We start from the raw sequence: 72,089 nt of genomic DNA, 5'->3' as shown, positions 1-72,089 counted from the left end.
ATTGGAAATTTTGGAGATGGTATATCCGACCGGCTACTTCGATGGGGCTTCACAGGATCATAAATGTGGTTGTGGATTCATCATCCATATACACCCTGAGTTATCATACCATGTACACTGGGGAGCCGGCTTTGGAACCAACACAAAGGAAGAAGTGATGGCACTGTGGGGACTTCTATGGTTCACTAAATTTCTGGACATACAAAACATACATGTTTTGGGTGACTCCAAGACTGTCATTGATTATGTTGGATCATATGCTAATATACATAAATCCTCCCTATAAGGTTGGGTAAAGCAGATCAAGAAAATTTGGATTTCCCTCAATCATACCTCAACACAGCGCATAAGCAGGAACCTAAATTCTGAGGCAGATAGATTATCAAAACTTGGTTTGAATGCAGAGCTTGATGGATTTCATGTGATCATTAAAATGGAGGAGATATGACATGAAGGTGGGGTTTTCCAAATTCTTAGATAACACTTGGGTTAATCCTTTGCTGAACCTAAAATTTCCTTTTTTTGAAGATTGGAAGATGAACAAGTCTCTTTTTCAAATTATATCTTTTTGGTGAATTCTGAGGGAACACCTGAACAGCTCAGTAGGTTGTATCAGCAATATTTTTGTATGATGATAGAAAACTCTATATGCAACCTCTGTATCTGAAGATATGTAAAGAACTACTCTATAAATGAATATATAACTGCAGTGAATATCCAATCTAGCTTTGGTTGAGCGGGAAGAAAAAAAGTCGCGATGTCCTGTGTCTTCAGATTGTGCGGACTAGGAAATGTTTGTTACTATGTTTCTTAGTATTCTCGCTATTTTTGAATCGATAGTATTTTTAGTATTTTGCCATGGTAACTTAAATTCGAATTGTGTCTGGACACCAACTCATGTCATCTATAAAATTTAATTATATTTTATTTATTAAAATTTTATTGTATTTTATTTATTAAAATTTTATTGTATTTTATTTATTAAAATTTGATGAAATTAAAGTTTAGATTTATATTATTATATAGTAAATAAAATATTGCTCAGTGATTTTTAAATAATAGCTTTTTTTTGTTAATCTAGTTTTACATTATTAAGAAATTCTAAATATTTAGATTTTGAATTTCGAGTATAGTTGTATTTCAACAATTAGATTTTGTATTTTCTCTATAGTTGTATGGAGACTTTAATATTATTTTTCTTATAATTTAAGATTATTAAAATCATCAAATTAACCATCTGTAATATAAAATATTTTATATTTTTTATATTTGGTTTATTAAAAAAATTAAAATTTTGGACATATTTCATTATTATTTGTCTAATTTTTGTTCTCAAATTAATAGAAATTTCACTTGAAGCTATAATTTTATGTAGCTATGGGAATTTAGATTTTAGGAGTTTCAACACATTTCAAAAAACTAAATATATCATTGAAATTTGAAAGAATGAACCTTTGTCTAATAGGAAAAGAATAAAGTGATTTTATTATTATACTAATTTTCTTTATCAAAATGAAAATCTTTAATTACAATATCTCCAATGACAACTCACCTAAGTATAGTTTTTTAATTCACATAGAATATTTTTGAATTGCCTAATCCTTTTTCCTTATCGACTTTATAATAGAAATGGATCAATAGAAGTACCATGATATGCAATATAAAATATATATTTGTAATGACTGTAACCTGTACACTGTTTTTTTTGTCAATCAATTTTTTTCTATTAATTCATCATGGTTTTACAAAATATTTTATGGAAAATCTTTTTTCTTCTTGCATCAAATTGACCATATTTGTTGGTCAAGAGAAAAAAAGTTATACAACTAAGGATGGACCAAAATCCATGGATTCTCAAAAGATAACAAAAATTGATATTCCAAAAAACATACCAAATGCATGCAAAGCATGACCACCATTTGGTTTACTGGGAGGACACAGATAACGATGGCCATGGAAGTCAAGATGTTCAATTTGAGGTTCCAACTTGTCCATTCGAGAGTGAAGTCAACGCTAATTACACCTAAGAGATCCAATACGATCCACTTGGTCCCATTAAGCTTGTTGGATAGCCTCCAACAAACCCATAGTTGGTCCCATTAAGGTTGTTGGATAACCTCCAACAAACCCATTGATTCATGCTGTTGATCCTCGATTTGCCTACTCATATCCAGGATGAAGTGATGAGATTCAACTGACAGATGATGAATTCTAGGGTGGCAGCCATCTTCTTCAGAAGAAAACATTTGATTCTTTTGGAGATAATCTCGGAGATAAGTTTGTAGACTAAGTTACACAAAGAAATAGGTTTGAAGTCCAAGAAGGTCTTAGGCTTAGAACATTTAGGGATTAAAGTAATATAGGTAGCATTGATATATGCAGATACTTTCCGAGTCTTTCTTGATTCATCCACCATTAAACATAAATCAACACCCATAAAATCTAAGAAGAAAAGGAATAACTCCAGTCCTCCACTGTCTAACCATCAGGACCCGGGCTTTTGTCCTTTGAAAAAGCTTTCACAATTCTTTTTATTTCCTCTAGAGATACCAGGCCTCCAATTTGTATGGCTTCCTCTGGACTAAAAAAGCAAAGATATAATCTAATAAGCTGAAGTTGAGAAAGAATAGAAAGAGGAAAATGGGGAAGTGATCAAGTCCGGCTTCCCAATAAAGTTGATGTTCCTTTTATGGCTTGCAAAATTATGGAAAATTTTAGTGTTTCCATCTCCCTTTTTTATCGGAGTAACCCTTTTTTTAATCTCCAAGTCTCTTTCTCTTTTTTAAGATATGTCTTTTTTTAATCTTCTAGATAGCTTATTTTCTGAACTTATCTTCCAGATAGCTCAATTTCTGAGCTACATCAACGGAGAAAAACGGAGAGCAATATCACATGTTAATATCAAGATCTGAAAAAAAATACACGTTAAACAATATTTTGATTTTTTTTTATTTTTCATAGTATTCTCATCATAGAGCACTCTCTCTTAATGTATTATTTCACATTGTTTAATGTTAATCCAAAGCTTCTCTATCATAACAAATCATGAAAGATAACTATAAACGAGTGATGTGTCCCATTAACCTAATATTACAGAATCACACCATCCTAAGAAAGGTGTAAATAGGCTTCTCACACAATAGGATTTGAATCTCTAACCTTTCAAAAATGAGCTTAATTCATTATAAACATTCAGTGCATGAGTGCACATTAAAATTTCATAAATAGAGCCCTGGCCTATCTAAAGAACTGGTATATATAGAGCGTTGAAATAAGTGACACATCCATTAATTGACAATGCGAGTGCGCCTGATCACCTCTGTAACTTTTTCCCATTTGGAATTCTCCCACTTATCGCCCTGCACATTCAAAAACGAAAAGTCCGATCACTGCAAGTCCAATCATATTCTTCAGCTACTACTTCATAAAACTGGAACAGTTTTTCCAACTTTTGCAACTAATATAACTATTTTTTAAATAATTTTTGAATTTAAGCCTTTATGATTTTGATAATGAATTATATTAGATGGTTCTAAATCAGTAGACAAAAAAATTCACGTAATTTTCACTGGAAATTAGCTCAACAGCTCAACCATCTATAGCTACTACTTCATAAAACTAGAATAGTTTTTCTAACTTTTACAATTAATACAACTATTTTTTAAATAATTTTTAAATTAAAATTTGTATGGTCTGACAATAAATCACATTACATGGTTCTAAATGAGTCGATAAAAAAAATTCAGGTGATTTTCACTGACAATTATCTCAACCATCTCTAAACAAATTTGTTTTTAAATTTTATTTTGGCTATGTGGGACAGAGGACACCTTTTGTGTAACAAGAATACAGGCCTCCAAGTTGAATTGTTGCACTTTAGTCTCGACTGCTACGACCTCCAATTGCAATTCTCTTAACTGCTCCAGCAGCACGATCATGAGACTCGTCGGGCTCGAAAGTGGGTCGATCTGAACATTTATTCGCACCTCTACTTCATTCGAGATTGTCATGGATTTCTCCAAAACAACAACTTCATCACTGCTATAAACTATTGTTCTCTCATGCTCTCCATGTCTCTGCTCAAAACTGGTAGACCCCTCTTTCTTTGAAATGTTTAGTCTCAGAGATGCTTCCAGGGCGCGATTCCTTTGCTCGAGCTCCTCCACTCGGTGCATCAATTCAGTCATATACTTGGAAGTATTTAAGAGTACAGAATATTTATCCTTCTGTCACAGATTTGGGATTTTAACTTCCAGAATCTCAACCATCATAGATATAAAAGCCAAAAAAAAACAAGAAACACTTGGTGTTTAATAATTTAATACTTTCGGAGTTAAGGTTTCTGTGATCCATAAATAGAATATGAAAAAATTAGTCAATGTATTTTAAGTCATCCAGTATGGTTTATTTTCAAAACCATAATATATAGTTGGAAACACATTTACAATTTTCTTATAATGTGATTTTCACCCCCAAAAAAATTGTTATATTAATATAATACTTAAATTTTTGTGATTTATAAATCAAATATGAAAAAACTTTGGTAAAAATTATATTATAAAAAAATTGTCTATGTATTTCAAACCATCGAGTATGGTTCATCTTCAAAACCATACTACATAGTTAAAAACACATCAACAATTTTCTTATAATGTAATTTTCACCCTTAAAAAAATAAAAAAAATAAAAATATTTCTCACATTCAATCTAATACTTATTTCTCCAAAAATTTGATAAATTATCAGAAATAAGATGGATCTACAGTAATGGTGATTGGAAAAAAAAAAAAAAAAGTGTACAATTGAAAAAAGACAGTACCTTGGAACCACGAGGCAGGAGAGAATGCAGTAACGAGAAATGATGTTTGATTTTGACTCTCCTGTTACGCTCGGCAATCATATGGTTAAATGCGGCCTTGTTTTGAACAGGGGCATTAAGTTCATGCTGTTCTGAGATATTGACACCATGGCTAGTTAACCTCTGAAACTCCCTCCTCTGCTCGTGGATTTTTCTGAGAAAATTGAAGCATCTTTTCATTACATTCTGTGTGTCAGTTTGAACATAGAGAGAGGGCGATTCCTATTTCCAATCCCATAGGAAATTTATTGCGCCTGACATGCGCCCGAGATAGCCATATATAACACGCCAGTATTTTTTTTCTCTGTAGCCATCACCACCGGCGTGTTATATATGGCTATCTCGGGCGCGTGTCAGGGCGCAATAAATTTCCTATGGGATTGGAAATAGGAATCGCCATAGAGAGAGTGGTCAGGTCTAGTTATGTATGAGTTGAATGCAGTCTGCCTGTACAACGTGGTACTCTGGGGTACAACAGTGAATGACTGTAGATGGTTATGGCCATGAGAGATTTTGCCCTGGTCTAACTGATAAAATCCATCCATGTCTTCAGAGGAACTGGAATACCATGAAGTTTCTGTGGTACTGTAAAAGGGGAACTCAAAATGAGGCTCCCCCATTATACACATTGAATCTGCATCGATATCTCTGTTGGCTGTGATTTGTCCATCAGGTTGAATCATCATGCCAGAGTCGGTACTGGTGGTCATGTAAGCCCCTGGAAGTACAAGACTGTCATTAAAGTGCCCCTCTAAATTCCAAGCATCCTTAACTTCCATCGTGGGATATAACTTGAAATAACAGTTCAATGAAACAGTTTGGCCAGGGTATATTAAAATGATTGCTAATGAGAATTATAATCGCTGAAGAAGAGAATTATACTCCCTGAAAAATTAAGGATTAATTAAACATGTAATGTGCAGAAAATAATGATTTTTAAAGTGTAAATCAGTTGGTCATCAGATTTTGGATTCGATTTCTGTTAGACAGTATCAAACCATTCAAGTTGACTCTGACTTTATGGTGCATTAGTACGAGAGTTGATTTGCAGCAATAAAGACGGCCGCCTGCTGATGATGATTGATTTAGATTTTTCTATAAATAAAAATCATATAATTTTTCAAATTTTTTTTATAGAAATTATTTATTTGGCAGAGAGGGTTATTTTACAGTCTAATATGATGTGTAAGTCTGTCAATCCATCATCAAAATTGAAATTTTGTAAATGTTAGCCAAAATTTAAAAATAAAAATAATTAATTTAAATGTTTTATATAGTTATTCAAATAACCATCAAACCTATAAGATAATTGTATTGTATTGTAATACAATTTTCTTATGAATTTAATAGTTATTTTATCATATACATTGAATTTGAATGAATCATAAATTTATTTCAACAAAAAAAAGTCACATTAAAATTTCAAATCAAGTAGAATTTTAAATATCTTTATTCTTAGTCAATCCCATTTCTTAAAATAAAGTAAAAAAGCTATTTCAACACAAAGAATGCAAAACATTTTAATATTTGTTTAATTAAATATTTGTAAAATGAATCAGGAAAAACCATATCCTATGGATATATTAAAATCTCTTTAACACATAAATATTTCCAAGTCAAACTTGTAATATTTGAAAATTTGGTTAGAAAATATCATTAAATCTAATATTAATATTAATATATTATAGTATTAACATTACAAATTTAATAACTTAGGTTTAATACAATATTAAATTTAATATAATATTAAATTTATTATATTATAATATATATTAATATCTCATGATATATATTACTTTTAGATATATATACTAGGGAAGAACAAAGATACAATGATAGAGGTAGAGAGATAAGAGGGAGTGAGAGGAAGGGAGAGAGAGGAAGGATGAGAGGGGACTTGAGAGATAGGAGAAGAAAGGGAGGGATAAAGAAATGGAGTTGGAAGGAAAGAGAGGGAGAGAAGAAGAATCACATAGAGAGAGAAAAGTACAGAGAGAGAGAGAGAGAGAGAGAGAGAGAGAGAGTGACAAGGGAGAGATGGAAAGAGGGTGTATATGTTTGGGGTGAGATAGAGAGATAAAGAAGAAGAAATAGAGAGAAGAGGGAGAGAGAAGGAGAGATAGTCACAAAGTTGGATGGTGGAGAGAGAGAGAGAGAGAAAGACGAAAAGATAAGGGGGGGAGAGAGAGGAAGGAAGAGAGCTTGGATGTGAGAGAGAGAAGGAGAGAGAAGGGAGATAAAGAGGGAGGTAAGAAGAAAAACAGAGAGAGAGAAAGGTGGAGAAAGAGAGAGGGAGTAATAAGGGAGATGGAGAGAGAGGAAGAGAGGAGAGCAAGAGGGAAGAGAGATAGAAGGGGGGAGAGAGGGAGATAAGGGGAAGAAAGAGAGAGAGGGAGAGGAAGAGGTAGGGAGAGGAAGAGGGAGGGAGAGATAGATAAATATGGAGAAAGAGTGTGTATGTTTTGGGGGTGATATAGAGAGACAAAATAGAGATAGAGAAAGATAGATATATAGATCGAAGGTGAAGAGAGGGAAGAAGAGAGAGATAGAGAGAGGGAGAGATAGATAGATAGATATGGAGGAAGAAAGCATATGTGTTTGGAGAGGGGGCGGTGAGTTAGAGAGACAAAGAAGGAGAGATGGAGGAAGATATAGATATAGATGGAGGGGCGAGAGAGGGAAGAAGATTTCTTGCAATAAATGCATTGAATTCATGGTAGATGGTGATCTCTAATCCTATTTGATTTCTTGCACTAGATGTATTAATTTCAATGTAGATGTTGATTTCTATTCCTATTTGATTATTTGCACTAGATGCATTTTTTTTGTGTAAATAAGCTTTTGTATTAACAAGTAAAACATATAGTACAAAACTTCTGCCGAGGCAGATTGCTGGCTGCATGGCAAGCCTTACTCAGTAGCAACAGATTGAAAAAGGAAGAGAGAGCTATAGAAGACATAGAGAGAACTAGAGCTGCCTAGAATAACACCACGCAGGGTGACTTGGTCCCAAAAAACTGATTATCACATATCTGAAAAACACAGTAACAGAAAATATAGCAGAGTCCCGCCAAGGGACAGGGAAGACTAATCATGGTTGTTGGGAGGGGTTGCATGCGCCTCTCTGTGCCTGGGGGCCTGGGCCTGGTGGATGCACGACGGACCTCCCTTCGGCGAATCAGCGGGCTTGCTATCCTTCTCAATGGATTTCTGGAGGAGCTTGATCAGAACAGAGAGCTTTTTACTGACAGAATCCATCTCCTGATGCAGAGCGCAGAGTTTAAATTCGCTGCTTTCGACCACAGCTCTGTGTTCCTTTGTCATCGTGGCTGCAAACTGCTGGAGGGTGCGAAGTTGCTCCGCCTGTTCCCCCTGAACGTCCATGGCCTTTGCCAAGATGGTCTTTATCCGCCATGATTCGGCTTGAGTGCGGACAAATTGTGTTGCTCTGGTGCTGGGCGTACCAGGGTCCTGCAACCAGTCGACTTCCTGGCTGAGCTGGTGATCCGAGAGCTTGGCTTCCTCTTCTTGAGCAGAGGCCTCCAAGTCTATAATTTTTCTCTTATTCCTCTGAGATGTTCTCCGCTCAAACAATTCTCGGGCCGTCTGCAGATCTTTGTTTGCCGACTGATTTCGGCTGCTATTGCCCGCCATGAGAAACCTTTCGTGACTGATTCCCTCCTGGATGCAAATGCGACAATTGAGACTCTGCCTTCTGAGCGCATGAAACATGATGCTCCAATGGAGAGGAGGAGCAAATATATAGAAATTGGCGGGGAGGTTTCGGGCTGGGGAGTGGATCGCGGTGTGATCCTTGCCTGTCCGATCACCATAAATGTTATTGTGCGAAAAATTGGAGGGGTTTTTCATTGATTGGGAATGTTTGCCTTCGCCGCCTCCTGCTCGATCTTGAGTGTGCCACGTGTCCCTCCGTCCAGCGCTTCTGCGTCGGGCTATGTCATCCTGGATCATGTTTCTGTACAAATCCCTGTAACCTGCTATATTCATGAATGCCCTCAACCGGCTTGTCCTGCGGTAGTTGTTAGGAGTTGATGGCCCCAGTCCCGTCGGCCTATCCATGTACTTGTGTAAGATTATTAAACGGAATGCTGACCTGCCCTTTCCGCAACCACTAAATCTAAACGAGCGAGTTGAGAGCATCGGTCTTTTAAATGATGATTTTCCACCATTTGCCAACAGTTGTCCACCATTTCAGCTGGGTATTCGATCCCGTGGTTAGCCAAGTGGTCGGCGACCGAATTTGCCTTTCTCCTTACCGCTTGGAAGATGAGGCCTTTCATTCTTCCAAGCAAATTCCAAATATTGTCTGTGACCATGGACAGGTGCCAGTGCTTCGTTACTTTGCTTATTGGAGTGCCCCTGTATATTTTCTTGGCCACTGATATGGCTATCTCAGAGTCGCCCTCAATTACTGCGTTTTCTGTGTGATTTCTATGAAGGATTTTTAACCCCTTTTCCATTGTTGCGAATTCCATTTCGTTATTGGTGCCCTCACCCAGAGCTGTGCTGTAAATATGGAGTATTTCGCCTGAATGGTTTCGGATTATGCCTCCTATACCAGCTGGGCCCGGGTTTCCTTTCGAGGCCCCGTCGAAATTTAACTTCAGAAAACCTTCAGGGGGCCGAGTCCATCCTTTTAGCGTGCTGTTAATGTTCTTCGGTGTGGCCTGGGTGACGAGACTTTGGCCGGTGCAAATGTTGAAAGCATTTAAGATTCTCTGTTCCTCAGGAGAGATTCGTCTGGCAGGGTCGGCTTTACTTTTTACCAGAATTAATTGGCGGATGTTCTGGAATAAGGTAATTCTCAAATGTTCAATATTCCTGTGTTCGCTTTGAAAAATCCTTCTGTTTCTTTCTTTCCACAAAGTCCAAGTAATAAAACCTGGTAGAGCTTTCCAGATATTGTTGATTTGAGGATTTTCTGAATAATTGCTTGGCCAATTGTTAATAGTGTTGTGTATGGAGTCTAAATCTCTGCTGTTTTGTTGCATGATAGCTTCTATCTCTTGCCAAATGAGGTTCGCCCACTCACATGTATTGAATAAGTGGTTCATGGTTTCAGCGGCTTGGTTGCACATAGGGCAAAAAGAAGGGCCTTCAAAACCCTTTTTCTGCAGGTTTTCCCAAGTGAGGGTCTTTCGCCGCATGAGAAGCCAAAGAAAAGTTTGAATTTTTGGCCAGAAGAGGGGGTCCCAAACCTTGATGTACCAAGATACGTCCTCCCCCTGCTCTGTGAATTCCATCTGCCTTCTGGCTTCTTTGAGATTGAAATTGCCATTGCCCTTCAGCCCCCATCTCAACTTGTCCTCATCTGCGGTTATTCTGATTTTTCTTTTGTTTAGGATTAGAAGCAGGTTTTGAAGGTTAATGTTTTCTTCATTAGGGTTTGCTGCGGCTGGGAGGGCCCATTCTCTCCATTCCTGATCCTGGCTATCAGGGTTCCAGTAGTGATGGATGGAGTGCTTTCCACTGTTCTGACAGTTAATTTTGTACGCTGCAAGATCTGGGTTTTCAAGCTTTGGGTGCTGCTGCCAGGAGTCTTCCCAAAAGAGGGCAGATTTCCCATTCCGGATCTCCCAAAAACTGTGTTCTTGGATTAGATTTTTATTCTTTTTTGCCAAATTCCAAATTGGGGAACCTTCTGGCAAAGCCTGAAGTCTTATGAGGTCCTGGTCTCTGCAGTTGGGAGTGTATTTCTCTTTCCAATGTCTGGCCCAGGGGAGGTTAGTCTCCTTCAGCCAGCGCCACCACAGCTTCGCTCCACCAGTATTGTTGCTAGTGTCGGGGTCGATTAGGTTTAAACCTCCAGCTAGTTTTGATTTACAGACCTTGTCCCAGGCCACGAGAGCCCATTTCCTTTTCTCTGCGTTGCCACTCCATAGAAAGGATCGTTGAATGGATCTGATTTTCTGCAGGATTGCTTTAGGCGCCGGGAGGATAGAAAGCATATACTGAGGTATGGCCTGAAGAATAGCTTTAGTTAAAACTAGGCGTCCCGCAAAATTTAGTGCCCTGTGAGTCCAATGCTTGCATCTTTTTTCCATGTTTGCTATGAGCCTTTCCCAGTGAAGCTTTTGCCAAGGCTTGGTGGTGAGCGGAGCTCCCAGATACTTCGAGGGAAGAGAACCTTTTCGAAAGCCTAGGATGCTGGTAAGATGGTTCTGAATTGAAACATGAGTATTAAAGAAAAATATAGTCGATTTGGAGTGGTTTATGTCCATACTTGATGCCCTGTTGAATATAGATAAGATGGATTTGAAAGCCTTGGCATCTTTGATCGTTGGAGAGCCATGCAGCATGGTATCATCGGCAAACTGCTGATGAGTGGTTGCAGGGGTGGAGGGGAAAGGGCGCAATCCATTGATTTTTCCTTCTGCTTTGGCTTTGTGAATATATCTGTTGAGCCCTTCCATGACTATCACAAAAAGGAAGGGGGACAGTGGGTCTCCTTGCCTTATGCCGCGGGTAGGAGAGAAGGGAGCCGAGGGGGAACCAAAGTTTGAATATATATATTTCTTCATTAATTTCACATTTAATAAATAAAATAATTTCCAAAAAAATAAAATATTATTAAAAGGTTAATAGTTTAGTTAAATTATTGTAAATAAATATAATGGTAGGGTACAAAGGAAAAATATTTATGAATCAATTTATTAATAATAACCTAAGAATATATATATTTAGATTAATAGCCTAAATTATATATATATATATATATATAAAGAAAGTAAGTATTGAGTCAAGGCTAATGATTTTAATATTTTAATATAAGAAGGATTTTTAATTAATATTATTTATAGGATTAATAGCTAAAGTTATTTAATAAATTTTAATTTAATATTTGATAAACAAGACAAAGTTTATATATATATATATATATATATATATATATATATATAAGTAAGAATTGAGTCAAGCACCATAATGATTTAAATATAAGAAGAAATTTTAATTAATATTATTTATAGGATTAATAGCTAAAATTATTTAGGAATATATTTTAAATGGAGATGGAAATAAGGTTAAAAAAAATTCTTATAAATGAAATAACATTTTAAGGGGTTTAGAGAAAGGGGGGGAAAGGAAAGGAGGGAGGGTCAGGGGCCATGCGGGAAGGAGGGAGAGAGGGTTAAGAAGAGAAAAGTTGATGGATTATAGGCTTCCAAGAGTGGTTAAGCATATAACCATCTTCCCTATTGAAATTATTGGGATGCTTTTCAATTTCTTAAGCTTCCCTGATGATACACGAGTTATGATAAGGGATACAAGCTAGGGGATGAGCCTGATCAAGCAAATGAGGTGCTTGGTATTATGAGAGTGCTCAACTATGGCAAATTTAGACACTCTTTAGTGGGTGTTGTCTGCAATGTGCTCCTTGAGGCGGGCAAAGATTGAACAACCAATTTGGCCAATGTAAGACTTCCCAAATGAACAAGGAATTTGGTAGACATCTAATCCTTGCATGGGGTTGGATTTGTCTTTGACTGATCGGAGTCACTACCTGAGGGTTCTATGGTGTTTGAAGATAATCTTGATGTTCTTTTTAGATAGAATCTTGGAAATGACATGAGTGGTTCCTTTTATGTAAGGGGGAGAGACTTGGTTTACATGCAAGTTGGGGCCAGAGGGGTAAGATTTAGGATGAGAAGTTGCAAGGAATGCCTTATGAATTTGAGAGGCAGAGTAGCCATTAGCTTTGAAAGCTTGGATTAGGCAGGCTTTTATGAGGGAAGGAACTGAGGAACCACTCTTGGAAGCATATAATCCATCAATTTTCCTCTAACCATCATCAAATTTTCATTTAACAGTCTAAATTTTCACATTAATGTAAACTAAGCTGAGGATAAGTTAATTTGTCCCCACCAAGGCATATTTTCACCATATCACAAAATTTTAATAAAATTGATCCAACTTAAACACTCCATGTTGTAGTTTTCAACCCTTATAAATAGCTCTCACTCTTAACCTCTCTTGTAGGTAACCCCAACCTTCAACCAACCCAATAAAACTTGAACCAATAACTTAGTGAAAACTGAACCCCACATAAACTAATAAACTAATTAAGCATTATCGGATTCATTAATAAAAAAAAGTTACATCGAACATATATTAACTCTTGTAATCTGGAGAGGGAAATTTCCCAAATTCTCACTCTCACAATAGTACCTTAGTAATTGGGTGATTTTACTTGTTTCTCATTCTTTAGCATGGCCTTTGATTATTCTCTCATGGATAGTACCCACACTTCTGCACTGCATTGACTTCGTGGTAGCTCCAACTGTGCGAAATGTGCAGGAATTTCCTTATGTAGAATGGAATTTTCTTCTTGGTAAAGACCAACAATTGATTTTAAGAGAGCTTCAGGTTTCTCAATGAGTCCTTCCATGGCTCTAAGGAGTTTGAGTTGTGGCAGATAGACACTAGCCTGATTCTTTATGGCACCCTAATCACTAGTAGAGTGGAGGGCCGACTGCTTGAAGGTTGTAACTTTCATCAATGAGAACTAGAGCATCCTAAGGGCAAGCTCCTGTAGTAGAGAGTTCTCTCTGCATTGCATGGGAGTTGCTTGAAGGTTGATCCCTGAAAACATTGCAACCTAGAATGTTCATGAACTATCAACATTTCAAGTTCGTTCAAGCTTACTATTGTAGCCATTCACGGGGCTTGATTGGAACCTGAACTTATTTGGTATGTTTTGTTAAAGAGGATTAAAGGCCTGGCCACTGGGCATTCAGTGTCCTCTATGGGGGCGAATTGCATAAACACAGGCCACCTCGTCAAATCATGTTTGACAATCAAAACATTCCACATCCTGCACGTCCTCCGGATGTGACCTCATTCAGACTGTCGATATTTCATGGGCACCTAGCATTATACTTCACACTACTTTTTTCAGGTGCGGTTCACATTTTCTGCAAATTTCTCACTCTTCATTTCATGTTTGTTTCTTTCTATTTTTCCCATCCTTTACTGTTTGCCATAGAATGTTAAAATTTCTACTCCCCCTTCTCGATTCCCCACTCTTGGATATTTCCCACATCTTCGTACTTGCTTGTATCGATGTTTACATACTTCTCTGTATCATCAAACTACATATTTCCCCCCACCTCACCGATCACATGCTCATCTAGAGTGATCTCTCATATTCATGCTGCTCTAGATCCTTTATTCTCGATTTTGAATGTATCAATATGACAAACTATAGCACCCTTTTTCACTGTTGGATAAACTCTTTCATAATCTCTCGGCCATGCCACTCTATGGGATTCAAAATCTGTGCATGGTGGTGGACCTACCCTAGATGTTGTTGTTGTTGCTTCTACGATGACATCAACTTAACCCAATCATACTAACTCAACACACTACACCTCCAGGCTGAATTCTGCAAATTCCGCCATTATTCCTACAACCATCCTCGACCCCCCCTCATTGGAATTCTTTCTAGTATTCCCGTCCCACCAGGAATCCGGAAAATTTCAAAAATACTATCCCAGTACCTGTCACTCTGTATTGACACGTATTGGATCTCTCTAAAAATCTCTACTTGTCAGAAGTGATCTCTATCATCGCAGACCTCGGATCTCCCCTTCTGACCTTTTCTATTTCTTTATTCTTCTGCTCCATTCCCCATAATCCTTCCTAAAATAAACTTCTTATATGACGGCGACCATTTAAAGATTATTCCCATTCCCATGTTTTTTGAGGCATTGGGACGTGCATACTCTATCAGGGGGAATTCCTAGACATTCCTTGTACAAAAAGGATCCTTCATCATCTTCCACCTAACACTTAGCATAACTGCGTCTGCTCTCTCAAGGTTGCATTCATATTTTCTATGACCCCCATCATTTATGGATCTGACTGACTCTAACAACACTATTCATGATGATCTCATCCACGCAACGTTGGTGGCTGAATGGACATATGATAAGTCTTCCTCTCTTGCCACATTGGTGGACAACTGGGCACATGATGGGGCCTTTGCTCATGCCACCTTGGCGCATGATTGGACGAATGGTGGGACCAAAAACCTCACCAAGGAGTCACGCACTCTCCCTTCATCTACTCTACCACATGGCCAACATGCGCCTACTCCGCCGCATGCTCTTCCACACTTGGGAAATAAACGAAGTCCTTGCCACCCTGCCCATGCTATAAAAATAACAGAATCAGCTCCTAATCTGGCTTTCGGATTTTATGATCTCTCTGATAGAATTATCAGCCTACAAAATCGCACATTAGTAGGGAAATGGCATTTTTCTGAGACAGATGATTCAGCCATGAGAGTTTGGTTGCATTATAAATGGCATGTTCTCCTGGATTACATGCCTACCGTGGTCAGACTGCTAAACAGATGGTATAGCTTCCACTTCTTACGCCAAGAAGACATGGAGAAGATTCAGGCCATCCCTCGGGTAAATGGTCGCAACTTCCTTGCTTTGCACTCCTGGTACATCGGGTTTAACCCTCTAAGAGAAACACCACAGAATAATCTAATCTAGGTTAAATTACCAGGGCTCCCCATAGAATTCTGGTCGCCGAAGTCTCTACAAGACATCAAGGACACCATTGGTAAATTTGTTTATGTGGATCCATGTTGTTTAGGGTCTCCCTACAAGCGAGTTGCTTGGATCTTCATTGAAAAAAATTACAGGGGTGGATTTCCAGAGCATGTCTCTATATGTTGGAATGGTTCTATGCTTACCCAACGTCTAGACTATTGGGGTGTACCCTTCCATTGCCTGAATTTTCACCGGATAGGTCACCTACTGGCACACTGCCCCCATCGATGGATCACCTGCCCATCAACTGCAAATTGGCCACGACAAAGCACATGGAAACGGAATATTATTCAGAGTTCTGACTGCTCGTCACATGGTGGCTTGGAGAATCCCTCCCATGGGAAAAGTTCTCTACATCACTCAGGTAATCTGACCCACTCCCCTCTTGGAATCTCCAATCATCACTCTTTGAAAAATCAGATTAAATCTCCACATATTCTCACATCATCCTCCCCTCCATCGGATGACGTGGACCTACACACTGCCACTGCCCCTATAGAACAGTCTATCCCTTATCTCGATTTTCCATCCTTGCCACCAAATTCTCCACCTTAGCCTACCATAAATGACCCCCTATTAGCTACACATATTTTCTATGTCCGAGCTATATCCCCGCCCCATACTACCCCTACAAACCCAACCTCTTACAAGCCTAATCTTTCCTCCCCTACCACCCTAATTACATCACCCACAAATTCGGTGGATAACGACTTAGAATTCCTACTGTAGAAAAAAAACCCTGGACCTTCGATGCCTTACAATCCACAAACCTCTGAATTCCACATCACCACATATCATCCCAACATCCGCTGGAAATATCACAGTCTAGAAAAAAAAGCCTAGGGACAGCTGGCATTTTCGTGGCCATCTCCGTAATCCTCATATCCCCTGCCAACCGGATGCACCCTCCCTCATCGACATCCCCATTGCTGAATCTTCTTCTCGAGCCCTTGGAGCACGGTAGCCCGCCAAATGGCACAAATGACTTTTATTCTTTCCCTGAATATGCAGGGGCTTGGGGCGGCCCCCAAATTTCTAGCCTTGAAGGAATTATTCACTACATACCGCCCATTCATTATTCTTCTTCAAGAAATAATGCACCCTGTTGTCCACTCGATTAGATACTTTCGTCAAATATTTTTGACTTGGCACATGGCCGCCATAGATGCTTCTGGACTCTCTCGGGGACAGATTGCCATCTGGGACCCTAACTTTGTCTGGATACTAGTATTCACATGTTTTGCCAGCATTTTTCTTGCGGGAAACATTCGCAGCTTTTTGGGACGTATCCATATTCTCAATATCTATGATCCTTTTCGAGATAGAGAACATTTCTGGCTTCGGTTGGTGGATTCGGATCTCCTGCATCTGCCATCTCTCATTCTAGCTGGGGACTTAAATTGTACTATTGGGGACCATGAATACTGGGGACACAAATGCCGCGGAGATCCCATGGCAGACTCTCTAAAATCCATCATCTTGGATCACAATCTGATTGATATCATCCCGTCGAACATTGCCCCCACATGGGATAATGGCATATTAGGGAACTCATATATTGCAAAAAGATTGGACAGTTTTCTCATACATGACATGCTTATTGAAAGACTCGAATTGGTATCATCCGAAATTATCAGCAACTATATTTCAGACCATCGCCCCATCATTCTCCATTGGCGACAACAAGACTTCAGGAGCGAACTTCCCTTCAAATTCAATAGAATCTGGTTAGAGGATTCTTCCTATGTCGACCTGGTAAAAAATACTTGGCTCTCTATGGCAAACAACTCCACATCACATATGGGATCGTTCGTGGACAAACTTAAAGCTCTTTGACTTGCTACCAAAAATTGGGAATGGGAAAAATAATCTTAGAAAAGAACACAAGGATATTGAACAGGAGGTGGACTCTATAAATCTTTCTATGTCTGCCCATATACTCCAACCGAACACCAAATCTAGAATTCAGTTCCTTGAAAAAAGAAGAACACAATTCCTGCTTATAAAGGAGATGACATGGAAGCTATGTCACATGGCTGAAGGAGGCGAACCGGAACACAAAAGCTTTTCATAGATTTGCAAATTGTCGTCGTAAAAAAAACTCTAGATGGGATATTTTTGACTCAGACGATACAAAATATCAAATGCAAGATGAGATAAGCTGGGCTTCTCTGTCATTCTTCAAATCGGCCTTCGCCCAGATTCCATCAGGAGGCCCAAAAGATTTATTATGGGGGGTATCACACTACCCAATGATGTTCGGAGAGGAAGCTAATAGAGAACTCTACAAGCCGATCACTTCGGAAGAAATTCATGACGTCATGTTATCTTTCCAGGGTGATAAAAGTCCAGGACCTGATGGTTGGACTGTGGAAATATTTTCTCACTTCTATGATCTGTTTAAGTCTGACCTGGTAAACCTTGTTGAAGAATCTCGAAATCTAGGTTCTACCCACCCTCATCTAAACTCTGCGTATATCACTCTCATCCCTAGAAAGAAAAGCCCGCACACCTTCTCTGATTTTCAGCCCATATCGCTCTGCAACCTAGTCTACAAAATCATATTCAAATCCATTGCTAATTGTCTAAAGCCAATTCTGTCCAAATTCATCTCTCCACAACAATATGGCTTTCTTAAACACATGCAAATACATGATGTTGCTGCTACAGCACAAGAATGTTTACATTCCATCCAGTCAAAACACCTTGATGTTGCTATTATGAAAGTCGATCTTAAAAAAGCATTTGACTGTCTGGACTGGGGGTTCCTGAGACTGGTTCTCCACAAGATTGGTATTCAATCACCTACCATAAACTGGATCATGGCTTGTGTCACTTCCGTCCAGTTTGCAGTTATTATCAATGGATACCCGACTTCTTTTTTCAGAGCTAGTAGGGGCCTCAGGCAAGGTCGTTAATTATCACCTCTTTTATTCATTCTAGCACTGGATGGACTTAGTCTGCACATATCCAATGCAGTGGCCACATGCCTCTTCTCTCCTCTGAAGATTGGAAGAAACATCTAGATATCTCAAAGTTTTTTTGTGGATGATGTGCTCATCATGGGACTTCTTAACAGAATTATGGACTGGCAATGGCTAGTTGACAAATACTTCTTGAAAATTTTGGTTGGGAAAATAAGTGCCTTTCTATGGGAGGACGCCTTACTCTGGTCTAAGCAGTGATCACACAACTCAGTGTATATTGGGCACACTTGTTCCAACTTCATGCTACCATCATTAAGAAATTAGACGGAATCACAACAAATTTTATTTGGTCCGGTATGAAGTAGAGGAAGAAGTATCATTTATCAAAGGTGCAATACATTACTCTTCCAAAGAAAATGGATGGATGGGGCATCCTCGATCTCCGCCATTTTGGGCAAGCTCTCCTATTAAAATCCATTTGGCGTGGGATTTTTGGGAACTGTATCTGGAGCCATATCATAAAAAAAAATACCTAAAGAACATGGAATTTAGAGTCTGGTTGCATAATGGCCATATCAGCAAAGCTGTTGGCTCTGCTAGTTGGCGCAGCTTCACAAAGATTGAAAATAATTTTATTAATATGATAGCTTGGAAACTTGGCACTAGGCATCATATAATTATTGGCCGCGACCACATTCGAGGTCTGTTAGACATCGATTTCCTCCCGGATCACATCATACAAACATTCCAGCGAAATGGGACCTTCTTCTGGTACCAAGTTATTTCTGCTTGGGAAAACAACTTCCCAATCTGGAAAAATGCAGCTGCTTTAAATCTTTCGGGCTCTGTTGCAGATGATTGGAAGCACATTTGCACACAAATGAGACTGGCAAGTCTCTACAGAGAAGCGGCATGTGACTTGATTACCTGGATGGTAAATTGTCAGAAAATAATATTGTGGTCGCTAATGCATACTATCAACTTTGCTATCTGCAAACAAATCACCCGGGGGATGGATGGTTCACTAAATTTTGGAGCCCACAACTTCCCATAAAAAACATAATCTTTCTCTCGCTTGTTTGGAAGAATAAGAACTTGACCTGGGAAAACCTCCAAAAGGGGAACTAGTCTGGCTAGGTTATTGTATACTGTGTGGAAATGCTGCTGAAGATAATACTCATCTCTTCAGAACATGTAAAGAGGTATCCATCCTATGGAAACACGTGGAGCATAAAATTGGCCACCTGGGCTGAACATTTGTGATATAGAGCTTTGGTTGACATGGTGGAGCAACCAATCTGGCCTGCAAAGACTCATCCCTAGTATTTTCATTTGGGAAATATGGAAATGGTGCAATAACATTATCTTCAATTGTCACAGGGACCTGGGGTCGATTGTGCTGACGTGAATTCTTCAAAAGTTAGAATTTGTTTTACAAACCGCCCCAAAACAACAACCCACCCGGCCATTGGAAATTTTGGAGATGGTATATCCAACCGGCTACTTCGATGGGGCTTCATAGGATCACAAATGTGGTTGCGGATTCATCATCCATATACACCCTAAGTTATCATACCATGTACACTAGGGCGCTGGCTTTGGAACCAACACAAAGGCATAAGTGATGGCACTGTGGGGACTTCTATGGTTCACTAAATTTCTGGACATACAAAACATACATGTTTTGGGTGACTCCAAGACTGTCATTGATTATGTTGGATCATATGCTAATATACATAAATCCTCCCTACAAGGTTGGGTAAAGCAGATCAAGAAAATTTGGATTTCCCTCAATCATCCCTCAATACAACACATAAGCAGGAACCTAAATTCTGAGGCAGATAGATTATCAAAACTTGGTTTGAATGCGGAGCTTGATGGATTTCATGTGATCATTAAAATGCAGGAGATATGACATGAAGCTGGGGTTTTCCCAATTCCTGGATAACACTTGGGTTGATCCTTTGTTGAACCTAAAATTTCCTTTTTTTGAAGATTGGAAGATGAACAAGTCTCTTTTTCAAATTATATCTTTTTGGTGAATTCTAAGGGAGCACCTGAACAGCTCAGTAGGTTGTATCAACAATATTTTTGTATGATGATAGAAAACTATATATGCAGCTTCTGTTTCTGAAGATATGTAAAGAACTACTCCATAAATGAATATATAACTGCAGTGAATATCCAATCTAGCTTTGGCTGAGCGGGAAGAAAAAGATGCCTTGATGTCCTGTGTCTTCAGATTGTGGGGACTAGGAAATGTTTGTTACCATGTTTCTTAGTATTGTCACTATTTTTGAATCATTAGTTTTTTAGTATTTTGTCATGGTAACTTAGATCCGAATTGTGTCTGGACACCAACTCATGTCGTCTATAAAATTTAATTATATTTTATTTATTAAAATTTTATTGTATTTTATTTATTAAAATTTTATGAAATTAAAGTTTAGATTTATATTATTATATAATAAATATATTATTATATAATAAATAAATATTTCTCAGTGATTTTTAAATATTAATAGCTTTTTTTTGTTAATCTAGTTTTACATTATTCAGAAATTCTAAATATTTAGATTTTGAATTTCCAGTATAGTTGTATTTCAACAATTAGATTTTGTATTTTCTTTCCAATAAAGTTGTATTTCAACAATAAGATCTTGTATTTTCTTTCCAATATTGTCGTATTTCAACAATTAGATTTTGTATTTAACTTTAATATTATTTTTCTTATAATTTAAGATTATTAAAATCATCAAATTAACAATCTGTAATATAAAATATTTTCTATTTTTTATATTTTTGGGAATATATGGTTTACTAAAAAAATTAAAATTTTGGACATATTTCATTATTATTTGTCTAATTTTTGTTTTCAAATTGATAGAAATTTCACTTGTTTGGACATATTTCAATATTATTTTCTAATTTTTGTTCTCAAATTAATAGAAATCTCACTTGAAGCTATAATTTTATGTGGCTATGGGAATTTATATTTTAGGAGTTTCAAAGCATTTCAAAAAGCTAAATATATCATTGAAATTTGAAAGAATGAACCTTTGTCTCATAAGAAAAAAATAAAGTAATTTTATTATTATACTAATTTTCTTTATCAAAATGAAAATCTTTAATTACAATATCTCTAATGACAACTCACCTAAGTATAGTTTTTTAATTCACATAGAATATTTTTGAATTGCCTAAGCCTTTTTCCTTATCGACTTTATAATAGAAATGGATCAATAGAAATACCATGGTATGCAATATAAAATCTATATTTGTAATGACTGTAACCTGTACACTGTTTTTTTTTAACAAAATATTTTATGGAAAATCTCTTCTCTCCTTGCTTCAAATTGACCATATTTATTGGTCAAGAGAAAAAGAGTTATACAACTAAGGATGGACCAAAATCCATGGATTCTCAAAAGATAACAAAAATTAATATTCCAAAAGAAATACAAAATGCATGCAAAACCAAAACGCATCATAAACTAGCGAGGAACAGGAGCATGACCACCATTTGGTTTGCCAGGAGGACACAGCTGACGATGCGCATGGAAGTCAAGAAGTTCAATTTGAGGTTCCAACTTGTCCATTCGAGAGTGGAGTCAACACTAATTACACCTCAGAGATCCAATACGATCCACTTGGTCCCATTAAGCTTGTTGGATAACCTCCAACAAACCCATAGTTGGTCCCATTAAGGTTGTTGGATAACCTCCAACAAACCCATTGATTCATGCTGTTGATCCTCGATTTGCCTACTCATATCCAGGATGAAGTGATGAGATTCAACTGACAGATGATGAATTCTAGGGTGGCAGCCATCTTCTTCACAAGAAAACATTTGATTCTTTTGGAGATAATCTCGGAGATAAGTTTGTAGACTAAGTTACACAAAGAAATAGGTTTGAAGTCCAAGAAGGTCTTAGGCTTAGAACATTTAGGGATTAAAGTAATATAGGTAGCATTGATATATGCAGATACTTTCCCAGTCTTTCTTGATTCATCCACCATTAGACATAAATCAACACCCATAAGATCTAAGAAGAAAAGGAATAACTCCAGTCCTCCACTGTCCAACCATCAGGACCCGGGCTTTTGTCCTTTGAAAAAGCTTTCAGAATTCTTTTTATTTCCTCTAGAGATACCAGGCCTCCAATTTGTATGGCTTCCTCTGGACTAAAAAAGCAAAGATATAATCTAATAAGCTGAAGTTGAAAAAGAATAGAAAGAGGAAGATGGGGAAGTGATCAACCTTCCCTCATCCACCTCCAGCTTCCATATAAAGTTGATGTTCCTTCTACGGCTTGCAAAATTATGGAAAATTTTAGTGTTTCCATCTCCCTTTTTTATCGGAGTAAGCCTGTTTTTTAATCTCCAAGTCTCTTTCTCTTTTTTAAGATATGTCTTTTTTAATCTTCTAGATAGCTCATTTTCTGAACTTATCTTCCAGATAGCTCAATTTCTGAGCTACATCAACGGAGAAAAACGGAGAGCAATATCACATGTTAATATCAAGATCTGAAAAAAATACATGTTAAACAATATTTTGAATTTTTTTTTATTTTTCATAGTATTCTCATCATAGAACGCTCTCTCTTAATGTATTATTTCACATTGTTTAATGTTAATCCAAAGCTTCTCTATCCTAACAAATCATGAGAGATTACTATAAACGAGTGATGTGTCCCATTAACCTAATATTACAGAATCACACCATCCTAAGAAAGGTGTAAATAGGCTTCTCACACAATAGGATTTGAGTCTCTAACCTTTCAAAAATGAGCTTAATTCATTATAAACATTCAGTGCAGGAGTGCACATTAAAATTTCATAAATAGAGCCCTGGCCTATCTAAAGAACTGGTATATATAGAGCGTTGAAATAAGTGACACATCCATTAATTGACAATGCGAGTGCGCCTGATCACCTCTGTAACTTTTTCCCATTTGGAATTCTCCCACTTATCGCCCTGCACATTCAAAAACGAAAAGTCCGATCACTGCAAGTCCAATCATATTGTTCAGCTACTACTTCATAAAACTGGAACAGTTTTTCCAACTTTTGCAACTAATATAACTATTTTTTAAATAATTTTTGAATTTAAGCCTTTATGATTTTGATAATGAATTATATTAGATGGTTCTAAATCAGTAGACAAAAAAAATTCACGTAATTTTCACTGGAAATTAGCTCAACAGCTCAACCATCTATAGCTACTACTTCATAAAACTAGAATAGTTTTTCTAACTTTTACAATTAATACAACTATTTTTTAAATAATTTTTAAATTAAAATTTGTATGATCTGACAATAAATCACATTAGATAGTTCTAAATGAGTCGATAAAAAAAATTCAGGTGATTTTCACTGAAAATTATCTTAACCATCTCTATTTTTTAAATAATTTTTAAATTAAAATTTGTATGATCTGACAATAAATCACATTAGATAGTTCTAAATGAGTCGATAAAAAAAATTCAGGTGATTTTCACTGAAAATTATCTTAACCATCTCTAAACAAATTTGTTTTTAATTTTTATTTTGGCTATGTGGGACAGAGGACACCTTTTGTGTAACAAGAATAGAAGCCTCCAAGTTGAATTGTTGCACTTTAGTCTCGACTGCTACGACCTCCAATTGCAATTCTCTTAACTGCTCCAGCAGCACGATCATGAGTCTCGTCGGGCTCGAAAGTGGGTCGATCTGAACATTTATTCGCACCTCTACTTCATTCGAGATTGTCATGGATTTCTCCAAAACAACTTCATCACTGCTATAAACTATTGTTCTCTCATGCTCTCCATGTCTCTGCTCAAAACTGGTAGACCCCTCTTTCTTTGAAATACTGGTAGACCCCTCTTTCTTTGAAATGTTTAGTCTCAGAGATGCTTCCAGGGCGCGATTCCTTTGCTCGAGCTCCTCCACTCGGTGCATCAATTCAGTCATATACTTGGAAGTATTTAAGAGTACAGAATATTTATCCTTCTGTCACAGATTTGGGATTTTAACTTCCAGAATCTCAACCATCATACATATAAAAGCCAAAAAAAACAAGAAACACTTGGTGTTTAATAATTTAATACTTTCGGAGTTAAGGTTTCTGTGATCCATAAATAGAATATGAAAAAATTAGTCAATGTATTTTAAGTCATCCAGTATGGTTTATTTTCAAAATCATAATATATAGTTGGAAACACATTTACAATTTTCTTATAATGTGATTTTCACCCCAAAAAAATTGTTATATTAATATAATACTTAAAATTTTTGTGATTTATAAATCAAATATGAAAAAACTTTGGTAAAAATTATATTATAAAAAAATTGTCTATGTATTTCAAACCATCGAGTATAGTTCATCTTCAAAACCATACTACATAGTTAAAAACACATCAACAATTTTCTTATAATGTAATTTTCACCCTAAAAAAATAAAAAAAATAAAAATATTTCTCACATTCAATCTAATACTTATTTCTCCAAAAATTTGATAAATTATCAGAAATAAGATGGATCTACAGTAATGGTGATTGGAAAAAAAAATAGTGTACAATTGAAAAAAGACAGTACCTTGGAACCACGAGGCAGGAGAGAATGCAGTAACGAGAAATGATGTTTGATTTTGACTCTCCTGTTACGCTCGGCAATCATATGGTTAAATGCGGCCTTGTTTTGAACAGGGGCATTGAGTTCATGCTGCTCTGAGATATTGACACTATGGCTAGCTAACCTCTGAAACTCCCTCCTCTGCTCGTGGATTTTTCTGAGAAAATTGAAGCATCTTTTCATTACATTCTGTGTGTCAGTTTGAACATAGAGAGAGTGGTCAGGTCTAGTTATGTATGAGTTGAATGCAGTCCGCCTGTACAACGTGGTACTCTGGGGTACAACATTGAATGACTGTAGATGGTTATGGCCATGAGAGATTTTGCCCTGGTCTAACGGATAAAATCCATCCATGTCTTCAGAGGAACTGGAATACCATGAAGTTTCTGTGGTACTGTAAAAGGGGAACTCAAAATGAGGCTCCCCCATTATACACATTGAATCTGCATCGATATCTCTGTTGGCTGTGATTTGTCCATCAGGTTGAATCATCATGCCAGAGTCGGTACTGGTGGTCATGTAAGCCCCTGGAAGTACAAGACTGTCATTAAAGTGCCCCTCTAAATTCCAAGCATCCTTAACTTCCATCGTGGGATATAACTTGAAATAACAGTTCAATGAAACAGTTTGGCCAGGGTATATTAAAATGATTGCTAATTAGAATTATAATCGCTGAAGAAGAGAATTATACTCCCTGAAAAATTAAGGATTAATTAAACATGTAATGTGCAGAAAATAATGATTTTTAAAGTGTAAATCAGTTGGTCATCAGATTTTGGATTCAATTTCTGTTAGACAGTATCAAACCATTCAAGTTGACTGTGACTTTATGGTGCATTAGTACAAGAGTTGATTTGCAGCAATAAAGACGGCCGCCTGGTGATGAAGATTGATTTAGATTTTTTTTAAATAAAAATCATATAATTTTTCAAATTTTTCTTATAGAAATTATCTATTGGGCAGAGAGGGTTATTCTACAGCTTAGTATGATTTGTAAGTTTATCAATCCATCATCAAAATTCAAATTTTGTAAATGTTAACCAAAATTTAAAAATAAAATAATTAATTTAAATGTTTTATATAGTTATTCAAATAACCATCAAACCTATAAGATAATTGTATTATATTGTAATACAATTTTCTTATGAGTTTAATAGTTATTTTATCATATATATTGAATTTGAAAGAATCATATATTTATTTTCAACAACAAAAAAATTATCACATTAAAATAACAAATTAGAGGGTTATTCTGCAGCTTAGTATGATGTGTAAGTCTGTCAATCCATCATCAAAATTGAAATTTTATAAATGTTAGTCAAAATTTAAAAATAAAAATAATTAATTTAAACGTTTTATATAGTTATTCAAATAACCATCAAACCTACAAGATAATTCTATTGTATTGTAATACAATTTTCTTATGAGTTTAATAGTTATTTTATCATATACATTGAATTTGAATGAATCATAAATTTATTTTCAACGAAAAAAAATATATCACATTAAAATTTCAAATCAAGTAGAATTTTAAATATCTTTATTCTTAGTCAATACCATTTCTTAAAATAAAGTAAAAAAGTTATTTCAACACAAAGAATGCAAAATATTTTAATATTTGTTTAATTAAATATTTGTAAAATGAATCAAGAAAAACCATATCCTATGATATATTAAAATCTCTTTAACACATAAATATTTCCAAGTCAAACTTGTAATATTTGAAAATTTTGTTACCATGCTATGTAAAAGATATCATTAAATCTAATATTAATATTAATATATTATAGTATTAACATTACAAATTTAATAACTTAGGTTTAATACAATATTAAATTTAATAGAATATTAAATATATTATATTATAATATATATTAATATCTCATGATATATATTACTTTTAGACATATATACTAGGGAAGAACAAAGATAGAATGATAGAGGTAGACAGATAAGAGGGAGTGAGAGGAAGGGAGAGAGAAGAAGGATGAGAGGGGACTTGAGAGATAGGAGAAGAGAGGGAGGGATGAAGAAATGGAGTTGGAAGGAAAGAGAGGGAGGGAAGAAGAATCACATAGAGAGAGACAGAGTGAGTGAGTGACAAGGGGGAGATGGAAAGAAGGTGCATATGTTTGGGGTGAGATAGAGAGATAAAGAAGGAGAAATAAAGAGAAGAGGGAGAGAGAAGGAGAGATAGTGACAAAGTTAGAGGGTGGAGAGAGAGAGAGAGAGAGAGAGAGAAAGAGAGAGAGAGAGAAAGACCAAAAGATATGGGGGGGCAGAGAGAGGAAGGAAGAGAGCTTGGATGTGAGAGAGAGAAGGAGAGAGAAGGGAGATAAAGAGGGAGGTAAGAAGAAAAACAGAGAGAGAGAGAAAGGTGGAGAAAGAGAGAGTGACTAATAAGGGAGATGGAGAGAGAGGAAGAGAGGAGAGCAAGAGAGAAGAGATATAGAAGGGGGGAGAGAGGGAGAGAAGGGGAAGAAAGAGAGAAAGGGAGAGGAAGAGGTAGGGAGAGGAAGAGGGAGGGAGAGATAGATAAATATGGAGAAAGAGTGTGCATGTTTTGGGGGTGATATAGAGAGACAAAATAGAGATAGAGAGAGATAGATATATAGATCGAAGGTGAAGAGAGGGAAGAAGAGAGAGATAGAGAGAGTGAGAGATAGATAGATATGGAGGAAGAAAGCATATGTGTTTGGAGAGGGGGCAGTGAGTTAGAGAGACAAAGAACGAGAGATGGAGGGAGATATAGATATAGATGGAGGGGCGAGAGAGGGAAGAAGATTTCTTGCACTAAATGCATTGAATTCATGGTAGATGGTGATCTCTAATCCTATTTGATTTCTTGCACTAGATGTATTAATTTCAATGTAGATGTTGATTTCTAATCCTATTTGATTATTTGCACTAAATGCATTGATTTCAATGTAGATGTTTTTTAATTCTATTTGATTGCTTACACTAAATAATTCTATTAATAAATAATTTTTTTATTAAAATTATATATATATATATAAATAATTTTTCGTGGGCCATAATTAAAAATAGAATACGAATAATAGGAAACACATAGGTTGAGTTTTATTCTTATTACATTAAATTTGTGATTTAATCATATGCTTAATCGAATCTTGACTTAAAAAAAAAACTGAAAAGAAAAAAAATGTTCATGCAGTTATAAAAAATTCAAATCATAAGATGTTTAAATTAAGTTTTATAAAATCATTATTTTTTCACTTTTCCCTCGAGTAAAAAGTTAAATTGTACACTGATAATATGTAGTCTTACGTTTGAAGCATAACTATATAATGAAACTCCACCTTTTTATATTATTAATTAATCATTTCAAACATAAGTTGTGAATAATAATAATTAATATCCATTAACAATTAAATTATGATGTAAAATTGTTGACTCAATCAAAAGACGCAGGTGATGTGATTGGTATGGATAACCAAGAAACTAATTACTTACTTTCATTGACCACTATTTGCATTGACCCTTGACCCGCCAAAGATGCGGCTCGATCCAGTATTTCAACATCTCTAGGCGTGTAAATACTTCAACTTGCAACTCATTCATTTTGTGATGCTATATCTTGTCTTTCCCAGAGAACATTGTTTCTTTAAGGAAGGAAAAGGGGGATGGGATACAATTTAATGGTTAAATTGTTTTTTTATTTAATTGGTTTATTAAATATAATTAAAAACATTTATAATTATTATTATTTGTATCAAAAATATTAATATAGAAAATGTAACATTACGTTAATAAATTTTAATTATTAAATAACATTTTTAATATATATAGTAGTATTAAGCCATGAAAATTGATTGATTTTATAATAAAAAGAAAATTATGAAATTTGCATGGTTCTAATGTTATTTTATATTATGGTATTTATATATGGGATTTAAGATTTAATTTATTTATTATAAAAACTATATTCTAATATATTTTATAAAGTAAAGGAGCAAACTATGATAGTAGATTATTTGTTTTATATGTAGTGTCATCTCGATTAGGTTATAGGTTTAAATTTTATAGGGAGGGGTTAAAGGTCGGAGTCACCCATGGAGAAATAAATTATCTCAAGGGGCATCCAGACTCGACCAAGTCTTGCACAACATCTTACGAGTGTGAAGATCATTCTTCCATTCAACGCTAGGGCTAGCCCCAACCTAGGCTCTGCGTAGCTAGAAAATAGGAAAAGAAGATAAAAAAAAAGTAAAGGAGAAAAGAGAGTTGTAAACATTTTAAAGGATTTTAAAGTAGAACAAAGGTGGACTCCTATCAACCACTACCATAACATTATGCTAAGTCTTGCACAACATCTTACTAGTGGGAAGATCATTCTTCTATTCAATGTTAGGGCTAGCCCCAACGTAGGCTTTGCCTAGCTGGAAAATAGGAAAAGAAAATAAAAAAGTAAAGGAGGAAAGAGAGTTGTAAACATTTTAAAGGATTTTAAAGTAGAATAAAGGTGGACTCCTATCAACCACTACCATTACATTATGCCAAGTCTTGCACAACATCCTGCTAGTGAGAAGATCATTCTTCCATTCAACGTTAGGGCTAACTCCAACCTAGGCTTTACCTAGTTGGAAAATAGGAAAAATAAATAAAAAAATTAAAGGAGCAAAGAGAGTTGTAAACATTTTAAAGGATTTTAAAGTAGAACAAAGGTGGACTCCTATCAACCACTACCATAACATTATGTGAAGTCTTGCACAACATCCTACTAGTGGGAAGATTGTTCTTCCATTCAACATCAAGGCTTGCCCCAACCTACGCTCTGCCTAGCTGGAAAATACGAAAATAAAAGAAAAAATGAAAGGAGCAAAGAGAGTCGTAAACATTTTAAAGAATTTTAAAGTAGAACAAAGGTTGACTCCGATCAACCACTACCATAACATTATCAAGTAATTTTATTAGGACAAGTTTGAAGGAAAACATGTACATCTCAATCATAACTTCTCACTAATATCAATTTAATCCTTACTCATGGGGAAGGTTTTTCAGAATAGATTTTAGTGAATGTCATCCACCAATTAAAAGCATGGAGTTGTATTATGCTTTAGCAACCTAAAGAATAAATAGGTAAATCCAACTTAGATAAAAGAGAGGAAAACTAGATTCCAACCTAAGACGCTAACTAACCTTAGTAATGAAGCAATAAATGCTTACATGGCAATGTTTATAGAAATCAACCAACTCTCTATCAAAGATTGTTAACCTAGCTATAATGGCAAGTCTAAGCAAGGCGAGTGGCCACACAAGTTTGAGGTGGAACTTAGAAAACTAAAAAAATGAAAAATGGAAAGCTTAATAAGTAATTTAGGGACTAATCTTGTTTAAAACCTATGGTTGTTGGGGGATTCATTTTTATTTTTCTTAACAAAGAATCTATGTGTGATTAAACTAAGAGCGAGCTAAAATTGAACATAAAAAGAAGTAAACGAAAGGTGGTTTATTAACATGTTTCTTTGGATCCTTGTGTTATTGTGTTTTCTTCTTGTATGTGTACGAAAATGAATCACTTTAGATTGTGGATGACAAACAATCCTAACAATATAAATGGCTGCCAAACATTGTAGATCTGCAACAAATGATAGAAACAAAACCTGCCAAAGCCATGATCTATGCCACAATCATAGTTAAAAATCAAAATGAAGTAGTAAAATAAGCGAAAATAACTCAAGTAATCCAATGGAAACCAGATATATAAAGAATATATTTTATTAAACAACACCTGTGAAGGGAACAAATAATGTTACGAGTCCCCCTCTATGGAATGGGTTCTTAGCTATCCTCAAATATCTTCAGCCTTTGTAGAGTCTCTCTCCTCTATAATGTGTAAAACCTGGTAAATAAAATGTTTGAGCTCAGTGAGAACTCAAATGGAAAAAAAATGGTGTACAATAGTGATAATAATAAGAGTTACAACAAGTGAGTGTAAGAATGAAAATGATCAAAAGTGAAGAATCAGTGGAAAACCCTTCTATTTATAACAAAATATTAGGTTATCCTCGAATAATGAGCAATAATGAAATATTATTAACCCCATTCTAGAATTAACCATTTGGAATATTTTATTATATTTTGTTAGAGGAAAAAAATATTTAAACTTTTATTTATAAATAATAAATAAATAAATGATTTATTTATCATTTCAAGAAATATAGTTAAGGAATAATAAATAAATAATTATTTATTTAATTATTCCTAAGGGAATTAGTCAAACTTGACAAGGAATAGTATATAATTAGTGATTAATTAATTATTCCTAGAGAAAAATAAGATAATCAATGATTTATCTATTTATTTCTCATAATTGTGTCAAATGTGACAAAGAATATTAATTAAACAATATTTTAATTAATTATTCCTAGAAGATAATTAAATAAATAGTGATTTATTTAATTCTTCTTCATTGGTTTAATTATAAATGACTTAACAATGAAGCAATTTTACTATGGTAAAATTTGCCCTACATGGTGTACTTCAATCCATCTAGTACATTATGGCCAGATGATCAATTTTTTGTGATAACACCTCACATAGAGCCTAATTAATTTAGAACATTGACTATAGATGGAAAAGGAAACTATATATATATATATATATATATATATATATATATATATCAACCCAAATGAAAACAATGATCAACAAGCATTAGGGTTAGTTACCTCTTGACTTTAGCAATCAAGACATATATATATATATATATATATATATATATATATATATATATATATATATATATATATATATATGTGATTGATTCCCCTAATTTGATAGGAATATTAAACTACATCTTTCACTAGACAATGCCATGCTTTTAAGCTAGTTTACCAAAATTGCGGAGTTAATTTTTGCTTTTGGTGCGTGAACTAAGGAACCACACCTAGTGTGCATTAATCCTCTCTCCTAGAGAGTGTTATAAATATGTACTCATGGCATTCAATGTAATACAAGAAATTGCATTGGTCTCTTTGTCTCTTTAGCTTAAAGAGTGGTCGTTCATTCTCTCTTCTTTCTCTTTTGTCTCAAGCTTGCATTGTTGGAGTTGTTTCTTTTCACAACTAGATTCTTGTGTGTTTGTGATCAAAATCTAACATGATATCAGAGCATAGGAGGAGATTGTAAGAAAAATACATCTTTCATTAGATGTGACATAGGATTGAAGAGCACATAGAGAGTGGATCAACCCGTACCAATGATTCTCACTCCATTCAATTCCTTTGAATGAAATCCAAAATTTCTACTTATATTAAGAAGTAAAGGACATTATCATATTACTATGAGTAGATAACTAAATCTTAATTCATATATAGAGAAGGGGAAGTTCTTCAACGAGATAGATGGAGCTTATGGGCGACTATATTTGTCTATATATCTAGATTTTATCTTCCATGTAAAATCTTGTTCAATAGCTAATGGTGTATGGACCACATTACAGGGTTTGTTCGAGAAGTGGGGTGAACCAAAAGGACATCAGTTGAATAATGAGCTCATTTCATTGATCCCAAGTAGTTTTGACACCCTACAAGATGAATTCTCCAATTTAAATACTTTCTTCAATAAGTTAAGGCATGTTGAGTTGATAGGAAAGAGCAGGAACTAAACTTCTCTATTCTCTCTAAGGTAGGTTCTAAGTATTTTTTCTTTATTTCTCCTTTTCATACCACAAGGCCATCAATGGGAAAGGCTTGGTGTTGGAGAGGTAAATCCCCTCTACGGATAGAGGCGATCCCTACTAGCCCAGCAGGGGTCTAGCAACAATCACACAATGCTGCTACGCATGTTCCTAATTACAATTAAACAAGAGGTAAAAAGCACCTACTTGGATTCCAACGCTGTCGTTTGACGAAGAGATGTTGCCTTCGCTCCTCCGCTTCGACTGGTCACAATCCTCCGCGATCTCCGCGAATAGATACCTGCACACACGAAGAGGAAACAAACACAAGCGTGAAATCTAGTAAAAGCAACCATACATCAGTCAGAAAAGATGTAATTCACATTTAACCATTGCAAGTACAAATGAGAATGGAACAATAATAGCAGTCATCTATTATTAATCAGAATAGAGAAGAGTACAACCAAATGTTCTGACGTCGGTAACCTTCTCAGGAGGGGCCAGTCAGCATGTATCTCAAGCATTCACCTTTGAGGATGATTCTCCCAAGACAAACAACTCTCTCTCTCACACAAATAGCACAAAACAACCTTCCCTAAGCAATCAATCACTTCCACACCTAGCACACCAAACCTATAGCAGCAATCTGAGCACTACAAGCTCTGTACAATCCAAGCTATTCCAAGCTAAGTCTAACTAGCTGCTCATGGTATTGGTGGAAGTTTATATAGGAGAAGGAGTCTCCTAAAAGGGTGGAAGGATGAGCTTATCCTTGAGGGAAACGGTTGCAAAGGGTCGAACAGTCATGCCATAGAAGGGAGTCGACATTCACAAAGCTAACAACCAAGCCTGGAGTTATCTGGAAGGCTGGTTGTTTGAACAAATTCGCCCAAACTGGATCAGCGCGGATAATGAGGAAACTGACGCGATGTCGCCGCGTCTACATAACTGGGACAGTCATATCAGCGCGGAAGCACATGGGAAAGGCGCGCTAGCGACCAGCGCGGAAAAGTGATGTCCTTCCGAGCTGTCAGCGCATTGAATACACTATGGAGCGCCAGTAATCGCGGATATTTTTCAAACAGACGCGCTGATGCATAAAACTTTAGAAAAATGGGTTTCTGGGCTAGTTCAGAAGGCATGAAGCTTAGTGATTGACACAGCAGGGTGACTGACAGGAAGGCAGTGACAAATTACTGTGTAACAGATGCTCCTAAAGCATGAAGACCGAGAGAGTGGGAGGGGTGAAATGCTTTACAACACACGCCGAACTGGAACACCACCAGGAAGGACCGAAATATCTCTGATAATCAAGTACATGCAGTCTAGGCATGGGCGCAGCCATCCACAAAGACATGCGAAAAGGTCTGTGGAATGGACGCAGCCACCCAGCTAAAGAGACCATAATAATGACAAGGTATGGTCGCAGCCATCCATGAAGACTCAGGTATGGGCGCAGCCATCCATCAATGAGTCATGTAATGATCATCCACAAAATCGCAACCTGGCCCACAACAGACAGGGATCCAGGGTCTTGCGCTCCGTCCCGATCCGAACAAAGTACAAGTTCAAGCATGTGAATATATGAGTTGAAGTCGAACATGCATGAACATCGTCTGATTACCAGTCAATGATGAAAACTGTTAACAGACGCGAGAGGTACCACCAATAATGACAATGGCCCTCAAGGTACTATAGGTACAATCCGCGGCATGTGAATCAATGAGCTGTTGTCGAACATCCACAGAATCATTCGATCGGAGGCCAATAATGAAAACCTCTCGTCGAACACGAAGAACCTGCCATTGAGGCATGCAGGCTCTAAGGCACCTGAAGGGAGTCTCTAAGTCACCTTCCCAGATAATGAGCTGAAGTCGACAGGAAGGGACCTTGATCGAAGGTGGGCCATAATGTTTCCCACATCATCGACGCGAGACAAAGGAAAAATGATTTGTGTGAGATAGCAGATGAGGCTGTATTATTACAGAGGTCAACTTCTCTTGAACATATCGGCGGCACTATGGCGGGTTTGGCAGTATTTGACATCAAATGAGCAAAGGGTATAGTGATGATGGCAATGGGCAGATGAGAGGTCGAATAGGATAACCCAAACCCACGGAGGCCAGTGAAAAACAAGACGAGATGGTCCCACCCAGACACGAAGCAAAAGAGTGCCATGTTCAAGAGCGACATACTGCCGACACGACTACGATTACAGTTCCATTTTCTCCACCATTTCTGGCAGGTACCCCGGTTATTTTTGGATGACAAGCTCGACGGGGATAGCATATGCTTGAAGAGTGTCATCTCGACAATACCCGATGTCATCAAGTGTTTAACGAGCCTGACAAAGGAAAAACTCGGCGTCTTTTCTTGTTTAGAGAGCCTGAAAAGACAGCAGAAAAGAAGACTCCAGGGGGGTCCTTTTTCGTACAGTTGTGTCTCTCGAGCCCGAAAAAGTATAAAACAATGCTCGAAAGAACCGCCCGACCATTACGATCGAGGAGTACTTTTCGTAAATAGTGCTTTTGACCCGAAAAAGTAAAAAGGCGGTCGAAAACACGTCGTTTTAGGGCCTATAACGAGTGCGAAACGACAAACACCCGGCAATCTTTTTAAGTTACACGGTCCGAAAAAGAGCTTAAAATGACCGCCTCTCGTTCCTTTTAACGAGCTGAAAGGAGACTCGGCTATCTTCTCTTGTTTAATGTCGGAAAAGAGCTTAAAGACGACAAATTTGGGACCAAGCGATTTCAGAACCATGATGATTTCCACCGTTTATACTAACCTGCACAAGAGCACTACCCGCATAAATCCATTCGATATGAGTAAAAAACATATTAAAACATGTATTTGACAAAACTAGGGCTAAATTTATGGCAAAAGATGGCAAAAACCCAAAAATATGACAATTTTATGAGTTTTTTGCTATAAATAGAAGAGGGTGAAAACTCATTTTTACCATTTTACCATTTCTGGATGTGAAGGACGTGGAGAAGCCAGAAAGTTGACGGAGTGATTTCCAGCCCGTACGGACACCATTTCTCGAACCGCTTCCTCCAGGTAGGTTCTCGCTCCCTTGCCCTGCATTTTGGTTGTTTTTGGTAGAATTTTAGCGGTTGAATCTGCCCAATCGGGTGAATTCTTGGTGCATGGATGCGCTCTCGGTCAGCGCAGATATCCCACGCGGGTCCGCGCTGGCCGAATTAGGACAAAACGTGGCCAACCTCGGGTCAGCGCGGAAAACCCGTGTTCTTCCGCGCTGACCTCGAAAATTAACAAAGGGCTGTCATGGCCAGCGCGTCTGTTTTTAAAACAGCCGCGCTGGCGCGGAAAAATTATTTTATTTTAATTTGAACGTAAAAAATCCAATTCCAGCACTTCTAATTTCTTTTCATGGTTTCTGCAGGACGTAATGGCTTTCCAATGGCAGGAAAGAGTGCACGATGTCGAAGATATTGCTGCTTGGGCAAATGTGGATTGCTGCAATGCCATGCGGGCTTGCGGTTTTATGAAATTTTTCCTCACACCTCGCCTAAGAGCTCAGCATGATCTTCTCGAGCTACTGATCAGGGCATGGAACCCGGTGGATATGAAATTCACTATCCGGGGCCAGGATATCGAATTTGACCACATGGATATCTTCTTTTTGACCGGGCTATCACGCCGAGGTGCGAGGCCCATCATAGAGGGACAGCGACCTAGCGGCGGCACGCTAGATGATCTGATGGCTCGGGTATGTCCGGAGGCTGAGAAAGCGTGAAGTGGGAAAGTAGCAATCCCCACAGTGGGAAACATAGTGCTTCGCACCATTCTGTTCATGGTGACCCAGGCAGCGGGTAGTATGGCCAACCACGAGGCCTCAAAGACTCATCTCTTGCTAGCTCTCGATTGCCTTGAGCCTACAGTGTTTGATTGGTGCACAGCAGTGACCAATAACATGAAGAGGCAGCTGAGCAACTGTCGTCGCGGGGAGACGAAACAATTCGGCTACGGGTCCATCTTAGTCCCGCTCATTCTAGAGCGAGTGCCAGCCATGCGGCTGCAGACGATGGCCGTGGATGCTCCTAGGGATCCTCGGGAGACGAGGGCCTCGCGATGGGCTCGAATCATGCCACGCGGAGGTGGCGGCCGGCCACATAGCTGGGGAGCATTTTTCCGAGACTGGCTGGATCAGCAGGAGATCTTTGTGGAGGACTGGCCATATGCGGGCATGGATTTCCGCAATGACCCTGATCTGGCACTGCCCCCCGGTGAACAGTGGGATGATGCAGGTATAACACTTTGACTTTTGAATTTTTTAAATGTTTTTGGATTTTTTTTTTTTTTTATGTACATGTCTTAACAAATGTCATGGTATGCAGATGTGGGGCCTACTAGACCGATGGGCCTGGCTGCCACGGCACGGAGAGAAGGACAGGGAGGTGGGGTCCTGGCCTTAGCCCCTCCAGGGGTTGATACGTCAGAGGCTGTGGCTCGCAACCTTGAGGGGTTGCTGGAGGGGGTGCCTGACTACCAGGGGGTCGAGGAGGTCCCCATAGAGCATCAGATCCATACAGTGGGGGTGCAACCCAGGGTACACCGCCTTCTGAGGCGGGTGGCACGAGCAGCTGTGTACTACGGAGAGCATCATCCAGCCGAATAGTCGCCTAGGCTTTATTTCCACTGTTATTTTGAGACTCATGACTCAGACATACTGATTTTTGGACATATACACTTATTTTTGAGCGCCTTAGTGCGCCACACGATATATATATATATATATATACATGCCGGTTTTTGGATGGATCATTGTTACATGTGATGATGTTTTGTTTATGTTATGCATTTATTCAATACAATTGTGATCCTATGTATGAATTTGCACGACACATGACCCATGGATTTTATATTTTTTGATGCAAGCTTAAAAGCACCTATATGCAAACTATGCTTGAAATGATTTATTTACATATGCTTAACTTTATTATGCTTTCTATGTCTTCTTGCATGATGTTTATCTGTTACACAAATGTCTATCTAACACATGATTTGCCAATGCGTCGGTCAACGTATTTAATCGTCTCGGAATGTGTTGATAAGTAATGTAATCAAAGTTCCGTTCCAACAATCTTACACGTAGGTACAACCTTAATATGCGCTGGTCTCTGATGGAATATCGCCCGTTGAGTTGATGGACAACTAGCTGGGAGTCCAGGTTCACCACTAGTTCGCGGATGCCAAGGTCAACCGCTTCGGCAAGTAATTCAATTACAGCGCTGTATTCGGCAACATTGTTAGTGGTACGACCTAGGCAGACCCCCTGAAGGTCTAACAATTCTCCGTGAGGATCGTAGATCACCCATGCCGCAGATGACAAATTACAAGTACTACGGCAGGCGCCATCAGCGAAACCAACATAAGGTGCACTAGACATCTGCACAAGAAGAAGAAAACACAATAAGAGGAAAACACGCTTGCACACCAAGGCAAAACGAAAACATGCACAACACACAAAACACACGTATATACAAAGTGAGTGCGCGAAGTTATGCATAATATTTCTTCAGATACAGCCCGTTGCGGGGCTTGTCAAGAGGATTTCCTTCATAATCAATCAACTCATATGCGCCCTTTTGTAAAACTCTTTTCACGATGTAGGGACCTAACCACATAGATTCGAGTTTCCCTGCCCCCAGCTTATCCTTAGCTTGATCGTAGAGCAGTACTAAATCTCCCTCAACAAAGGAACGCGGATGGATATTCTGGTCGAAGTGAGCCTTGACTCTCTTCTTCTGCGCTTCGATAGCCAGAGAAGCCAAACGACGAGTCTCGTCTAACCGTTCTAGGTAAAGAAGCCGTTCCTCCACCGGAGTGGTGTTGGGGAGTAACTCGACAGCTAATTTTAATGAAGGAATCTCGCATTCGATGGGAAGGGTAGCCTCCAGTCCATAAACCAACTGGAAAGGGGTGAAACCGGTGGCATCCTTCACAGAAGTCCGGTAGGCCCACAAGGCTGGGAAAAGCATAAGGTGCCAGTTAGACTTGTGCGTATTGACGGTGCGCTGAAGCATAGTGATCAAGACTTTGTTCACGGCTTCAACTTGGCCGTTAGATTGTGGATAGTACGGTGACGAACTATCTTGGCGCAAGCCTAGCTGGGATGTTAGCTCCGTCATCATATGATTTCGGAAATGCTTTCCATGATCTGTAACAATAGCCTGAGGGACTCCGAAACGAGTGATAACATGATTGAATAAAAACTGCGCCGCGGTGTAACCGTCTTCGTTTAATGTAGGCATCGCTTCGGCCCACTTGGTGAAATAGTCCACAGCAACGATAATGTACCCATGCCCCCCGGCCGAACGAGGGTTACAGGACGTATAATCGATGCCCCATTTTGCAAATGGACCTACGGTTACGACAGGGTGTAGTGGTGCAACAGGTGCACGCATCTTCCGGTGGTAAACCTGGCATTCGTGACATGCACGTACAGCAAGGATGCAATCCTTGAAGATAGAAGGCCAGAAATAACCAGCGCGGAGGATCTTCTGAGCGGTAGCATATCTGGACATATGGCCGCCACAAGCGCCGGAGTGGTAGTCATTCAAGACTCGCTCAGCCTCCTCAAGGGTTAAGCATCGGCGAAGAACAGAATCGACGCCGAGGCGGTACAGGGTATCGCCCAAAATGCGGTATGGTTGAGCTTGGTGACGAATTCGTCGTCGAGCATCTTTTGATGTGTTGGGACGAAACGAAGACGTTTGTAAATATACGATAATGTCCCCGTACCATGGGTCGAGAGTGCTGATGAGAAATAGCGTTTCATCCGGAATATGTTCCTTTGAACGAGATGGTGTAGACTGAGATGGTAAGGAGCAGAGTAGTTCGGCGAAGACCAGCGATTTCTTAGACTTGGCTGCAGTGAATTCCAAGTCGAACTCTTGGAGGATTACGATCCACTTTGAGTATTTGCCCCCCAGCAACTGACGTGACAAAATATAGGTCATGGGGTTGCAATCAGAGATCACGGTCGTCGTGCGCAACAGGATGTAATGACGGAAACGTTGGACGGCACAGACAGCTGCCAATGCCAACTTCTCGACGTATGCATAGCGAGTTTCCGTATCCAAAAGGTTGCGGCTAAGATAATATACAACATGCTCGGTGCCATCATCGTCGTCTTGCACTAAAACCATGCCGATGGTGGTATCGGCGGCGGCCAAATAAAGGGTGTAGTCACGGTGGTAATTTGGAGGTCTTAGGAGCGGAGCTGAGACCAGAAGGTCTTTAAGACGCTCAAAAGATTGTTGAGCGATAGCGTCCCAGCGAAAGGGCATGTCTCGCTTCAATAATCGCGTGAAACCCTTAGCCACCTCGGCATAATTTGGGATGAATCGTCTGAGAAAATTGGCTTTCCCCTGCAAACTCTGTAACTGCTGTAGAGAGGCAGGGGGAGGAAGATTCAAAATGGCCTCGACCTTAAGGGGATCCAGACGGATACCTTCCTGGGAGACGATAAACCCGAGCAGTCGGCCAGATTCTACGCAGAAGACACACTTATGCGGATTGAGTCGAATACGGTAGTGTCGACAGCGGAGAAAGATTTCGCGTAAATGAGATGGATGGTCTTGACGTTTAGCTGAATGAGCTGGTAGGTCATCCAGGTAAGGTTGTACGATGTGTCGGATATCATGAAAAGCATACGACATCGCACGCTGGAAAGTGGCACCGGCATTTTTGAGACCGAAAGGTAGCTTCTTGTAAGCGAAGGTGCCCCAAGGACAAATGAAAGCAGTCTTGTGCTGGTCTGCGGGGGCTATGTTGATCTGGTTGTAACCAGAGAAGCCGTCCATAAATGAATAAATTTCTCTTCCTGCGCAATCGTCGATAAGCTGATCAATAAAAGGCGTAGGAAAGTTATCTTTTGGACAGGCGCGATTGATGTCGCGATAGTCAACACAAACCCGAATAGTACCCTGTTTTTTATTCACAGGGACTATATTAGATACCCATTCTGTGAGAGGAATGGCATAGATGAAACCAGCTCGAAGGAGTTTTTCAACTTCGGCCTTGATGGCTGCAGCCTTTCAAGGGTGCACTGGGCGTAAACGCTGACGAACAGGCTTAGCGCCAGGATAAGTAGGGATTTCGTGCTCCACGATACTGGGGTCAATGCCGGGCATTTCCTCATAAGACCATGCGAAAACGTCACGGAATTCACGAAATAAATCAGTGTAAAGTTGAATTTCCTCAGGAGTGCATGTGACTCTAAGATGAATATTTTCGACAACCCCTGTTTTGACAGAGATGTCGATAGCCAGAGTTTGCGTAATGTTACCCATGTTTCCTTCCGAAGACACTTGATACAACTGAACAGGCGTTTGGAGAGGGATAGATGGGACACATGAAGCAAACCGCTCGAGACATGTGGCCATTTCCGAATGAGGAGGGAGAAACGAAGAGCGATGGTGGTAATTTGACCAAGGGAGCTCCTCGGGAGACATAGTCTCAATGATAGCCTCGTCGGAGGGAAATGATTCCTTCAGGGGATCCGAAGTGGCCTCTCCTCCCATCCAAGGGAAGCGGTCATATGAATCGGGAACGCTGCTTGGAAAAGCAGGTTCGGGAGGTGGAGCCGACGCAGCGACTATCTCGATGTAGTTGAGCTCGGCGGGACTCAACGGCATCATCTCGCCCCAAGAGTCCTCCTGATTCAAGGGAGGGAGAACCCATGGATCGGAACGCACTGAGATCATGTTAACGGAGGCGCGATTTGGAGGTGGGAGGGGAAAGACTCCCATCAGGGAGGGATCTTTAAATAATCCAGCACCCACACTCACTAGCGATTTGGAGGTATGCTCTACGAATGGCACATTCCCTTCAGAAGAGGAAGCGAAAAAGGACAGCTGGTCCACTGTGACGATTTTCCCTTGATGGGGAAAGCGAACGACACGGAACAAAGAGGAAGCCACGGCATGCATGGCATATGTCCAACTTCGTCCAAGGAGGAGGTTGTAAGTGAGATTAGCGTCAACGACTTCAACCTCGACCTCTACCGTTTTCCCTTCTAAAGAGATAGGCAATCGCGGGAGGATACCATATGGACGAGATTCTCTTCCATCGAAAGCCTCTAGGGTGGTAGGAGACTGGCTCAGGGCAGGAGAACCAATAGCCTTCCAATAAGCAACCGACATGATGCAGGTTGAGGCGCCTTCATCAATGACCGTACGATGGATCGTTTTGCCGTTGATGAGAACCTGTATGAGGAAGGCCACCTGGTGAGGCAATCTCTGCGTGAAACCCTCGAGATCAAAAGAGATTAAATCCGAATCTGTCGGGTCTATGCCACCAATCGCTGATAGCAGGGACTTCCTCTGGGAGGGGCAGCTCTGGAGGACTTCTAATGCGGACATAGCAGACGGAGCCTGAGCTAAGTCCTCGACAATGCTATAATGTTGTGCAGCACGAGCATTGGGGTTATAGGATGACTTCCTGAGTACACCTTTGGGAGGGGGGCAGGGGATCGTCTCGGTGCTGGGCCTTTCGATGTGAAGGGGACCAGAACTGGACGGAGGAGCGCTGGAGGGAACTTCCGGCTCCTTCCCGGCTGAAGATGGATAATCTTTCACTCGAGTTGTAACATGGATGGGGATGGTTCCAGCCATGAACACCTGAGAACCGAACGAGGAAGAGGATTGAGAAGGATCTGCCACCTGATGCGTCTGCTGGGACGGGAAAGGCTCTTTAAGCACGGCAGGGGACCCTGGAGCACCTTTCAAAAGCCGACTAACCTCGGACCGCCTGGGGCAATCCTTGGTGTAGTGATCCTCTTCGCAAATGAGACAAGGATACTTAGGCTTCCGTTTGGCTCCTTCCTCGGAGGGAGGTTTAGGAGGGTTCTGCTTCGGCTGTCCAGATTTATCTTTGGCCTTTCCTTTCTTTTTGCCTTTCGAGGATTTGTCTGCCACGGTGGACTGAACGGCATTTACCTCGGAGGTATTCCCAGAAATAGGTTGGCTCTGAGAAGCATTTTCGTTAGAGGCATTTTGTTTATGCTTCCCAAGGTTCGCGGCCGATTTCTTAGATGATGAGTTTACGGACCCAATGACTCCATCGACAGAAGGCTTTGGTGGAGCTTTGGGTTGCCCGGGCCTCGGGGCATCTAGCAAATACTCATACAAAGTACCTGACTGAGAATACACTAAATCCAGGTATTGAGCTCGCGCGATTGCTTGCTCCTCGGTTACACACACCCCCATTGCGATATCCTTAGCAATTTTAGGGACAAAGGACGTGGTAAACCAGTCGGTCAGGAGTTGATCAGGGATCCAAAATTTAATCAAGCGACGGTGCCTTCTCCATTCATGTATATGATCGGAGATGTGCGTTGCCGTATCCTGTTTTAGAGACGTGAGAAGATGGGTCCCAGTCTCGTACCGAATGGGTAACTGAAAATGAGTTAAAAAGGCCATAGCCAACGAGTTAAAATCAGAAAACATGCCGCGATTGAGTTTGATGTACCATTTAGCAGCTGAACTAGTGAGGGTCCTCTGGAAGAGGCGAAGTCGGATAGAATCATCAAGCCATGAGTTAGATGAGCACCAAAGGTGATAAGTCATTACATGGGCCTGAGGATCCTCTCCGGCTTTGCCGTCGAACTTTGGACAGTCACCTGGTATTTTGGTTGGAACCGGTGGCCAATATGGATTATGCAAAATAGGGTCATTTGTTAACTTGGACACATCAGGTAGTTCCAATGTTGCCAAAAATGGTAGCTGCGGGTTGAAGGACATCTGTGGCTGCGGATTCGAGGCGACATTAGGGTTCCACCCAGATTGGGGTTGCCCCCACGAACTTTGTCCGGACGGGCCCGGCCCAAAAGGACCCGACGCGTAGGAATTTTGTCCCGATGGACCTGGTCCAAAAGAACCTGGCGCATAGGGAGTTTGTCCGTATGGATTTTGGCAATATGCGGACGGCTGTCCCTGTGTCTGCCCCCCAGCTCCCCAAGTATTAGCAGCTTGTCCGACAGGTTGACCATATTGATAATTTTGATAAGGAGTGACCTGTGGTTGCTGATAATTTTGATAAGGAGCATACTGATTTTGCCCCTGGGGTGGCTGGTAGCCAGATGACTGCTGGGTCCCATACGGAGCCTGGTAGGCAGGCTGCGTTTGGTATGCGGGTTGATAACTTGTTTGAGTTTGAGGCCCAGAGTAATGTCCTTGAACCGGCTGGGGTTGAACCATATGTCCCGAAGGTTGACTTGGTCGGATTCGAGATGGACCTGATTGGCCAGCAGGATAGCCTTGCTGGGCACCAGGTTGTCCATGTGCCACCAAGGGTTGTCTTTGCGGAACGGATGGTCGAATTGGCTGGATAGCTGGTTGACGCCGAGGTTGGCCAGCTTGTCCAGTTTGACGATGAGGGTGGACACCGGGTTGATTTGGCTGTATAGACGGTTGGCCCGTTTGTCCCCCAGCGTAAGCAGATTGAGAAGAGGGCTGGGCTTGCTGTATGGCAGGCTGCCCTCCTTGGTGTATGGGTTGAGCAGAGGGTTGGCCTTGCTGTATAGCAGGTTGCCCCCCTTGCCCAGAAGGATTCGTGATTTGAGGGGTGGGTTGGCCCTGTTGAACATAGGGTTGTCCACCCTGCCCAGGGAATTGACCAGACTGGGCGGTAGGTTGGCCCTGTTGTACATAGGGTTGTCCACCCTGTCCAAGAGGATACCCTTGCTGGACTACCGGTTGATTTGGAGGGTTGTAAACTGAGCCAGTTTGTCCAGGAGGGTACTCTTGCTGGAAACCGAGTTGGCCTTGTTGAAAAGAAGGTTGCTCTGGTTGTCCAGTGGGTTGATTTTGATATGGATATGGGGGACCTCCAATGCCCATGGTTTGTTCCTGGTAAGGTTGACCTTGTGGGCCCCCAGATTGTCCTTGGTCAGGCGGGCCATAAAGTGGTTGCCCCTGGGGGGTTTGCACGTAGAATGGCTGGCCTTGATTGGGTGGTCCTATGGGCTGCCTGGGAGGATCCCGGTTCCCTTTGAACATATGAGTAGCGTAATCGTACGTGATATTCAAGGGTTCCTCGTTTTCTTCGAAAGGGCGATGAGGGAGGCCTGAGACGCTCTCAAGGAACTCACCGTTTTCATCATAGAAAAAGAAGGGACCTTCGTAATCCGGGTTCGTTATGGGTTCCCCATAAGCATCATACGGCCCTGATCCTGGAATTCCACCAACAAAGGAACCAGCTTGAGGGATTTCGGACGAGGAAACCGGTACAGCACTGACGACCGGAGTCGAACGTGCTACACAGACAGTAGGTTGAGTGGGAACTGAGGTGACGGGCGTGTTAAGCCCTGTCGTAAGGGGTGTACTAAGGGGCTGCGAAACAAAAGGCCCGGTGGAGGCAGCAAGACTAGGATCCCATATAGTTGTAGAAGTCGTTCTAGCGGCATACCTATCCCTCAGTGATTGATATCGTGGAGGGAGGGGAGAGGAAGTCGGGATCGGGGTCTCGATGTCTGTGACCACGGGTGTCTCACCGGTGCTGGAAGCTGTCTCATCCATGTGGGAAGAAGACATTGGAGACGACATACCGAGAGGGGTACGAGGGGTACGGGGGGTATAATCGGGCTCCCAGATGGGATTCCAATCCTCTATGTAATCTTCGTCGCCTGGGGCACGTACGTTGATAGGCCGGATACTCGGAACAATGGGAAGAGTACCGCTTACAACTGGTACCTCTGGAGCAACAGAGGATGGAGAACCTTGATCACTTAGACCGGGAGTTGATGGATCAGCCAGGATGACCAGACCCCTTAGAAAACCTAAAGGAAACTAACGATAAAACCCTACTCAAAACTATCGCACACAAGATCTAAAATAGGTGATGTTATCGTGGCCAAATTAATTTTAAGACACAAGAACCAAACTTGACCTTTTCATGTTTCAGGAGTCGAGAAAAGGACGAAAAGATGACTCCAGTTTCCTTCGAATGTTTAATGAGCACGAAGTGACAAGACGCTCACAGGCACCTTTTCGTTTAGGGAGTCCGAAAAGGATCAAAAGTGACTGCTCTGGAATTCTAGGTAGAGGGTGCGCCAAACTTTTCGCAAAACCACAGAATACTTTTTAGGGTACGGGTGGTCAATCTTCGTGAATGCTGTGTTCACTGCATTGCGAATCGTAGGGCGGCCGACTCGGCTTCCTATGGATAAAGGATAAAAGCCTAGTGGGGTCTCCCTATATACGCGACGGTACGTGGGAGCGCAGTCCGTGTTAGACCACTATCGAGTCACAGAAGGAGGAATCACCCAACCTAATGTGAAACAACAGTGACTATGTTTAAAGACGCCGGAACACGTCTCTAACCTAGACCTCTAGATATTTGCGTTTAGTTCCAATGCGTTTTTAGATTCATTTGGTTCATTTTATAGTTGATCTTGAGATTAAGTTTCGGTTTCAAGCTCTATCGTATGTTCGCTCACAATTACCTAGATGCAATCTATATGCCAAAGGATTTCGTTTTGTTCGATGAATTCTAGCTACGAGAGGGCAAGGAATTTTTAACCAAACAAAACAAGTACAAGCAAACAAGCCACTTAATGCAACTAAAGCGAGGAAAGGAAACTTTTCTTTTGAAGATGCAAATCAACGAAATGTTCTTTTCCTTTTCAATTTTCAAAAGCAAAGCCACTAGTTTGATTTTCTTTCAGTGACACAAAGCATCTAAAATAATTTGGAGGAACCGGAACACCAAGTAAACTACTTAATGAAAGCACGCAAAGTTCCCGAAACACTCAACCAAAGCTTCCAAATCAAAGGAAAACAAAGGTCTGCACGAGCTATGTGATCTAAGCTCTGCAAGACAAGCAAGGATCGCAAGCGAGGAGGAAGCGAAAAGAAACCACTTGGAAACACAACCCAAAACACTCCAACAATCACTGAACAAGTGCATGAACAGATCTGAGCTCGGCTGGTCGAACAAGCAAACAAGCTCCCTACAGCAGGCTTGACACACACACGGCCTCTAGATGTCCTAGAGCTAGAGTGCGAAATCAATAGAAAAAAGCAAACACCCGAAGGACGAGAGTCACAACTAGTCAACTAGAGACACAACACAATCCAGCAATTGCAAAAGCGATGATGGGAACACAAACCAAGCAGCGAAAGCAAAAAAGGGAAGGTATTTGCAAACTTGAAACTGAGCAAAAACGAAACCTTATGGAAACAAGCTCCGCAATCAAGCAGTTCAGAGTTCAAACAATGAAAAACAAGTCATCAGACAGGTGGAGAGAAGAAGGGAAAGTCACAGCAAGAGGTTCAGGAGGCCAATTTGATCAAAAATGAGTTTTACAGGATCAGCGCGGGTAGCCTTCAGCAACTCGGCGCTGACAGGGGGAGGCCTGTAGCAACTTTGCGACGTCAGTGCGGAAAGACAGGAATAAAGCGCGCTGTCTTAGAAAAATGAGGTCAGCGCGGAAAGAAAACACACAGACGCGATGACAAGAAACACAAAGAAGCGGCGGCGCGATGCCAGCGCGGAAGGACACGAATAAAGCGCGTTGTCTCTGAAAACGAGGTCAGCGCGACTGTTAGACGTACAGGCGCGATGGAAAGAAAACCCAAAAACAGGGTCGCGATGTCAGCGCGACTGTTTGGAATTAAAACGCGCTGAGCGCAAAAACAAGCAAGGCCAAACTAAAAACTTCCCAAACCAAAGGCAAGAGCTTTTTAACAATAAAGATGCTTCCCAGAAACGCCCAGAAAGTTCATAAGCAAAAGAGACAATCCCAAAAACTCGAAAAGAGATCAATCACAGCCAAACACAAAAGTGGACTCAAGAGACAAAAAGGCTGATCCCCAGCGGAGTCGCCAAATTGTTGGAGAGGTAAATCCCCTCTACGGATAGAGGCGATCCCTACTAGCCCAGCAGGGGTCTAGCAACAATCACACAATGCTGCTACGCATGTTCCTAATTACAATTAAACAAGAGGTAAAAAGCACCTACTTGGATTCCAACGCTGTCGTTTGACGAAGAGATGTTGCCTTCGCTCCTCCGCTTCGGCTGGTCACAATCCTCCGCGATCTCCGCGAATAGATACCTGCACACACGAAGAGGAAACAAACACAAACGTGAAATCTAGTAAAAGAAACCATACATCAGTCAGAAAAGATGTAATTCACATTTAACCATTGCAAGTACAAATGAGAATGGAACAATAATAGCAGTCATCTATTATTAATCAGAATAGAGAAGAGTACAACCAAATGTTCTGACGTCGGTAACCTTCTCAGGAAGGGCCAGTCAGCATGTATCTCAAGCATTCACCTTTGAGGATGATTCTCCCAAGACAAACAACTCTCTCTCTCACACAAATAGCACAAAACAACCTTCCCTAAGCAATCAATCACTTCCACACCTAGCACACCAAACCTATAGCAGCAATCTGAGCACTACAAGCTCTGTACAATCCAAGCTATTCCAAGCTAAGTCTAACTAGCTGCTCATGGTATTGGTGGAAGTTTATATAGGAGAAGGAGTCTCCTAAAAGGGTGGAAGGATGAGCTTATCCTTGAGGGAAACGGTTGCAAAGGGTCGAACAGTCATGCCATAGAAGGGAGTCGACATTCACAAAGCTAACAACCAAGCCTGGAGTTATCTGGAAGGCTGGTTGTTTGAACAAATTCGCCCAAACTGGATCAGCGCGGATAATGAGGAAACTGACGCGATGTCGCCGTGTCTACATAACTGGGACAGTCATGTCAGCGCGGAAGCACATGGGAAAGGCGTGCTGGTGACCAGCGCGGAAAAGTGATGTCCTTCCGAGCTGTCAGCGCATTGAATACACTATGGAGCGCCAGTAATCGCGGATATTTTTCAAACAGACGCGCTGATGCATAAAACTTTAGAAAAATGGGTTTCTGGGCTAGTTCAGAAGGCATGAAGCTTAGTGATTGACACAGCAGGGTGACTGACAGGAAGGCAGTGACAAATTACTGTGTAACACTTGGAATCCACCATCTTTGGACGACTTCATTGAATCATCCATACAGGAGAAAAATAATCTCATACATATGAGTGGAATCAAGCTTTCCAAAGCCTGTGTTCTTGTAGTACAAAAGAACAAGGAGAAAAATAGTTCCTGAGTATTTTGCCTTTATTTCTTCTTTTCATAATACACATATATAAATGAGAAGTGCTTGGAAGATGTCATATTTGGATGACTTCATTAAATCACTTATATAGGAGCAAAATAATCTCATAAAGATGGGTGGCGTCAAGCATCTCAAGGTCTATGCTCTTGTAGTACAAAATAACAAGGAGAAATCAAAAGGCTAGAATAACCATAATCACAAGGAAGGAGAAAAGAATGAATCCACTAAGGATTCTTCTAACTCCATAGTAGGAAAATCAAAGGAGGAGAGATCTAAGTGCAATTATTTCACTAGAGGGTATCATCCAAAAATTTCAGGCATGATTAATACTATCGATCTTATGGCACAACTTCCTTAGCAAAATAATCTTAAAGATTAAATTTCAAGAAGAAGCCTAGAGATAAGCCACCCAAAGATCAAGGTAAGGACCATGTTTTGAAAGCTATTAATTTTTCACCTCGTACATGGATTTTAGATTCCAAAGCCTCTCACCATATGGTTGCTTTAAAATATACATTTTCTTCTTTAGATTCTTGTATCAATACACTTGTTTTAATGGGAGACAGTTCACTCATGTGAAAGTATGTGGTTAAGGTAAAATGGATCCTGATTATGGAATATTCCTAAATGTCTTCCATGTCCCAAATTTATCCATGAATCTACTCTCGATCTATCAAATCATTGATTCAAGGACAGGAAAGCATGTAGAATTACTCTAAATTTAGTGTTCATCTTCGATATGTCAAATGGCTTCAAAATTGTAGCTAGGGAGGTGGATCACCATTCCAGGTTGTATACCTTAAATATAATTATGTTGTGCTTCTAACACATGAAAATGAGGAAAAAAGAGAAAGGAGTCTCAAAATGGAAGAAGGTTTGTTGCATGCACTCTGGGATGTACCAATTGCAACATCTTTGCCATTTATGGTTCTAATAGAAAATATGATTCTTCCTATTCAAGTCAAATTTATTTTCATACTTTAGATTCATATTTATATGTTCATGAGAATGATATTTCATATCCAAATCATAGAACATGGTGGGCAATACAAACTCTACAAGTAGTTGGTGATATAGTGAGTGATCATACCAATCCACAAAGAACTACAATTTAGTTTGGGGGTGCTCCATGAACACTCATTACTACTGTGAATAATTTTGACGCAGGGGCTTCTGTCACAAGCTTGCTCGACTCTTGGCCTTGCTATGTCTCTTCGTTTGTCTTCACTTATCAACCTTTGGTGAACCTGTGGTGAACTTAGTGCAAACCTACTCGGTTTTTTCACACTCTGCGACCCTACACACGGCTTCCTCGCCTTTCAATGGTCTGGCATCCCTTCAAACCTTTGTTGAATCCTAATGAACTTCCAGTGAACTTCGAGTGAATATTATGAGACAACTACTACACAACAGACAATTTCAAAATAACACACAAGTATTCAAATGCAGAAATTTCTCCTCATATTATTTCTCAGAAATGAATTCAGATTACAAATCACAGATTATAGAGAGTATTTTTTTCAGAGATAGATTATTGTTGCATTTATCGGACTTTTGCTTTTCACTAAGGAATAAGCATTACTGAAGGCTTCCTAGCGACAGACAGGCTCTGTCTAAGAATATACACACTCAGTTGACTTCAGAATTCTAATAGATCTGGCCACTTTAGGTTCTTACCAATGTCGAGCACACTGATACGCATGCTTCTCAGATCTCTAAGACTCTGACTCTAAGACTCTAAGACTCTCCAAATGTGAATGGATCATTCATGAGCCTTACCCTCTTTTTATAGGAAAAGGGAGGGGACAAACATTACTATAGGGCATCTTACAAAGGGACAAAATCGTTGCTTTTGGGTAACACCGAGGTGACATCCGCACAAAGATTCTTAGTCCAGGAAATTAAATATTACGGAAAATATGTTAACTGTATAATTTACATAGTGGATTATTTTGTACAGTAAAGCCCATGAGAAATGCTGGCCACAATTGAGTCCTTGTGACTGGACATCATGATTACACTGTTGGATGCTTTTATTGGATAAGCCCACATGAACCATCAAAATACAGTAATTTCAGGGAATCTATGCTTTTTATAAAGTAGTTCATCCCATGCTTTGGTAAAAATTCGCCGGACAATCATGGGTTTCCCTAAAATGATTTGATGTTTTACTTTAGTTAATACAAGCCATTCATAATGTCTGGACATGTATTCTTTTAAAGTCTTATTTTCATCATGGAAAGGTGACCATTCTCCTGCCATCATTTCATTGACAATTTTATATGGAAGATGGAAGCAATCTCCAATGTTGTACTCAAAGCAGATGTCACAATGCATTCGGCAATGAGATTCATGATATAGTGGATCCATTGCTGTTCTGTTAACTCCGTAGTCGGCCCACCACTTCTGTAACCAGTCGCATTGCTGGTTCCTTTGCATTATCCCAGTTGTACTAAATTTTAATTTAGTATAATGGGTTTCTTCTTTGTCATCTATGTTGAGTAGATCCCACCATAACTGCTTATAGGCTGCAAAGTCATATACTGTATCAGGGAAGACTAATTTTGGGTCTCCACCTGGCCATAATGTTGTAGTTTGTGTAGGCATGGGCCATGCAATATTTCTAGTACGATTTAAATAGAAATATTTTTCATAAATCCCACAGCAGATTCCTCCATGTGACCAGATACATGTGATATCATGGAAATATATTTTGAGGGCATCTTCTGCATATAAAGCATCTATTTTGGCCTTTTTATAAATCATGTCGTGTATCCATCTGCTTCCTTTTGGGTACACCTTCCTTTCTAGTACAAGATGCAAAATATTTGTATGAGATCGCAAGTTCGTATCTAGTACTTTAGTATTTCTCAATTGCCAGGTTGGCTTCCAATTATCTCTGTATGCTTCCCAGTTTTGGTTATCTGGTATTGTTCTCAGAACTTCCTATTTCTGACTTTGGTTCCATTCTATAACAATAACCATGAGATGTTCTTGATGCTGGATAAATTCTCTGCTGAGAAAGTCTGGTAAACAATTTTTTGTGCCTTTGATATGCTCAACCTCAAAGTCAAAATTGGCAAAGAGAGCTTGCCATCTAGCAAATTTAACTTCTCCTGGTTTCTTGATATCTTTAGTTAGGACTTTGCTTAAAGCTGACGCATCTGTTCTAAGAAGAAACTTCTTATTTACCAAATGAGTATCAAATTTACTAATACAATTCCACGCAGCTTTTACCTTTTTCTCAATTGTGGAATATTTTTGTTCAGTAGGATTCGAGGTGCCTGATGCAAACCAGACAATTTGTTCAGTGCCTTCCTTTCTTTGTTTCAGTATAGCTCCCCATCCTATGTTGCTGGCATCTGTCTCTACAATTTTGAATGAATTGTCATCAGATACATATAAAATTGGAAGAGTTTTTACCTTCGCCTTGATGTTCTGGACAACTTTGGTATGTACATCTGACCACTGGGGTGGATCCTTTCTGAGTTGCTGATTGAGTATGCTTCTGTCAGTTGCACAATCCTGATAGAAGTTACTGACATAATTTAAACAACCCAAAAACCTTTGGAGTTGAGTTTTGTCAGTGATGACATCTGGGAACTTATCAACAAACTCAAGTGCATGTTTTTGCAGAGTGATTTGGCCATTAAAGATATTATGGCTAAGAAATCTGATAGAAGTTTGAAAAAATTCTATTTTCTTTTTGCTCAGGACTAAACCATTTCTTTTCACCAATTGTACAAATGTATGAATATGCTTGAAATGGTCTTGGATATTCTTAGAGAAAATTAGAATATCATCAATATAAACTATTAGCCAATCAAAATAAGGCTTAAAGATTTTGTTCATTACCTTTTGAAATTTATACGGAGCATTCTTCAACCCAAAAGGCATGTCATTCTACGCGCAGTGGCCTACAGGGATACTGAAAGCAGTTTTGAATTTATCTTCTTCAGAGATGGCTACTTGCCAAAATCTAGCCTTCAGACCAAATTTGGAGAATATTTTTGCTCCTGTTATCCTTCCCTTTAAATCTCCTTTATGCAGGATAGGATAAGTATCATCTGCAAGAACAGAGTTTAGAGGTTTAAAATTGATTACTAATCTTGGAATTACTCTAATTTGTTCTGCCCTTTTATTGACATAGAATCCATAACAGTTCCATGGACTATCAGATTCTCTAATGAGTTTTCGATCCAGTAACTGTTTGATCTCTTTCTCACACAAATCCTTGTATTCCTTATTCATAGGAATAGCTCGACTTTTACAGGGCTTGCCTATATATCCTTCTTTGTAGGGTAATTGGATTGTGTGTTGTTTTCTATGCCAGAATGCATTCGGCTCTTCTAAGAAGCATTCTTCTTCTATTTGTTTCTTTACCCCTTCAATTTTTCTATTGATTTGAGGCAACTTTAATTGTTCTTCTATCCTTAGTGTAGATTTCAGATCTTTTAGATCTGTCAATTTTGCTTCGGCTTTGTCCAATTCTTGAATAGTTTAGATCATAGTGGAGACTTTGGGATTGAGATATATGGCATCTCAATCCTTCTTGTTGTTCCTTTTGATGTAGGAACAGAAATGAAATAACCATCTTGATTTCCTTTTAATCTGGTTGATCCATGAGGCTCAACTACTGCTAGGAAGATATTCCCAGAATGAAATCGACTGGTATTTCTGCTACTACAAATGATAGATTTATGCAATGATTATCAAAGCAGATGGAAGCTTTTGGAACTTCATAGTTAAGTCTTTTGTTACCCAGACCAACAATTTTCCTTTTTGCAGAAATCCAGTACTTAGTTAGAATGACTTTCTTGTTCAATATATTCACATCAGCACCAGAGTCAAGGAGTGCTGTTAATGCAAACATTTCTCCCTGCATACAGATATTCACTTGGACATGATGTTGTTGGTATGCAATTGCCAAAATTCTCATCTCTTGAAATCCAAAAACATGATTTTTCTTTCCCTCAATGATTTCAATATTAGGATTCTGGGAATACTCTTTTATTTACCATGGATGAGCAGTTTCCTCTTTAGTTTGCTTTCCCTTTTTTATTTCAGCTAATTGAGATTTTAAAGCAGAAATTTCAGATTTGATATTATGAATTTCTCTACTTACCTCTCCCAAGGTGAGAGAGCAAACCTTGCCAGTGGCTGGCTCTTGTTGTCTCTAAAAAAACCTGGTGTTTCGTTCAAATGATGCATCAATAAATAATGGTTTCTTAGCTGAATTTTTGGAAGAGCTAGAACAAAGTTGTTCCATGAATGCTTCTGTAAGCCTATTCTTCGTTTCTCCTTCTTCCATTGCTCGGATTTGAGAGAGAATTTTGATCTCTTCTTCTTCTGTGGCTTCCATCAATATTTTCTCTTTCTGTGGCGGAGAATAGTGTTCTTCAATACTGGAATCACTATAGTATTCTAAGTCAGAATCAGTATACATATGACAAGCACAATTTTCAGAGTTAGAATGACAATCACAATGTTCTGAATCTGAACATGAACAATTCTGCATGTAGATGTGCAATTCTTCTTTAGAAGAAATACTATAAGAGTCAAGAGATGACTCTTCTAATTGTTGCTGCTGAATTTGGTCTTTAATCACGACATTAGGGCAACATTCTGATCTATGAGTGCAGGAACCACACTTCATACACCGAATTTGTCTTTCTTTTTCGACAGTTTTACCCCTTTGGAATAGGGCTTGTGACTTTTTTCCTCTGTTCTTCTTTGATTCTTATCCTTCTGGACATTTGGTGGAAGTATGTCCAATTTTACCACATAACCAGCAAGTCAGCTTGTTCCATTTTTCTTGCTTAGATGTATGCAGATGAATATCAGAGGGTTTATAATAATGTGTCCGAGGCACATACCTGTAATACACTTTACTTGTTGTAGAAGAACCTCTAGGCCTGTGAGAGGGATTTATTTGATGTTTATGGAGTATGGCAGTCTGTTTATACTCCTTTTTGGCCCTTTTCTTAGTTTTTCTTTTTCGGACCAAAGGATCATCAATTGTGAGTCCATATTTGCTGCAAATTGACTTTCTATCTGGAAGCTTGAAATTTTTTTCCAATGATCTGTTCACTTTGGAACTTGTGCACAGACTAACTAGTGTCTTGGTTATATGAGAATAAATCTCACCCCAAGTGTATGATTCAAAAGGTAACTGGAAGATTTCTTGCAATCTGATGTAATCAACAAATCTAGATGGAAGGGCAACAAGATATACCTATTTCCATAAAAGATTTTTTGAATCTTTTACTTCATAAATCCTTTGCATCCAGTCCCTATGGAAGTCTTCATATTGTGACATTTTGTGGCACTTAAGATTCATGAGGATGATCTCTAACTAAGGACTTCTCACATGATGGTACATGATAGATCAAAGGAAAGATTCATATGAGGTTATAGATCTGCAATATTGTCCTTCTTCAAAAATAGTTGTACACATATTCACAAAGACCTTCATCAAGCAGAAGTTTACAACTTTGTGAGATCTCTTCAGGGTGAAGGACACAATTATATAACAATGGATAATCTTAGAATTATACTTTGAGGGGCGTTTTCTTCCTTGGGTTTTCCCTCCTTACGTAATATTTTCTCATACTTTTACTTATCTTTTGTATAAGAATACCTAACATGGATCCATATTGTTGAGACTCACTTATTGTGCATACCTTAGTTGTGCTTCGAGAGGTTGTTGGAGTACATGCACATTACCTACTATTTAGGACTATTATATATAATAGTTTCTATTTTTAGCAAGTGCTACCATGTAGGATGACATATGGTAGTGATTGAGTAGTGACTAGGGAGTGACATGATTGTAACAGGGCACATAGAGCACACTTCTTATCCTTAGTCTCCTCATATCAAAGTAAGCACTTTCCCTCATGTTCTTTGGAGATAATGTTACCCACTTATCCTTTCATTCTTGGAAACCTTATCTCCTAATATTTAGTCCTAATATTGGAGTTTCATTACATTTCTAGAGTTAGGAGTAGCATGTGTGAGTTATTTCTTCAGTTCTCACTTATTTATGGTTAATCTTATCCTTAGTTAACTCTATTATTGACTCCAACTCCATTTTTGGGCTAGTTAATGAAAACTAAGGGGGAATTGTTTTTTCTTTTTCTTTTTGTGCTTGCACTAAGGAACCACAACTAGTGCACATTAGTCCTCTCTCCTAGTGAGTGTTATAAATATGTACTCATGGCATTTGATATAATACAAGAAATTTCATTGGTCTCTTGGCCTCCTAATTTGAACTAGTCTCATTATCTTTTTGATTTGAAGAGTGGTCTCTTATGATCTTTTATTTTTCTTTATCCAAATTTACAATTCACGATATTGTTTATTTTTCATAGATAATTTTTTTTCTTGTAATCAAAATATAATCATTTATTTATAAAAATGATAGAAATAATTTTTTCCCTTAAATATAAAAAAATGAAATACAATAATAAATCCATAAAAAATAACTCTTATTATAAGTAGATACTTAGAACTCAAATACTTAGCATGAGATTGAGAAGAGCACAAATTCAAACAATTCACCAACTATAGTGATGATGCGACCACCAATATAATATCAACAATTATAACAAGTAGTCAAAGAAAACACACTACACGATACCATTCTTTCTTAATATGCATAATACCTCTCTCGATCCTAAGAGTATCTCTAAAAATTCATATTTGAATTCTTTACTTCAAGTGTCGTACTAACTTGTAATGGTACACTGTGCACAACCACAACGGTACACTTTATACAACCCCTTTATGCCCACCTAAAATTAATCTTGAATTATATGAAATGCCTTTTGGATATATATATGTATGGAATTTTAATTGTGTATTAAACGTAGTATAAACACTTGTGTATTAAACGTAGTATAAACACTTATTTAAATGTTGTTTCTTTGTTTATATAGATATTTACTTTAACATTGTTAATGAGTGTAATTAAATAGTTGTAAGGAAAAGTTGTTATTTTCCTTATACAATTCAAATCTCACTTTCTACCTATTTGTTTTGGTAATTCATTTTGGAATATGTTTATTTTTAGTGTTTTAATTATGGAATCAGCTAGATATAATTTACTCAGGCATGGTTGTCTAGTTTTATACTTTGAAGAATTTAAAATTTACTTCGAGCATTGAGAAAGAAGATACTTGCTTAAGAAGTTTCCTTGAAATATATATTTAATCTCAAAATAAAAATAAAACTTATTTAGTATAAAAGAGTGACGGGAATCTTTTACCTATTTTATATAAGAAAAAATATTTTACAAATTTGTCATAGAATATTTTTCATTATATTATGTTATTGATCCATGTGGATTTTGGTGTCCATCCACCTATTTTTTCTGGCTCATAACACAGTTTCTTATTTTTTGTTGTTTTAAGTCTTGAACTTTTGGAGCCGTTTTGAGGCCCTAAATGACATTTTTTGGAGAAACGGACAAACATATGCCCTTGACCAACATTTTTAGTTGAAAGTTGTTCTCCTTGGATAGAAATTTCTAACGAGATATCGAGTGCGCCAAATGGAGATCCTATGCCAAAGTTACAATCCCGAGAAGTTGACATTCCAACTTACCCCATCAAGGCCCATAAGTCTTTGGCACTTCACCTCCCAAGGTTATGGTTTTAGATGCTTAGGGTTTCTCATTGTTTCTTCATGATAAAATGACCTTTGAGCTTCATTGTAACACAATTCAGGAAGGCGCGTAGTTGTCACATATATTCTCAGAGATAAGCTACCACCCCTCGAGCTAGTTAATTTTTGTTCAGCATGTAAACAATTTTCAACATTTTCTATTTATTAATTGAAGTTCAATTTCATTGTATCTTTGTGTTTCTCTTTTATATCTACATTTCATTTCGTTCCCTTCCTAAATCTAGATCAATTATTGTTGATTTGATTTTCATTTTTTTAATTTGAATTTATCTTTCTTAATTTTAAGCTTCTCTCACTCTTTGTTAGGTGCAGGAATTACACTTGAGTAAACTCCTCAACACTTAAATTGTCAACCCGGGGGATTCGTAAACTTAGAGACGAAGCACAAGAAATGCTAGAGATGGTATGAATATTTATAATATCAAATCCTACCTTATTTAAAGGAAAAATTGTAGAATCAAACTATAGAGGGAAAAGGCAACTTGAACCATCAAAATAATCCAAGGCTGGAACAAGAAGAAAGGTGCTTGCAAAAGAGATTCAGAAATAAAATGAAGCAATTACTCTAGTTGACTATTGATTAACTATTGAGAATGGTTTTCTTTAGTAAAGACACCTTAGTAGTCTTCAACAAATGGGCCCCTTCAAACATGCTTGTGTAAAGATGTCGTTCTAGTAGGAATCAAGCTTGCACTAGTGCAAGAACAACAATTTATGCAGAAGGTGTGAAGTAATGTCTTGTACTAAAAGTGATTTTCTTTGTGCAAGGGCTTTGAGCTTTCCTAAGTCAGAAGCACTCAGATCTAGTACCAAGAAACTGGTTCTTGTACCCGATCAGAGCTTCTTACACTTTAACTTTTTAATTCTTGAAATCAATGCTTAATTATTGCAAGTGTTATGAAACCAGATTGCATATAAAAAAGATAAATATCTACAGAAGTGAAGAAACAATCTTTTTCAATTTATCCTGTTGTAAAATGTTAACGGAAGAAAGAACGCTGTTAGAAGTAAACTAAAGAGGCTTACTGCATCACACTATCTAGCACTGGTGCAGGAATAGTTCTTCTGCTTGGACCAGGCGGAAACCAACCCAAACATGTAGAAAGTGAATAGTAAACCAACGTGCACTAGTGCAGGTAATTGCTCGTGCTCGAACCAGGCAGGGAGAACCAAACCAATCATGCAGAAAGTGAATAGCACACCAACGTGCACTGGTGCAGGTAATTTCTCCTGCTCGAACCAAGCGGGGAGAACCAAACCAATCATGTAGAAAGTGAATAGCACACCAATTTGCATTGGTGTAGGTAATTTCTCCTGCTCGAACCAGGAGGGAAAACCCAACTCAAAATCAGATGTAGAAAAGGAAATTTAACTACTTCAAGTTGCAGATCTGCTTTCACTCAGATAGGAATTTAAATGCTGTAAAGTAAATCACACTTGGCAGTTCAAAAACATAAATTACAAGATCAGAAAAGAGGGAAAACGTGCTGGGTTGGCTGGGCCCTAGCCAACCAGCGTGTTTCCCTTTCAAATGGAAACGCTACTCAGTACTAAATCGATTCATCAACTATTAAACATAAAGAATAAAATTCATGAAGTGTAAGGCAGAGCTCTTCTTATTAAATCATCAAAGCAAGTACATGCGTGATTACATATCCAACCCAGATTTGGGCGATAACAAAAGACAGGCCTGTTACCACCTTCCTGGTTCTACTCTCTGTTCTATACAATTCTATCAACCATTTAGCATCTCATCCTATTTACATTTCTTCTTATATAGATCCTTGGCCGAAGGCCAAAAGGATCGTTTAACTCGTTACATAGCCGATTGCAGAATAAGCTTCCGTTACAACAAAATACATAACTGATTACAAAATAAGCTTTCGTTACACCAGATCACATAACCGATTGCAAAATAAGCTCTCGGCCTCCACAATTAAACATTTTAACAGAACAGGCCATGGCTATCTCCAGCTGTTCATTCCACCTAAGTCCGATCTCAGCTACTCCAGATTTACTTCTTGTTATAATTCGGACTCCGCTCCCTTTAGATATTTTTTGTTGTTTGTGGCTAAGGCGGTGCAAAATTGGGCGACAATCTAAGAGATCCAGATTTGCAGCCAAGATTCATGGCGTTGGCACTGGTGCGAGATCTGATCTGCACTTAAAATTAATGGTCAAGGTGAGCATTTAACTATTAAATAACATAGGAGGTAATGATAAGTTACAAGAGTAATTATGAGCAGGAAATCACATAGTAAATAGTTAATAAATGCTAAGTTAAATTAAAAAATCTAAAATATGAAGTTAATGCAAAATGTGTCATCGTTCTCGCACTAGTGCGAGATGAGGGCGCACAAGATAAGTAAAACAGGGGTAAATGGTTATGATTTGGGAAGGGAAAAATGGTAAAAAAGGATGCAAACTAGGGAACTAACATCCTCCCATCCCTAAACTATTGTGTGTCGTCACACAACTCTTTACCTCTGCAAAAATCTTCAAAATTCTGAGCACTCCAACTCAATCTTATTCTGGCACGTTGTCCTCAGGCTGCACTGTTTCGGCCTTCTTCTTCTTCATATGCCTTAACTTATTTGCTACCTTTTTCAACCGCCTGAAACAGCATCCAGCCAGCATTTCCAAACTTTGACCTCGCTTTTCTTTTGTTTGAGCTCTACCATTAATTCTTCCCTGCTTTGTTCTTTCTCCTCCTGTGCTTTGGTCACAAGTTGCTCCAAGTTTTGCACTTGGAGATCTAACTCAGCTATTCGAGCAACAAGAATCATCAATTCATTTCCTCCCTCTATCTCAGCAGGGGCTGTCACCTTTTTAGGGACTTCCATATCTACCATGTTCATATCAGGGAATTCTTCTTCCTGTGGTCTCTCCTTTTCCAGGTCTCCTTCCTTCTGCTCTTCTTCTGGTTTTGCCTTTTCTTTTTCAGGTTCTTCCGCCTCTTCTTCTTCCTCTATGGGTTCTACCTCTTCTTTTTCGGGCTCTTCATTGTCTGGTTCCTCCTCTCCTATATTTTCTTCTCCTGCGTCTTCTTTTTCTTCAACTCCTCCTTCTATCTTTTTTTCTTCTTCTCGAGCTGGTGCTTCCTCTTGTACTAGTGCAAGATGGGTTTCCATAGCCTGTGGGGGTTGTGGTTCTTTACCTACACCAGATATTTTACTCTTCTTATGGGACCTTTTGATAAAATCTATCAGCGGAGTATTGTCCCCGAATTCGCCACATCTGCAAGGACAGACAAGTTGTCACATTCAAAGGCCTGTGCCTGTGGAGAAGGGGTTTCTTCGGCGAGTGCGCCAGCTGTTTCCTTAGTGGAAGACGAGGTCTTCTCTTCTGTTGATTTCTCTGACCACTTCCTTTTTGCACTAGTGTGAGAAGGACTTCCCTTTTCGCTTCTATTCGGGCCCTTGCTTGTACTAGCAGGGGCCTCTGTCTTCTTTTCCTCAGCTGAATCTTCGTGCAGCTATTTCAACAACTCTTCCCATGACATACCTTCGCTCTCCAACTGTTTTAGGACCAAGATCTTGATCAAGCCATGATGGTATAACTGTGTATCGACCTAGTCTTCCCTTCCATCCTATACACTTCTAGCCATTTTCTCCAGGATTTTGAGCAAGAAGTGAGGGAAGTTCATCCTCCAATGAATGTGTAAGCCTGCTTCAAAGTGTTGTAGCATTCTGAAGTGATACACCAGGGTGTGGGTGTATCTCCCTTTGCAAGTCACGAATTTCTGCAAAATAAATAGGAGGTTGTGCCATTGAACTAGCAAGGCTTTGCGCGAGACTCCGTATTTCCAGTTCACCTCTATCCTTTTATCCTCGACAAAACACTGCCAGCATTTGCTTTCCAGCTTCTAGTTCTTGAACCACTTTTCTTCCGTATTCTCCAAACCTGTTGCTGCTGCTACAAATTTCTTCGTGAATTTAAATTTTAGTGGCCCAATTCTCACTTGGCCGTTCTTAAAACTTCTTGCAAATTGTAGGGAAACCTCTCTATCATACTCATCGGACTTCTACAGGAACTGTAAAAATCTCGACTCTCGCAACAGTGCAAGATTGTTGCGATATTCGGCAATTTGCTCAATTTTGCTGAGAGATAGGGGTTCATTTCGGACAGGTGGCATTGCTGCTAGCGGCTGTGAACAGTTGAGCTCTGAGACTTTGCATGAAATACTGGGGAATTGACCTTCATAAATAAAAATCTAATTGTTCATCCACCGTATTTCCAATTTATTTGCCGTAGATACTCATCATTTCTGCTCAGGCCTAATTGGTACACACGGCGGCGGTTTAACGGTTAAGTGCAATAATAATCACAGTGAAGGGACATTTAGGATAAATGGAGGAGCGGGGGAATTATGAGTGAAAGATGTTTCAAATCATGGCGGAGTAGGGTAGATTATATGCAAGCAACAATTAACACAATTATTACATTTCTTCATAATTACAAAAAAAGATCTAGCTTTCATTAAAAAAAGATCATGATTTCTACTTAAAAACTTTGTACTTTTAACTAATTTCCTCCTAGGTAGTATAATAGCATAAATACTCATCGATGACATGAAAAGACGTCATATAACTTTCCATAATGACCACTTTCTTATGTCATATGATAACTTGTACTATGTTGTCGATGAACTGCATGCTCGTACTGATCTTTGTATAGCTTAAATCATATCGTTATGCTCGTATTTTTCTGCTCATCTTGTCACATAGGACAACATGCTTGCACTAGTGCAAGCATAATATTAAGACAGAGAATTAAAATGTAGGATAGATTTCACATGATTTCCTCAACTTTGTTCTGAAGTTTGCTTCGCCCTTTCTGATGTTTCAGAGCACATACTTTTGCTCTGCGTATACAAGATCCTGCAATAAACTCATGAGGGAATAAAGGAGTGGGAAAGGGGAATTTTTAGAATGGGAAGGAATTCTGTTACAGGGATTCCGGGAAAGTACCAAAAGAGGGCATAAATAGAAGTGGGATAGGAAAAAGAAATTCAGGGTTAAAGTGGCATTTCTTCGAAATGGACAGGGTAAATTTAGAAGAATGTGGGAAGGTCAATATTCTGGGATCAAAGAAGAAAACTAAGGGAGTATTATGAAAGTGGAATATGTAGAAATCCATAATTATTTTTTTGGAAAATCTACCTGCACTGGTGCAAGAAAAATAATTGCAGCGAAAATTAAGCGTTACTTGAATAAAAAAATATCCATGCTAATTACCCCAACTGTTTAAAGGTTTGTGCTGATGAACCTACTTCTACTTGGTGGCAACTTAGCATATCTAAAGATCAAGCAACATTTTCTTTTTATTAGGAATTTTTTATCTTCCTGCCAACAAGCTGGTTTTCAGGTTGATCCTTCTGCAATCATGTCAGCAAACTGATTTTCATAATTACAGGAAAATATTTTTTTCTTTATATATTTTTATTTCTTTCTTATTATTTTTTTATTTTTATTTTTGAGAAGAAGAAAAATTAACGTCTCCAAAAAGTTGGTATTACCATTTTCCACTACCATCCAAAATTGTTGTTGGACTTGTTGTGAAAAATCCTTCTTGGTAAGTGGCTGAAAGTACTTCTTTAACCTGTGTCCATTTACCAAGAATATTGAATCTTGTCCATCAATAGTTTTAACTTCAACTGCTCCATTCTCAAATACTTGGATCACTTCATAAGGTTCCATCCACCATGTATGGAATTTCCCTTTAAAAATTTTAAATCTAGAATCATAAAGGAGCACCTAATCACCTGGTTGGAACTTATTTTTCTGAATAAACTTGTCATGCCATCTCTTACGTTGCTTCTGAATTAGTATGTTTTTTTGAACAACAGCCCTTCTAAATTAATCTAGCTCGTTTAATTGGAGAAGACGTTGTTGCTGTGCCTTAGAGAGATCTATTCCTAACTAGATTGCAGTCCTGAAATTTTTGATCTGGAATTCAATTGGTAACAAAACCTGTTTGCCATATACCAGCTCATATGGTGTATGTCTTGTGCTATTTCTCCAAGTGGTTTTGTATGCCCACAAAGCTTCTGGTAATCTTTCAGCCTAGTATTTTTGATGCATATTGACTATCTTTGTAAGAATGGACTTGATCACTTTGTTTGTAGGTTCCACCTAGCCATTTGCTTGCGGGTGATACGACGTGGACTTCCTGTGTCGAATCTTGTATTGCTCCATTACACCCTGTACCAAATTAGAAATAAACTGCGGACCATTGTCATAAACAACTTCTCTAGGCACACCAAATCTAGTAAATATTTCAGTAAAAAGAAAATCAACAACAACTTTTTCTGTTGCAAAAGAAACGACTTTAGCTTCTACCCATTTTGTAATGAAATATGTACAAACCAAATATGATTTTTACTTAATGATGTTGGATTTATTGGCGCTATAAAATAAATAACCCATTTTTTAAATGGCTCAATCATAACTTGAGGGAATAAAGGAATTTCATTGGTCTGATTAGGTTGGCCCATTTGTTGACAGCTATCACAACGCTTGACATACTGTTTGGCATCCTTAAACAAGGAAGGACAAAAGTAACCAGCGTGCAATACTTTATATGCAGTCTGCTTATCAGCGAAGTGGCCTCCACAAGGTTCATAACGTGTAGATTTCAAAATGTCAAACACTTCCTCCTCTATTACACATCTACAGATAATCAGATCTGGGCCGGCGTAAAAGAGATCTCCTTGAATCCAGGAATATGCAGCACTTTTCTAAATAATATTCCGCTTTTCACGGGTGGACAAGTGGGGTGGTGTTTTCCCACTAACCAAGTAATTAGCATTGTCAGCAAACCATGGAGAATCTATTGACATAGAAAAGAGATGTTCATCTAGAAAATCATCATTAATAGGAGTTGTTTCACCAGGATTATCTAATCTAGAAAGAAAATATGATACAACATTAGATTTTCTTGGTTTATCAACAATAGTAATATTAAACTCATGCAACAATAGTAACCACCTAGTCACTTTACCACTAGTTAAAGGTTTGTTCATCAAATATTTAATTGCAGAATGATCAGTATGTACAAATACTTCATATCCTATAATATAGTGTCTGAACTTATTAATTGCAAAAATCACAGCTAAAAACTCTTTCTTTGTAATTGTATAGTTTAATTCAGCAGAAGACAAATTTTTACTAATATAATAAATAACATAGGATTGCTTATTTTCCTCTTGTCCTAGAGCTGCACCAATAGCCAACTCTGAAGCATAAGAGGAAATATGAAAAGGCAGAGACCAGTTAGGACCTCTCAGAACGGTGCCTGTACTAACTTTTCCTTCAATGTTTCAAAAGATTTTTGGCAAGCTGTAGTCTAATAAAATTCACTATCCTTAGCTAGAAGTCTAAAAAGAGGAGCAGCTATCTTAGAAAAATTTTCAATGAATCTTACTTCCCTAAAAAACCTCTTACTTCCATTTGAGTTTTGGGTGCAGGAAGATGCAGAATGATTCCAATATTTGTTGGATCAACCTGGATACCTTTACTGGAAATCAAATGGCCAAGTACCACCCCTGCTTTGCACATCAATTTGCATTTCTTGTCACTCAAAGCGAGATGGGTTTCCTCACACTGAAGAAGTACTTTTTCCAAATTTTCAAGAGCTTCCTGAAAAGAATCACCAAACATAGAAAAGTCATCCATATAAATTTCCACAAATTCTAGATCAGCAAAAATAGCCAAGACTACCCTTTGAAAGGTAGTCAGGGCATTACATAAACCAAAGGGAAGCACTCTATAGGAAAATGTACCCCATGGACATGTAAAAGTAGTTTTATCTTGATCTTCAGGTGCAATCTGTATTTGGTTATAACCACTAAAGCCATCCAAAAAAGAAAAGTATTTCTTTCCTGCAGGGGTATCAAGCACCTGGTCCATGAATGGGAGAGGGAAGTAATATTTGAGAGTGACTTTGTTTAATTCTTGATAATTAATACGAATACGCCATCTTCCATCCTTCTTAGGTACTAGCACTAATGGAGAGACCCACTGACTATCGGAAATAGGATAGATAAAACTAGCATCCAAGAGTTTTTTTACTTCTTCTTTCACAATATCTCTTAGAGCTAGATTCATTTGCATTTGGGGTTATCGAATAGGTCGGGCTCCTTCCTGAATATAGATATGATGTGTGCAGGTTTCAGGAGGGATACCCTTCAGATATTCATAACCCTATGCAAAGGAACTAAGATGGTTTCACAACAAATTCACAAGCTGCTCCTACTGAGATGAATCCAAATCTGAACTAATATACAAGGATTTACTAGGGATAATCTCAACAAGAGTAGTATCAGGCTCGGGAATATTCAAGGGAGTGGTCAAATGCAGTGGTGCAAAAGAATGAGGATCATGATCTTCTTGAAAATCTAGGTTGAAAAATTGGCTCAAGGGCTCAAAATTAGGCATAGTGTCTAGATTATTCAGGAAGTCTTGAATCTCATCTTCTTGTGAGGACCCAATATAATGATGGATAAGGGAGATGGGCTAAGTCTCGTCATCACTACTTTGATCCAACCACAAAGTATCTCAAAGGTCCTGAATGGATCTGGCAGTGGGATATAGGGTAACTTTCTTCCTAGAGTCTCCATGTGAAATATACATATCACCAGAATGACATCCAATATATGCATCGGCGGTAGCAAGCCATGGTCGACCCAATATCAAAGGGTGTCCTCTTACTGGGTTCTTTGGCTGAAGCACAATGAAATCAGCAGGATATTCCCAAGAATCTAATGAAATGATCACATCATTTCATTGGCGTGGGCACAGAGCGTGAAGTTGTAATTGAGTCATAGGGTTGTCTGCCCTTACTTTTGTAATCTAATGTCGGCTTGAGAGTTCTACCCATGGTCCACAGACCATGGGATTGTATAAATAGAGTGAGTCTCTAAGTTGTAAAGAGACATCTAATAACCAAATGGATCAGAGATGTAGCATTGAGTCTAAGTTGAAGTGTAAAGTCGAGTATTTGGGTCAAAGAGTAGGAGAAGGCTCTGCAGCTGAGTGTGCAGAGGCCTAGTAATATGCAGCTGAGTGTGGGGACCCCTGCAGCTGAGTGCGCAGGGTGAGTCGAGTCTGTAACTGTTGGAGAAATAATAAAGAGAAGTTTCTTATCATTCTGTGTATCTTTTTCCTGTTTTATGCATTGAAGTATATTGGGTATGAATTGCAAGTTTATTGTTTATTTGCTACGCGAACTTATATAAATGTGTTGAATAAGTGAATATAAGATAAGTATCTATTTACATGAAGTTAACTAACAGTTATAAGAAGATAAGTAAGGTCCGTTGTGTAACTTGGGGAAATAGCACAGATCACTGCCTTAGCAGTGCGAAATCACCTTAGCCCCTTATTAGGGCTATGCAAAGGCGCTTGTAACAGAGCGCGAAGGTATCGCAGGTTAGGAGAGTGTATGAAGTGACCTGCGCAAAAATATTCCTAGTTGGACTAAGTCGACCCCTCAAACATCTCAAGGGTGTAGAAACTTGGTTCCAGCATCCCCCCATACTGCTTCGGGTGAGACCTCAGTCCATGCTCTACGGGATGTTGCGGAAAGGGCCAATAGTACGGGGATTTGTTTGTCTAATTAATTCTGAACCTAGGTCAGGCCCCATCAAGCCAACAACTCTTCATCTGGTGAGATTTCACATGCATTTTCGTAGATTAAAAATTGATTTTCCTGAAGACTGCTTGATGAAGATATTCATGGCCACTTTAGAAGGTGAATCCCAATCTTGGTATGAAAGTTCGCCGTGTTGGGTCTGGATCCTGATTATCTTCTGTATACAAAGGTATCGTCGCATTAGACCCTATTTTGTAATGGGGTGACAATGTCGCCCGTAAAATATTCGCTGCAGGGGGGTCCAGGGGGGTAGATGTGACCTTTGGGAGCCCCCCCTGGCGGGGGGGATCAAGGGCAGTGCCCCTGAAGCTAAAAATAGATGTAAAATTGCCTTGTAAAATGTTGTAATTTCGTAGTCAATCTAGGCCATTCATTAGGTGGAGATCCGACAGTAGAAATTATGTTTAATTTAGGGTTTTTTGCCCTAGAAGGCAACCCCTCACTATATATGAGGGAATTGTATTGCATCTATGTAGATCTGTATTCTGAGTGAGGAAGAGAGAGGAGATTGACAGTGAAGAGGGAATTATAGCGGATATGTTGTAGGTTGTATCTCTTCAGTTTGTTGGATAATATAAAAGGAAGGACTGGCTATTTCTCCGTGGACATAGCCCAAACTGGGTGAACCACGTATATTTGTGTCTCTCTTGTTTTATGCATTTTCTGCGTTTATATTTCTGCAATATTTTATGTTTTCCATTGCTCCGTAATATATAATTTTCTAACATGCCACCTGCTTGTATTTATTGTTTAAATGATTTTCATACCATGTTCTTTGAAAGGTATAAAGAATCTTTTCCATCCTTAATATTAGTTCAGAACTGTTGTAAACATGTTGATAGTTTTATTGAAAATCTTGAGAATGTTTATGGAGATGATGAAATCATGGACGAGGAGATCATGGAAGCCTTATATGAAAATCCATTTTAGCAACAGAAAGAAAGCTTATAGGATAATTTTCAAGATCCTCAGGAAAGTTCGCAACAGGCTGAAGATCTTTGTACAGTTGAAAATGATGGAAGACAAGGTCTTATTTCAGATCTGCTTGCAGCTCAAGTTCCAATTTCAAATTGTGATAAGGTCAAGCTGGCTATTCCAGATCTAGATTTAGATTGTGATGATGAAGAGTATGTTGTTCTAGATCCCATGAAGGAGAGCTTTGTTGTTGAGATCACCTTGAATCAAGAAAACGAAGTTATCGATCCAAGTGTTCTAATCCCATCAGAACAAAGTCTTCAAAAGGAGGCAATCCATTCCATTTATGAAAAAAACGATGAGATCTTTGTTCAAGTAAGTGAAAAATATTCTTTGGATGACTCTGTGGTAAATGATAGAAATTTCAGTTTTGAGTTTCAAGGACAATCTGAAGAAACTAGTCACTTTGATACACAAGATCACAGTCAGCATACAATAGTTTCCTCTTTGCTTTAAGATGAAGGAATTCTACATCTTGATAGTCAAAAGGAATCACATGAAATGAATTAGCAGTCTGATGAAAATTTATGTACTCCTTTGCTTGAAATTAATGAAGATATTCAACATCCTTGTCAAACTTTAGGAGGGAAAGAAGACAATTACTATTTTAGCAAAAGAAAACAAAAAGTACTATCTCCTCTGTCTAAAGATGAGATAGATCAACTCCTGAAGGGTCATGTTACAACCCAAGCTAATGCAGGTTTGTAGTGTTCACATAGTCAAGAAGGTGTTAGTGAAACTTCTTCCACTTTTGAAAATGAGGACAATCTTGAAATTGGATTTATAGATCAACGAACAGATATTGATTTCTTTCATGCAGAGGATAGGGTTGTCATCTTTGATAATCTTGAAGAATATTCTATGTTTAAGAATGACTTAGGCTATGAATTTGAGGAGTATGAGCCTGAGAGAGACAATATGCCATAAATCGAGTCAGAATTTCTCATGCTCGTGGAATTTACAACCAACACTCAGATAGAAGAAGGTTATACTTCCCTATGCCTTCCTATCAATCAACAACCAACTATTTTTTCAGATCAGAATGAAGGGAGTACTTGTATTTTTGCTGCTAGATCTCAAGACATGGTAATTCTTCAAGATTTTCAAGATCCCTTTGGTAGTCTTTTGCAAGAATTGGAGAATATGAATTTTGTCCGGTTTGTTAGCATAAGCCTTAGTTTCAGTTGTTATTGTGAGTTGCCTACATGTACATCATTCTGCCTACTCGAGGAAAGTGAGAGAAGAATTTCAGTAAGTAGCCATCTACTGGATTGGTTACACTGGAAGGATCACTTCACATGATTGTACATATTTCTTCAGTAGGTAAGTGGTTGTCATAAGGATTTGAAGCCCTCAAATCTCGATGGTCCACTGCCTTTAATAGGTTTTGTAAGTACTTGTGTCAGTTAAGTAAGTCATTATTGAGTCATTTTTCCAGTCAGTTATCAGTTTGTCACAAGTCAATTTGTGTCATTTCAGTTGTCAATGTTTAGTTATGCATTTTAGTTTAATTTTTTGATCGTAATGGCCCACATGGTTAGGCACTTGGTCTACGGTGTTCTTAACACCTCCGAGGATCTGCCATCCCCAATAAGGTCAATGTTAGTGTCAGTATTTGTATACTGCCATCAGTGGTAAAACATCCTCTTTTCATATCATATTAGGGTCTCATTCTGAAATTTTTGTCATTCCACTAGGTCGTCATGCAAAAATTTGGTCATTGAAGGTTGAATTAGGGTTTCCTTTACTGCTTTTAGGAATTTACCCCTTGTTGGCTCATTTCAACCTTGCTGAGTATCCATTGTCCATAAAGTTAATGACATCATGCAATCACATCAGTCATGTCATCTTGAAATTCAGTCCTTCAATGTCTCATTATGTATTTTAGGGTTTTTCAAGGTCTCATTAGGTCTTTTAGGGTTTTTCAAGGTTTCATTAGGTCATTAGAGTTTCCAAGGTTCCAATAAAACTCCATTCCATTGCATAAGAACAAAAAGTAAAGAGTGATCAAATAACATATCTTCACCATGTGAAAATGATTTGTAAAGAGAAACGCTTATTTCATCATGTAATTTTATGTTCACTATATGTAATAGGTATTATTCCTAAGCTGCCAACTCAATCTCTATATGCCAACTTCATTAAAGCAAAGTCAAATTCAAAGAGCTCTCAAAGACCATCAAGATATAAATTTGTTAAAGGAAATAGTCAAGTGAAAGGGTAATTTTTCAAAAAGTTAAGTGAATGCCAAAGGGAGTTGTCTTTTCCCAAGGGTGTCCAAATCATGATTTTCCACAAGCACTAAACCCTAATTTCCTCTCCCACTAAGCTAGGGATGGATATGGAATCAGAGACATCTGAGTAGAGGATGCCTAAGGGAGGTGATTTCAGCAAGTATGAGGCCATTCCAACTCATAAACAGTATTTCTCCATCATTTTTAAAGAAGCTTTTCCAAGGGACAAATCATTTGCCACACATAGGGCTAGTTTTCTGTCAAAGTATTTTTCCAACCAAACGTAGATGAATTTTACAAAAGTGAGAGAGATTTTTTTCCATAATCATCCAAGGATGAAAACCATCTTTCATTGTTTACACAGGTGTTATGGTTTGGGAGGAATGTCAAAAATACAGTTGTTACAAGAGAGTTGTTGCACCTCTGGAGTGACCTTGGTAAAATCACTTTTTCTCCTAGCTAACGTGTCCAAATGACTTTCTTGATGCATCAAATGATAACTAGATAGAACGATATTTCCAATGCACTATAATGAGACCAATTTGGAGTTGATGAAGACGTCCAAACATTTATTGCACGATAAAACTTTATTTTTTCACCCTCATTCTGCACTTTTTGACCAGTCTTGGGAGAATTGATTTTTGAGGGGCTATAATTGATCATTTTCAGTTCTTTATAAGTCCATTGTGTATCCAAGAGAGATATATTTCCAACGAGCTATCATTGAATCAATTTTGACTTCAGGAAGGCACTCAAAAGTTGGCTTGAAGATGGTGTTGCGCACGCATCAAAGGTGATGTGCATGCATCAAAGACGCTACGCACCTATCAAACTTCATCCATAAGCTCTCAAATTTCATAAAAGTTCTCCAAAGCTTCAGCACAAGGTTTCTTAACCCCCTAGAAAGTAATTAAGGGCTTACTATACCCTCCTTACATTTCACAAGTCATATTCATGGTTTTAAGTTTCTTGTGTGAAACTTTGAGTTCTCAAAACTTGCAAACCCTAGTTTCATTCCCACACCTCCAAAATTGTTCCAAAGACCCTACTATCCTTCCCACACCACAGTAAACCCTATCCCTACCCTTGTATTCCTAAATACCTATCGCAATTGTATTCTCCCTTAAACCCTAAGTCCTAGGCAACAAATTCCTAGGTAGCCATACTGCATACTGTTATCACTCCAAAATTTCTTTTGAAGTCGTTAAAGAAAGAAATGTTCAGAGGTAACCACAAACCAACTTTTAAGATTAGGACCTTGCCTTATTCACAGAGAGGGCTCTCTCTTTATGATTTAACTTTGTTTTAAAACGACCTTAGGCTAGTTATGGTTTCACTTGGGTTTTGATTTGGATTTGGGTGGTGGGATCACTTACTTAGATGAAAAGAGGGTTTCTTTTTCCATTGGGCTATGGGGTCAAATGTGATACAAACAGGACTGGAACAAGATTTTAAAAGACAATGTCTACAGGGCAAGATAGGTGAGTTTTTTCATATCTCAAAGGCTAGATGGTGAAATGGTTTCCAATCGGGTCCACGGAGCAATTAAGGGTTCCCTAGGCCAGATTATGAAGAGAATGAAAGAGGTCAACCAGGACGGGAGAGAAATTAAGGGTTCTCAAATCCATATATTAGAGGAAAACATATAAATGACTAACTGTGCAAAACAGAGTGTACTTAAACAAGTTCTGAGTGATATTTCTAGTTAATTCATTCAAATTTGGATAACATTTAAGTTTATGAAACACATAAGAAAGTAACAAAATCAGACA

Source organism: Pinus tabuliformis, chromosome 9 (assembly GCF_031772625.1).
Source record: "Pinus tabuliformis cultivar Carrire ecotype Pingquan chromosome 9, CPIR1, whole genome shotgun sequence".
In the NCBI taxonomy this organism is placed as follows: domain Eukaryota; kingdom Viridiplantae; phylum Streptophyta; class Pinopsida; order Pinales; family Pinaceae; genus Pinus; species Pinus tabuliformis.
Note: the sequence above shows the minus strand (reverse complement) of the source record.